Genomic DNA, 72,089 nt, shown 5'->3' with positions numbered 1-72,089 from the left:
AGTAAGCTCCTGGGTCGATCAGCCGATCGATCCGATAGTGTTCTGTCGCGAACAAAGAGCTTTGGAATCGATCACTGGATCGATTGGTCAAGCTGGATCGATCAACCGATCGATCCAGAAATTCGTCCATGTACAGTAGCACGCTGAATCGATCAGTGGATCGATCAGACTCCTCCAATCGATCAACTGATCGATTGGGATGTCTGAATTCAACTGGAAGGGTCTCATCTCAGTTATGATCGAATAGGAAGTTTGAGTTCCTTCCCTAGTATATGTATGTCAATGAAAAGGTCTTGGAAACTAATCTTACAGACAGTAATAGTCATTAGCATAGTGAAATTTTAATTAGTACAATTTTCCACAACTCATAGTTTAGCATAGCATAATGTGACGGTCCGGCCTCGCAGCCTAGTATCAGTAGGAGGTGGGTCGTTACAGAGTGGTATCAGAGCAAGTTCCATAATCCCTTCACACACACATCTGCATTGAACCTGCAGCTTCCAAGTAAGAATACCTCTCACTGTATTATGTTCTTGCTTTCATGTTTATGGATAACAATAGCATGTTTATATGTGATAGCATCTAACCTGATAGTAGTAGTTAAATAAACATGATTGTATTAGTTATGTATGTCCTCTATCTCTTTAGAAAATGGTACGAGGACGCCCAGCTAGAAAGACACCAGCTTCTGAGCCCCAGCTTGAGGCAGGCAGCTTAGTGCCTCCTCCAGACCTTACAGCAGTAGTGGCTCAGTTACAAAAGCAGCTTGCTGAACAGCAACAAGAGATAACCACCCTAAGGGCTAACCAGCAGAACACTCCCACTGTCACCCCAGAACCTAATTTAGCAACCCCAGTGGTGATAGAGGTTCCTCCAGTCCAACCTGCAGCACCAGTAGCTCCAGCAGCAGGGGCAAGAAGAGAAGCCTATCTGATCCAGTGGCAGAAAATCAAGCCAGAGAATTTCTCAGGCACTAGTGAACCATGGGATGCTGAAGCTTGGTTCAAAACACTGGAGAGTACGATGGAGCTTCTGGACTGGCCAGAGTTTGAAAAGGTGAAATGCGCCTCATTCTGCCTGACAGGAGACGCACGTATGTGGTGGGAGAGAATTAAAGTGAAGCACCCAGTAAACCAGATGACATGGGCTGACTTCGAGAGAGAATTCTTCGAAGAGTTCTTTCACATGCGGGTTACAAACCGCCACTACGACGAGTTCACTGAATTTCGCCAGGGCAACCTTTCAGTGGAGGAAGCCGTGAAGAAATTCAACAGATTGGCTCGTCCATGTCCTGAACTAGTCAGCACTGAAAAAGAATGAGTCTGGTTGATGCTCAAAATGCTAAGGTCAGAAATAGCAATGAACGTGGCCGCGGCGTCCATAGGCCGCAAACCACTGAAGAGCTAGTAAGCAGTGCTCTGACCACCGAGCACTATCAGAACAATATCAAGCAACAGAAGCAAGTCCTCTCAGAGTCCAAAGGTCAAGGAGGCTCAGGTACTCAGAAACACCAGGGCCACAGCTTTAACTGGAATGGGAACTCCAGTAACAAACGCAAACCAGGGAGTTACCCAAAAGGAGGACCAACTAGTAAACAGCCTAGTTATCCCAAGTGTTCTACTTGTGGGAAATTCCACCCCAGAATTTGTCGCAAGGGCACACGAGGATGCTTCGAATGTGGACAAGAGGGGCATATGGCTAAGCAGTGCCCGAACAAGACCAGTTTTCCTCAACCACAGCCAATTCAGTATGGAGGCCAGACAACCTAGTTACACCAGATGCAGGCTACTTTAGAGGGTCCATACATCAGCCAGGGTAGACTAGAAGCACCCTCAGCCACAACAAACGCGAGGATCTACTCACTCACCAGAGAGGACGTAGCGAATGCCTCAACAGTTGTTACAAGTCAGATTAGTATTTTACAGCAAAGTGCAACTGTCTTATTCGATACTGGGGCAACCCATTCTTATATAACCCATTCTTATATATCCAGGGCATTCGCCAAAAAGTTGGCAATACCTCCAGAGGTACTCAGTAGTCAGTTCTTGACGACGCTACCTTCGAGAGAAATTATGGCATCCATGCACTGGCTCCGAGCAGTGCCAGTCATTATAGCAGACAGAGAGATTTTGGGTGATCTGATAGTGCTAGATATGGCTGACTACGATGTCATTTTGGGAATGGATTTTCTGATCAAATTCGGTGCCTCCATAGAGTGTCGTAAACAGAAAGTTGCATTCCAACCTGAAGCAGGAGTGCAGTTTGGTTACATTGGAGAACCAAAGAGAAAAGCCAAGAAGTTTCTCTCAGCTTTGAAAGCACAGAAACTATTGGATTCAGGATGTACGGGATTCTTAGCGCATGTAGTCAGTACCAGTCAGAACAAGGACCAAAAGCTAGAAGAGGTCCGAGTTGTATGTGACTACCTAGCAGTTTTCCCTGAGGAGTTACCAGGTCTAGCACCAGACAGAGAGATTGAATTTGAGATAGAGCTCGTTCCCAGTACGAATCCCATCTCCAAAGCACCCTACCACATGGCTCCAGCAGCACTGAAGGAACTTCAGGAGCAACTACAGGAGCTGCTTGATAAGGGCTTCATACGTCCTAGTCACTCACCATGGGGAGCGCCTGTATTGTTCGTGAAGAAGAAGGACGGGAGCATGCACTTGTGTATATATTACAGAGCACTAAACCAAGTCACGATTAAGAACAAGTATCCTCTCCCCAGGATAGACGACCTGTTTGATCAGTTAAGGGGAGCAGCAGTGTTCTCTAAGATAGATCTCAGATCAGGATATCACCAGGTGAAAGTTAAAGAAGGTGATATACCCAAGACAGCCTTCAGGACCAGATACGGACATTATGAGTTCGTAGTCATGCCCTTTGGCGTGACAAATGCTCCAGCTACCTTTATGGACCTTATGAACAGAGTATACAGAGAATACCTAGACTAATTTGTTATTGTGTTCATCGATAACATTCTTGTCTATTCAGGGACTCAGGAAGAACACATAGAGCACCTGAAGACAGTACTACAGATCCTTCAGCAGAACCAGCTGTACGCCAAGTTCATGAAGTGTGAATTCTGGCTCGATCAGGTGTCCTTTCTGGGTCACATCATCTCTAAGGATGGTATTATGGTAGACCCTAGTAAAATAGAGGTTGTGAGCAACAGAAAAGACCTAAGAACGCTAGTGAAATCAGGAGCTTTCTAGGACTAGCAGACTATTAGAGAAAATTCGTAGAGGATTTCTCCAGGATAGCCTCCCCACTGAGAGCTCTCAACAGGAAGAGCAGAAAATTTCAGTGGATAGAGGACTATGAGAATAGCTTCAGCGAGCTAAAAAGAAGATTGACCAGTGCACCCATTCTGACTCTACCAGAAAACACAGACAGCTTTGATATTTATAGTGATGCCTCAAAGTTGGGACTGGGAGCAGTACTGATGCAGAATGGCAAGGTGATCGCTTATGCCTCCAGACAACTCAAGGACTATGAGAGGGACTACCCTACTCATGACCTTGAGCTTGCAGCAGTTGTGTTTGCCCTCAAAATTTGGAGACATTACTTGTATGGAGCTCAGTGTAGAGTGTATACAGATCATCAGAGCTTTAAGTACTTCTTCACTCAGAAGGATATGAACATGCGACAGCGTAGATGGCTAAAGCTGGTCAAAGATTATGATATAGACATCCTCTACCACCTAGGAAAAGCCAATAAGGTGGCAGACGCACTTAGCAGGAAGTCCAGCGCCACCTTACTATCCCTGGCAACCATGTCACCGTCCCTACAGAAGGAGATCACAGATTTCAATCTCGAACTTATAGTGGGACAGCTCTCTACTATGACGTTAGAATCCACCTTGCTTGGTGACATCCAGACAGCTCAAGGGCAGGATCCCGAAATTCATAAAATCAAGCAAGGGCTAGCAGGATCAAAAAGTGGAGGATTCAGAATATCTGATAGTGGGGCATTGTATTTTGGTGACAGAATATGCATTCCGAATTAGGAGGAATTAAAGAGAAAGATTTTAGATGAGGCTCACAGGACTCCCTATTAGTTAGAGCCCTAGAGCCAATCATTTGATGATTGTATGGACTCATGTATATCATATTCTTGTATATTAATAAAGGCATTTGTTTGATTATTATACTTAATTGTATTAGTGTCAAATAGACTAAGTATAATAGCGACCTTGAGTAGAAGGTTCATACCTATATCAATCGATTAGTTGAATCGATAGTGAGATGATATAGGTAACACTACTCTAAATCATTCCTAGTCGAGTATTAACATTCAAGGACAATGTTAATGCAATAAGACTAGCATGTAGGTCAGCTCGATGACTTGATCTCACAAGTCATGGATATGGAGATATCAAGTTGACACATGAGTATGCATTGGAGAATGTATACTGAATGACCCGCCATGAGAAAGTATCATGGATCGTTATATGAGTGTCATATACTTTCTCATGTGGCTATTAGTATGACTATTAGTCCTTAGACCTGAAGTCACCATGGATCCCTACATAAGGAGTTATGTACTTTGGTTTCGTCAAACGTCACCCGTAACTGGGTGGACTATAAAGGCGATTACTGGGTATATAACGAATTATGTAGAGGGATGTGAGTGATGTAGATGGGATCTATCCCTCCCATATGACGAGAGCGACATCGGTATTCTTGATAGAGTGAGACCACTAAGTGCATGGCCATGCTCAAATGAGTCAACATTAGATGTTGAGCTCATTTGATCGAGTGAGTCTACTTGGAGTTCAAGATTTAGATTGATTAGAGGATGACACGATCTATGCCTCACATTGATCAATCTAGATGTCTAGGATAGAAGGACACTTGTCATTATTTTGTGAGTAGTCACAAGGTGATGTTGGATCTCAACATTCTTGTAACTTGGGTAGCAATGATGTATTGCTAGATGCCGCTCATTGCTTATGTTTCTAAAAGAGTTTAGAAACATTGCCAACGTTACAAGAACCTATTGGGTCACACACAAAGAACATGTGGATGGAGATTAGGTTCATATGATGAACCAATAGGATTAGGTTCATATGATGAACCAAAGATTGGATTCGAATTAGACTTATTGAGTTAGACTCAATTAGATTCAATTGCTGAATGAGTCTAATTTACATTTGATTCATTGAGTCAATTTATATTAATGAATTGAGATTCATTAAATTAAAATTGACTTGAATCAAAGCTTGGATTTAACTCAACAAGGAAGAGATTGGGTCAAGTTTGACTTGACCAAATTGGAAGTTGAAACATCAAGTTTGACTTGATGCATTGCCACATCATGTAGGTTGACTCATCCTACATGGCATGACACATAGTTGCCACATCACCTCCACCTCATGAGGTGTGCCACCTCATTGGAGGTTACACTCTCCTTTCTTTAATGTGGCCGGCCACATTAATGAGAGGAGTTATGTGGCCGGCCACACTTAACGGTGTGGAGTTTTTTCATTTGTGTGTATTGATGTGGTTTTATTGTATCATCTTCCTTCTTGCTTCCTCTCTCCATGGCTGATTGTTGCCGTGCACTTGATTGGGAGGAGAGGTGTGAGTTAAGTCCAAGACAATAAGAGAGTGTGAAGGTCACAAAGGAGAAGACTACTAGAGGAGTGGTGAGATTCTTCTTGTTTTCTCTTCTTTTCTCTTCTTTCCAATCCCATCCGAGAGCATCTAGAGAGTGCTAGCACACTTGTGGTGCTCTCTCTTCCATCCTTGAGAGTTAGAGAACCCTCCTTGTTTGTGAGGATACCGAGAGAGGATTGTCTACGTTGACAATCTTGAGATCCGACGATTTTGGACCTTGCGGGATTGCGAAAGGCACGCTACAAGGGTAAACACATTTTCTCGTAGATCTAAGTAGTAGATCGGTTTTTGAACTCGTACAAGAAATAGTTTTTCGAATTTTGTATACGAATCTTTGCACGGATCTACGGCTTTGGGTCCTTCGGGGTTTCCGCGACGCGAAAAAGCGGTTTTCGCGGCCCGAAGAATCCAACAGTGGTATCAGAGCCACGTGCAAAGACTTGTACGAGTTAGTTTTTGGTTTTTGGAAAACAAAAAGCTTCTGTGATTTTCTGTAAAAATTCAATTTTTATGTTTTTATGGGTAATTTTTCCTTATAGGCGAAGCACAAGTGTCTCGGCACTTGTAGGCTTCGGCTATCGGGAAGAATTTTCCCAAACGGCTTCGTTTCGACCCAAAATCTTTTGGGACAGCGGACTCGGGTGCCTTTAGATCGCAACGGAGCAACTCACGATGGTTAGATCGTGGGTAGGGGCGCTGCCCCTAACCCCGCAAGGGGATTTGCTCCGCGATCGCACCCGAAATCTCTAAAAACGAACCCGTCGGGAAGATTTTTCCGAAACGGTAATGTCTCAGCCCAAATAGTTTTGGGACAGCGGGTTTAGGCGCTGTTGGATCGCAATGGGACCCTCGCGATGGTTAGATCGCGGGTAGGGGCGCTGCCCCTGGCACCGCAAGGGGATCCGTTCCGTGATTGCGGCCGAAACCGCTAACCGGGACCGCTGGGAAATTTTACTTGTAAAATTGTAAAAAAAAATTATTTTTAAAATTACAGAAAATAAGAAAATATATAATTTTGAATTATATATTAATTTTGTAATAGTCATGGCCCAAAACCCAATATGATTGGTTGTGTTGTAATTCATAATACGGCCTGCGTGCCGTGATGTGTTTTCGCGTGTTGTATTTATTTTATTATTCGCGACCTGCGCGTCGTGCCTCATCTTTTATTCTTGTTGTAAATTAGATTTAGACTCGAATGTAACTCGAGTTTCAAATTGTAATGTACAAATTGGAGCGGTGGAGGGTCCACACGAGACGGAGTTCCGAGGCGGGCACGAGGACACAAGGTGGTCAAAGGGAGGAGCTTGGAGAAGCTGTTGACCCTAGGTTGACCATTCGATCTTCTCATTGGCTTGAGAAGATCGTAGTAGGGCCATGACTAAATCACAAATAGATTAATTAATTAATTATTATGTATCTGATGCATGTTTAATAGTTAATTAATTAATTAGTGCCTTAACGATTAGATTAGATCTAAGTCGTGCACATGATGCACCCTTGCGATTAGATTAGATCTAAGTCGTGCACAAGATGCATCCTTCTTGATTAGATTAGATCTAGATCGAACCAACTCTAAATGCCTAACGTTGCCGTGATACCTATCACTACCTCGATCACATGTATTGTTGAATCTGCCAAAGCAGAGCAATACATATTATCTTGGTAGGGTATGGAGGGACAATCTTGGTCCCGCCTATCAACGCATGGGTGAATACGAACTCAATTAGATTGAGTATTCCTAGTTACTCGGTTGGATCGAGTCAACTATAGGTATTATTCCAACGGTTGGAAAAGATAGGTCAAAATCACATCTATATTATCTCTTGGGCATATTAGCCAAAGCTAACTCGAGTTTTAATGCGGATATTGATTCTATAAACAAGAGTTGCATAGAGATGTAATTGGTAATCGTTACCTACCGATCATACTAAACCTTGGGCGTATTAGCCAAAGCTAACTCAAGGGTTAGTATGATGTGGATCTTGTCCCACAAGAATTATAGAATTCAGTGGGAGCATCATTTAATTAAAGGCCTAATTAAATGATTTTTAAAGAATATGATATTTATTTCTGCAAATTTTTCTGTTGTAGATAACCATGACGTCAAATACGAACATTTTCTCTCTGCGATCTGTCCTTAAGAAGGACAAGCTCAACGGAGCAAATTTCCTGGACTGGTATAGGAATCTGAGAATAGTTCTCACCCAAGAACGTAAACTGTACGTTCCGGAGCAGCCCATTCCGGAGGCCCCTCCTGCCACTGCCACGCGAGCAGACCGAGATGCTTACAAGAAGCATCAAGATGACGCATTAGATGTGTCTTGTCTTATGCTCGCAACCATGAACTTTGAGCTTCAGAAGAAACATGAGTTTATGAGCGCTTACGATATGGTTGAACATCTTTGTCACCTATATCAAGGACAAGCAAGGCACTGGAAGAGGAACTCCAAAGAATACCTGGAAGATCTTAAGAAGAAGAGAAATAAGATTTCTACTTCAGGTATAAATGTTATAGAAGTCAACCTCTCTATTTCTTCATCGTGGGTATTAGATACCGGATGTGCTTCGCACATTTGTACTAATGTACAAGCGCTGAGGAATAGCAGAGCATTGACGAAGGGTGAGATAGACCTACGAGTAGGCAATGGAGCACGAGTTGCTACTAGAATTAGACGATTGTTGTTATGTGCCTGCCTTGACAAAGAACATAATATCAGTTTCTTGTTTGGACAAGAGAGGATACTCGTTTATAATAAAGAACAAATGTTGTTCCGTCTTTTTAAACGATATGTTCTATTGTAGTGCACCTCTGATAAACGGACTCTACATTCTAGACCTAGAGAGCCCTGTCTATAACATAAATACCAAGAGGATCAAGTCGAATGACTTGAACCAAACTTACCTCTGGCACTGTCGCTTAGGTCATATAAATGACAAGCGCTTATCCCAGCTCCATAAGGATGGTTTGCTGGACTCATTTGATTTTGAATCATATGAGATATGCGAGACATGCCTACGAGGCAAGATGACCAAGACTCCCTTTAGTGGGCACGGCGAGAGAGCGACTGATTTGTTAGGACTCACACATAGTGATGTATGTGTCCCTTTCAATGTCGCTGCTAGAGGCGGTTATAGATACTTCATCACATTTACTGATGACTTCAGTAGATACGGTTATGTGTACCTGATGACACATAAATCTGAATCCTTTGAAAAGTTCAAAGAATTCAAGAATGAAGTACAGAACCAGCTTGGCAAGAGTATTAAAATACTTCGATCCGATCGAGGTGGAGAATACTTAAGCCATGAGTTTCGTGACTATTTAGCTGAGTGTGGGATTCTATCCCAACTCACTCCTCCTGGAACACCACAGTGGAATGGTGTATCCGAAAGGAGGAATCGTACCCTATTAGATATGGTACGATCAATGATGAGTCACACAGATCTTCCGACATATCTATGGGGATATGCTCTAGACACGGCAGCTTTCATTCTCAACCGAGTTCCATCCAAGGCCGTGATAAAGACACCATATAGGATATGGACTGGGAGAGATGCCCAGGTGTCTTTCATGAGGATTTGGGGTTGTGAGGCTTACGTACGACGTCAAGTCTCAGACAAATTAGGACCAAAATCCGACAAGTGCTATTTCATCGGATATCCCAAGGAAACTAAGGGATATTACTTCTACATTCCCAGTCAGCACAAGGTAGTTGTGGCAAATACTGGGGTCTTTGTTTCTAGAAAGACTAGTGGGAGCGCGTTCGATCTTGAAGAAGTTCAAGATGCGAACAATAGCACTGATGCCTCGATGGAAGTTGAACTGGAACCACAAAGTGTTGTGGATGATGTTGTTCCACAAAGAGTTGAGGAACAACAACCAGTTCAAGTAGACATACCTCTTCGCAGGTCTGATAGGGTACGTCATCAGCCTGAGAGATACTCATTTCTCTTGTCTGACCATGATGACGTTGTGCTCATAGAGGATGAGTCTACCACCTATCAGGAAGCTGTGATGAGACCAGATTCCGAGAAATGGCTAGAAGCCATGAGATCCGAGATGGATTCCATGTACACCAACCAAGTATGGACTTTGGTTGATCCACCTGAAGGGGTAAAACTCATTGGGTGTAAGTGGGTCTTTAAGAGAAAGACTGACATGGATGGACTTATCTATAAGGGTCGCTTGGTAGCTAAAGGTTTCAAGCAAATTCATGGTATTGACTATGATGAAACTTTTTCTCCAGTAGCGATGTTTAAGTCTATTCGGATCATGCTTGCTATTGCAGCCTACCATGACTATGAGATATGGCAGATGGATGTCAAAACCGCGTTTCTGAATGGAAACCTACTCGAGGATGTGTACATGACACAACCTGAGGGTTTTGTAGATCCACAGCATACTAGCAGAGTATGCAAGCTGCATAGGTCCATTTATGGACTAAAGCAAGCTTCTCGAAGCTGGAATCTTTGATTGGATGATGCAATCAAACAGTTTGGTTTCATCAAGAACGAAGATGAGCCTTGTGTCTACAAGAAGGTTGTAGGGGATATAGTTGTCTTCCTCATATTGTATGTGGATGACATACTACTCATTGGGAAGGACATCCCTATGCTTCAGTCTGTCAAGACCTGGCTAGGGAGTTGCTTCTCAATGAAGGACTTAGGTGAGGCATCCCGCATTCTAGGGATTCAGATCTATAGAGATAGATCTAAGAGATTGCTTGGCCTAAGTCAGAGTACATACATTGACAAGGTACTCCTTCGGTTTGCCATGCAGAACTCCAAGAAGGGATTTCTGCCGATGTCACATGGCGTGAGTCTTTCGAAGACTCAAGGTCCCTCTTCTAGAGAGGAGAGAGACCGCATGGATCAGATCCCTTATGCCTCAGCCATAGGATCGATCATGTACGCCATGCTATGTACTCGACCTAATGTCTCGTATGCTTTGAGCATGACGATTAGATCCAGGTGAAAGTCACTGGATAGCGGTCAAGAATATTCTTAAGTACTTGAGAAGGACTAAAGAATATTTCTTGATATATGGAGGCAATGATGAGCTAACTGTAAAGGGTTACAGTGATGCTAGCTTCCAGACCGATCAGGATGATTACCGATCGCAGTCAGGGTTCGTGTTTTGCTTAAATGGTGGTGCTGTGAGCTGGAAGAGTTCGAAGCAGGACACAGTAGCTGATTCTACAACAGAGGCCGAGTATATTGCTGCATCAGAGGCAGCAAAGGAGGCAGTTTGGATCCGCAAGTTCATCACTGAACTTGGGGTGGTTCCTAGCATCGCTGACCCAGTTGAGCTCTATTGTGACAACAATGGAGCTATAGCACAGGCGAAGGAACCTCGCTCACACCAGGGGACCAAGCACATACTACGACTCTTCCATCTCATTCGAGAGATTATCGATAGAGGAGATGTGAAGATTTGCAGAGTACCTACAGAGGCTAACATCGTAGATCCCTTGACCAAGGCTTTGGCACAGAGGAAGCATGACGGTCACACTAGGTCTTTAGGCCTTAGAGGCTATACTGATTGGCACTAGTGCTAGTGGGAGATTGTTAGTTAGAGCCCTAGAGCCAATCATTTGATGATTGTATGGACTCATGTATATCATATTCTTGTATATTAATAAAGGCATTTGTTTGGTTATTATACTTAATTGTATTAGTGTCAAATAGACTAAGTATAATAGCGTCCTTGAGTAGAAGGTTCATACCTATATCAATCGATTAGTTGAATCGATAGTGAGATGATATAGGGAACACTACTCTAAATCATTCCTAGTCGAGTATTAACATTCAGGGACAATGTTAATCCAATAAGACTAGCATGTAGGTCAGCTCGATGACTTGATCTCACAAGTCATGGATATGGAGATATCAAGTTGACACATGAGTATGCATTGGAGAATGTATACTGAATGACCCGCCATGAGAAAGTATCATGGATCGTTATATGAGTGTCATATACTTTCTCATGTGGCTATTAGTATGACTATTAGTCCTTAGACCTGAAGTCACCATGGATCCCTACATAAGGAGTTATGTACTTTGGTTTCGTCAAACGTCACCCGTAACTGGGTGGACTATAAAGGCGATTACTGGGTATATAACGAATTATGTAGAGGGATGTGAGTGATGTAGATGGGATCTATCCCTCCCATATGTCGAGAGCGACATCGGTATTCTTGATAGAGTGAGACCACTAAGTGCATGGCCATGCCCAAATGAGTCAACATTAGATGTTGAGCTCATTTGATCGAGTGAGTCTACTTGGAGTTCAAGATTTAGATTGATTAGAGGATGACACGATCTATGCCTCACATTGATCAATCTAGATGTCTAGGATAGAAGGACACTTGTCATTATTTTGTGAGTAGTCACAATTAGTAGTCACAAGGTGATGTTGGATCTCAACATTCTTGTAACTTGGGTAGCAATGATGTATTGCTAGATGCCGCTCATTGCTTATGTTTCTAAAAGAGTTTAGAAACATTGCCAACGTTACAAGAACCTATTGGGTCACACACAAAGAACATGTGGATGGAGATTAGGTTCATATGATGAACCAATAGGATTAGGTTCATATGATGAACCAAAGATTGGATTCGAATTAGACTTATTGAGTTAGACTCAATTAGATTCAATTGTTGAATGAGTCTAATTTACATTTGATTCATTGAGTCAATTTATATTAATGAATTGAGATTCATTAAATTAAAATTGACTTGAATCAAAGCTTGGATTTAACTCAACAAGGAAGAGATTGGGTCAAGTTTGACTTGACCAAATTGGAAGTTGAAACATCAAGTTTGACTTGATGCATTGCCACATCATGTAGGTTGACTCATCCTACATGGCATGACACATAGTTGCCACATCACCTCCACCTCATGAGGTGTGCCACCTCATTGGAGGTTACACTCTCCTTTCTTTAATGTGGCCGACCACATTAATGAGAGGAGTTATGTGGCCGGCCACACTTAATGGTGTGGAGTTTTTTCATTTGTGTGTATTGATGTGGTTTTATTGCATCATCTTCCTTCTTGCTTCCTCTCTCCATGGCTGATTGTTGCCGTGCACTTGATTGGGAGGAGAGGTGTGAGTTAAGTCCAAGACAATAAGAGAGTGTGAAGGTCACAAAGGAGAAGACTACTAGAGGAGTGGTGAGATTCTTCTTGTTTTCTCTTCTTTTCTCTTCTTTCCAATCCCATCCGAGAGCATCTAGAGAGTGCTAGCACACTTGTGGTGCTCTCTCTTCCATCCTTGAGAGTTAGAGAACCCTCCTTGTTCGTGTGGATACCGAGAGAGGATTGTCTACGTTGACAATCTTGAGATCCGACGATTTTGGACCTTGCGGGATTACGAAAGGCACGCTACAAGGGTAAACACATTTTCTCGTAGATCTAAGTAGTAGATCGGTTTTTGAACTCGTACAAGAAATAGTTTTTCAAATTTTATATACGAATCTTTGCACGGATCTACGGCTTTGGGTCCTTCGGGGTTTCCGCGAGGCGAAAAAGCGGTTTTCGCGGCCCGAAGAATCCAACACTCCCTATGCGATGCATCCGGGTTCTACCAAGATGTACCAAGACCTAAAGAGACGTTTTTGGTGGCCTGGGATGAAAAGAGACATCGCTAGATATGTTAGTACCTGTCTGACCTGCCAGAGGGTCAAGGCAGAACACCAGAGACCAGGAGGAGTTCTGCAGCTTATTCAAATTCCAGAATGGAAGTGGGAGGATATTTCCATGGATTTCATAGTGGGATTACCCAGAACCACGAATGGTTTTGATGCCATCTGGGTAATAGTCGATAGGTTGACTAAATCGGCCCACTTCTTAGCTCTCAGAATATCCTACTCCATGGAGTAGTTAGCTCAGTTGTATCTCAAGGAGATCGTTAGACTACATGGAGTCCCACGGACCATTATATCAGACAGAGACAGTAGGTTCACATCACACTTCTGGGAGTGTGTACAGTCAGCATTGGGCACTAAGTTAAAATTTAGCACAACTTTCCATCCTCAGACAGATGGTCAGACGGAGCGAGTAAATCAGGTACTCTAAGATATGCTCGGAGCATGTGCCCTAGACTTCAAGGGAAGTTGGTGCAAATATCTGAGTTTAGTAGAATTTGCATACAACAATAGCTATCAGGCCACCATCGGCATGACACCTTATGAGGCTCTCTACGGGCGGAGGTGTAGATCTCCAATCTGCTGGTATGAAAGCGGTGAACTGAAAGAACTAGAACTTCAGACAGATCTAGTAGCAGATACCGCAGCAGCTATACAGCAGATCTGCTAGAGGATAAAGACAGCTCAGAGCCGCCAGAAAAGCTATGCTGATACACGGCGCAGGCCCTTAAAGTTTTCAGTTGGGAATACAGTATTTCTCCGAGTGGCTCCCATGAAGGGAGTAATGCGTTTTGGGAAGAAGGGCAAATTAAGTCCCAGATATGTGGGACCATACCTTATCACTAGAAGAGTTGGCAAGGTAGCATATGAACTAGAACTAACCCAGGAGATATCAGCTATCCACAACATATTTCATATCTCTATGTTGAAGAAGCATATCCCAGATGCCACCCAGGTGATTGAGCCCCAGTCGGTACAAGTCCGCGAAGACCTAAGCTATGACAGTCGGCCTATTCAGATAATAGACCGAGCAGTTAAGAAATTACGGAACAAGAAAGTAACATTAGTAAAAGTTATTTGGCAAAGTCACACAGCAGAAGAGGCAACTTGGGAGACAGAAGCCAGTATGAGACAGAAGTACCCAGAGTTATTCTAAGTTCGAGGACGAACTTTTTATAAGGTATGGGGGATTGTAACGCCTGAAAATTCTCAAATCAATTTTAGAAATATTCTATGATTTTTCTGGAATTTTAGAATATTTTTATGGAATTTTTGGAGTAGCAGAAGTAGCAAAAATAAATAAAACCATAAAACAACTTAAGTGGGAATCGAACCCGAGACCTAGCGAACTCTATGCCTTATGGATGACTTAGTAACCATGTGGCCCCAGCAGGGGTGTGCTGAAAGGAAAGGCAATCAATTATATTTATGTTAGAGTTGGGATGAATAAACCACTTAATATAAATAGGAAAATTATTAAGTGGAGAATTGTTTTAACGACAATTCTTCTCCCTCAAACCCTCACGCCGCCCTCTTCTTCTTCTCTTCTTCTCTCGGCGCACCAAGCCAAAGGAACCTAGGGTTTCGTTCCAAGAACCATAGGAGTATCGTCCGGCAACATCAAGGGTACGAGGACGCTCCTCTCCGCGAGAAGAACGCATAGACGCGAGAAGATTGTCGAAGAGATCCCTTCTCCGGAAAACCTAGCGATTGGATTGTAAGGAAATCTAGCGCAGGAAGTAAGAAACCCCTCACCTGCAGTATAAGTAGCTCTTTTCATGATTTTATGCCTTAGTTTAGTTATATACAGATTTTCAGCACATAGGGTGTGAATTAATGTACACCAAATGTTTGATAAAATGCTTATCTCAGTTAAATGCAACATAGGCATTTTTAATAGCTTAGACAAATGCTTTAGGAGCAGTTTTATAGCATACTTATCCTTGCTTTAGCTTATATAGGACAGATGGTCCAATGGTGGGCTCCCACAGTCGCCTCTAGGTTCAGATAATCTAGTTCTAGGTTTAGATAACCTAGTAAGAGCAAGGTAAGGTATATTAGCTACAAATCAGTATTTTACTTTTCAGTGGCATTGTACTGGACTTCAGTAGTCCTTGGGTTGGGCTCCCACAATCGTCCCTAGGTTTAGACAACCTAGTAAACTCTACTAAAATCGGGATTTGCAACCCCGAGTTTAGTTAGGGATGCGCGCATAGCAAGTACAGTTGTCAGGCCCATCAGCAGCATGATTAGTATTTTCATCTATATATGATAAATAGTTTTTTCAAAGCTTCACAATTTAGTTATGTGATTACAGTTCAGAATTTGTATCAGCTTAGCATTAGTTTAGTTAGCTATTGTATCAGTTTAGTTCTATCTTGTTGATACTAGAAGATATTGCCATGATCAGCTTTTGATTTCGATGTTTTGTATGATAGTATGCCATGCCATGCTCTAACATGTTCAGTATATATTTCAAATAGCATGTTATAAAAGTATAAATTACATCGTATGCATGTTTTGTGAGGTAGATGGTTTCTTACTAAGCTCCCAAGCTTACAAATACTTCTTTTCCTTATACTGCAGATAAAGGTAAATGAAAGATGGATTAGCGGGGGCTGGAGGACAATGCAATGAAGATGTGTGTGGATAAGAACTTGGAATAAAGATCTTTGGAGAAACTAGCAACTTAAGAACTTAGTATTCCTTTTTATGTTACTTTTCTTCGCTTTTAGTTAATTAAGTGTCATGAATTGCGATAGTTATGCTTAGATTACTGATTGTCATGATCTTAGTTAGCTAGCCATGAGTAATGATAGGTTTAGTAGCTTTGTTTTTGCTTATAGAGTTGATATATGTGATTTTAGCATGAAACAGTGCTGAAATCATACTTCTGATACGAAATCAGAAACCCCAATCGATCAGCTGATCGATTGAGCTGTAACACCCACTAAGCTTTTAAGATAAATATGAGAATGATGAATTTGCCTTAGAAAAATATTAGTAGAATGTTGAACCAAAAAGAAATAAAAAGAAATAAAAATAGGGAATGGTCAAGGATTGAACCTTGAACCTCTCATGATGTAAATGATAAGATTAATGGGTAATAACCAGTGGGGATAGGAATAATATATTGATAGCAAAGGAGGGAAACTCATGATAAGGGTGAGAGTAAAAGCTAGCCAAAGGAAAACAAGAAAAGAGCAAGAGAAAGGCAACTTGCCTTCCTTCTTTTCTCTTCCTCTTCTTCTTCTTTTGCCGTGACTTAAAGGAGGGAATTAAGGGGATTCATTCCCCCTTGTTTCATCATGAATGATGAGAACAAATAAATAAATAAAAAAAAAAAGGGCTAAGGGAGAAGGAAAACAAAAACCAAGTTTGCTACCTCTTCCCCCTTAACATAAAAGAGAGTATGTAAAGAGAAGATTTTATTTTTCTCTCATTTCTCTCATTCTCCCCTCTCCCTCACCGAGAACCTCAGCCCCCTCTTCTCCATTTTTGGCCCCAAAACAAAGTTCCTCCTAGGATACAAAGGAGGGCTACCAAAGGAAATCAAAGAAGGAGAACAAGAAGAAGAGACCTCTTCTTCCATCACCAATTTTAGAACCACAAGCGAAAAGGATGTAAGCTTCCCCTCACCTGTGGTACAAGGGATTTTTATGTGTTTTTGGATTTTATGAAGATTTTAAAACCTAGAACAAAGTTGTGAAAAATTCGGCCAAAGGAAGGACTTGTGATCCTAGGAATGTTTAATATAAGCTTTGATTCATGATAATTTTTCTATGCTTTGTAAGAAGGTTTTCTCTCATATTTTTATATATATGTGTTGTTGGATTAGGGATGTATCTAACCCTAGAGTTTTGGCCAAAAAGGTTTTGTAAGGGCTAGGGAATTTAATTGTTTACCTAACTTGCACAAAACCCTCTAAATAAATGGTTAAGGATCCATTATCGTTTTCATACTTGATGGTTACTTGGAACTAAAAGTATCCCACTCACAAGTTTATGCCAAAGAAGGGTTTAGGGTTAGGAAGACTTTGAATTTAAACTTACCATGTTTATATGATAGAATATAAAGTTTCTCAAAGAGTTGTATGCTTGTATGTTGATAGAAACTCATGAACATCACTTCTAAAGTTTCGGCCATGGTAAGGTGGATGCTTTAGAATAGCTTAAACAGATTTTTAACATGCTCAAAACTTCCATGATAATAAGATATGAAAGTTGTTTGATGCTCCCATGCTTAATTAGAGTATAGGAAAATTGGTTGCATGATATATGTTAATTAAGACCACAAGGGTCATAGCTTGTTTGTGAACCAAACTTGTAAGTATAGTTTCTTTAATATTTTTGCCATGAAACTTGTTTAGATTTTCCTTACTTTAGGCCACCTAAAACCTAGTTTAAAGACTTGGAAGGTTTCGGCCAAACATATGCTATGAGATAAAGAAAGGAAAAACCTAGGAAACCTAAGACACAACTTGAATGTATGCTTATAGTGCTTGACTTTTATACATGTTATGAAATGTGTTATGACTTTCCATACTTTTATGCCATTTGAACAAATTCCATGCTTGATGAGGTTTGGCCATGTAGGGTTTAAAGACCTAGAAACCTTAAAATTTAGACCTCATGTGTTAAAGATGCTTCTTATGAAATTGAGATAACATGTTGATTGTGTTCACATGCTTATACATTTAACTATGATTCAAATGGACACTTTGAGTCTCGGCCATGAAGGGAATACATTTTTAGAAACCCTAGAACTTACTTGAACATGCTCATGTCACTCTCCATGAAATATGAAATGTAGAAAGCTAAAATTCACATGCTATATGTTGTTAGTGACCTAAATTGATGCTAAGGGAAGTTTCGGCCATGACTACTTGTATGAGGCCACTTATGAATTTATACATGATTTTAGGGTAAGTTCACATGCTTGTATGCTTGCTTGAAACCCTAAATGGGTACTTGTAAATTTCGGCCATGACCTAATGTTAAGGGCTTAAAGGAGTTAGGAACTAACTCAATTGTGCTTACCATATTCCTTGAAATAAATGCTATAAATATTGTTAAGGTTTCCATGCTTTATGTCATTTAGAACCTTGTTTCACACTTGTTAAGGTTCGGCCAAATGAGGTTTAAGGACTTGGAGAACTTGGAGTCCAAGTAAATCTTGTTTATAATACTTCCTATGAGAATGATATGTGGATGAACTAGGTTCTACATGCTTGGATGTTGTTTAAAACCTAGATTGGCACCTAAGAGGGTTTCGGCCAAGATAATAACCTAAGGGATTAGGAAGCTTAGTACCCAAGTTAATCATGTTACATTGTTTCTTATGATTGGATGAGCACATGATACACTTTTATGCTTAGACATGTATGCTTGTGAGCTATATAAAATGAGAAATTTTACAATATGTTATGAGTTCAAAAGATGCATGTTTTATGTTATGATATGTGGGTAAATTTTACATGCTTTGATGCTATGTCAAGTGCTTAAAATATGCATGCTTTCATGATATGCTAAGTGGTTAAATTATGCATGCTTTGATGCTATGTTAAGTGCTTAAAATATGCATGCTTTCATGATATGCTAAGTGGTTAAATTATGCATGCTTTGATGTTATATTTAGTGTTTAAAATATGCATGCTTTCATGATATGCTATGTGGTTAAATTATGCATGCTTTGATGATATGATATGAGCTGAAAATATGCATGCTTATGTTATGATATATGGTTAAATTATGCATGCTTTGATGCTATGGTTAGTGCTTAAAATATGCATGCTTTTATGATATGCTATGTGGTTAAATTATGCATGCTTGATGATATGCTTTATGCTTAAGATATGCATGTTTTTATGATCTATGCCTAAGTGATGCATATTGTTATGACATGATGTATGCCTAAGTGATGCATATTGTTATGATATGATGTATGCCTAAGTGATGCATATTTTTATGGTATGATGTATGCCTAAGTGATGCATACCTTTATGACATGATGTATGCCTAAGTGATGCATACCTTTATGATATGATGTATGCCTAAGTGATGCATACTTTTATGACATGATGTATGCCTAAGTGATGCATACTTTTATGATATGAGGTGTGCCTAAGTGATGCATGCTTTTATGATGTATGATATGTATAAGTATGACATGTACTTTACTTTATATGGCTTGTACCAAGGGTGGGCTCCATAAGCGCCCCGGGGTCGATGGAATAAGACTCGGGCCTCGTTAGGGATGGGCTCCTAAGTGCCCCTAGGTCGATGGAGTAAGACTCGGGCCTAGTATGTTTGCCTTGTAGGGTTCAAGACTTGCTACCTTGGACCTACATAGGTTGCGCGCAATATGTAAGTGGTACATAGCCGGGATCCCCTTTAAGTTGAGATTATGTTCAAGTATATATGTAAGAAGAAATGGTTTTTAAAGGTCATGAGACATACACATGTTTTTCGGATACATGTTTTTTCAAAATCATATGAATAGACCATATGATGATTTATATGCCATGGTTAGATATGATTATGTTATGTTCCATGATATGTTCATGTGTATGATATGCCATGACTCCTTATGATGATTTATATGCCATGGTTAGATATGATTATGTTATGTTCCATGATATGTTCATGTGTATAATATGCCATGACTCCTTATGATGATATGCCATGGTTAGATAAGATTATGTTATGCTTCATGCTATGCTTACGCTATGATATGCCATGACTAGTTATGATTTTCTTCATGTTGCATGATATGCTTAAAAGAGTATGTTACATTATGTCATGTTTAATTGAAATGATGCCATGTGGAGACATTCTTTGATTATGCTATGATTTTCGGTTTTAGTGAGTAGGAAAGGAACTTACTGAGCCATGAGTGCTCACAGCTTACTGTCCTTGTACCACAGATAAAGGAAAAAGCTGGATGAGCTAGAGGAGCAGCAGGAGAGGCAAGAAGATGTGTGTGGCGGTGGCAAGGCAACCAAATAAGAACCTGCTTTAAAACTTTTAAAGAACTACGCGTTGGTATCATGGATTATAGTACTATATGTGTGACTTGATGTTATGTTTCTACTAAGTTTGATATCATGTTATTGAGGCCATGATAGTGTAGTTCGGTTTTGATGAAAAGAAAAACAAAAGAAAAGTTTTTATTAAACTAAGAAAATTATTTTAAGTCTTCCGCTGTTATTTGTACATAGAGTATCGTAGCCCCCTCCCTTAGGGTTAGCAAGGAGGGCGGGCGTTACATGAGCAGCTCGTTCCGCGAACAGTAAGCTCCTGGGTCGATCAGCCGATCGATCCGGTAGCGTTCTGTCGCGAACAGAGAGCTTTGGAATCGATCACTGGATCGATTGGTCAAGCTGGATCGATCTGCCGACCGATCCAGAAATTCATCCATGTACAGTAGCACGCTGAATCGATCAGTGGATCAATCAGACTCCTCCAATCGATCAACTGATTGATTGGGATGTCTGAATTCAGCTGGAAGGGTCTCATTTCAGTTATGATCGAATAGGAAGTTTGAGTTCCTTCCCTAGTATATGTATGTCAATGAAAAGGTCTTGGAACCTAATCTTATAGACAGTAATAGTCATTAGCATAGTGAAATTTTAATTAGTACAATTTTACGCAACTCATAGTTTAGCATAGCATAATGTGACGGTCCGGCCTCGCAGCTTAGTATCAGTAGGAGGTGGGTCGTTAGAACGTAGCTTTCATGGGTTGGCTAGTTTCTATAGGAGGTTTGTTAAAAATTTTAGTTCTATAGCTGCACCCTTAACTGAAGTTGTTAAAAAGAATGTTGGGTTTCATTGGGATAGTGAACAAGTTTCAGTTTTCAACTTAAGGAGAAGCTAAGTTCTGCGCCATTACTTGCATTACCTAACTTTGCTAAAACTTTCGAAATAGAATGTGATCCATCAGGAATTGGTATTGGAGATGTGCTAATATAAGAAGGTTGACCTCTTGCTTATTTTAGTGAGAAACTCAGCGGAGCAACTTTGAACTATCCAATTTATGACAAGGAGATATATGCATTGGTGAGGGCTTTAAAGACTTGGCAGCATTACTTGTGGCCCAAAGAGTTTGTCATTCACACTGACTATGAATCGTTGAAGCATTTGAAGAGCCAAAGTAAGTTGAAAAGACATCATTCAAAAAGGGTGGAGTTTATTGAATCATTCCCTTATGTGATCAAATATAAACAAGGTATGGAAAACATTGTTGCAGATGCTTTATCTCGAAGGTATACCTTGATCTCTACTTTGAATACTAAATTGTTAGGATTTGAATACATTAAAGATCTATATTCTAATGATCCTAACTTTGGAAATATCTTTGATGTTTGTGATCATGCTGCATTAGGGAAGTTTTATAGGCATGAGGGATTTCTTTTTAGAGTGAATAGGTTGTGTGTCCCTAATTGTTCATTAAGGGAATTATTAATCCAAGAAGCTCATGGTGAGGGACTAATGGGACATTTTGGAGTAAGAAAAACTCTAGAAGTGTTGGTAGAACATTTCTTTTGGCCACACATGAAACGAGATGTAGTCAAGTTTTGTGAGAAGTGTATTATATGTAGGCAAGCAGAATCTATATCTTTACCTCTTGGATTCTATACACCTTTACCAATTCCTAGTGAACCTTGGGTTGATATTTCCATGGACTTTGTTGTAGGACTACCAAGGTCTAAACGAGGTATGGATTCTATTTTTGTCGTTGTGGATAGATTTTCTAAAATGACTCATTTTATTCCTTGTAGGAACACAGATGATGCAAACCATATTGCAGATCTATTTTTTAGGGAGATTGTGTGGCTTCATGGAGTACCGAGGAGCATAGTTTCAGATCATGATGCAAAGTTCCTAAGCTACTTTTGGAAGACACTATGGGGAAAATTGGGAACAAAGCTTTTATTTTCTACAACTTGTCATCCACAAACAGATGGACAAACTGAGGTAGTAAATTAAACTTTATCTATTTTATTGAGAGCTATCATTCAAAAGAATTTAAAAGGTTGGGAAGATTGTTTACCACATGTTGAAATATAGATCTATGCATTCTACTACTAATTTTTCACCTTTTGGAGTGGTATATGGGTTCAACCCTTTAACTCCTTTAGATTTGTCACCTTTGTATGTATCTAAGCGTGCCAGTTTAGATGGTAGCAGAAAAGCTGAGTTTGCGAGGCAACTACATGAAAAAGTTTGATTGCAAATTGAAAAGAGAACTGAACAATATGCTACGCAAGCCAACAGGCGATGAAAGAAAGTGATCTTTGAACTTGGAGATTGGGTTTGGGTTCATATGAGGAAGAAAAGATTCCCTACTAAACGTCATACTAAGTTGCATCCACGAGGAGATGGTCCATTTCAAGTCATTGCTAGAATCAATGATAATGCATACAAACTTGACTTACCAGGTGAGTATAATGTGAGTGCTACATTTAATGTTTCTGATCTTTCTCCATTTGGTGTAGGTGATCAAGATTCGAGGATGAATCCTTTTGGGGAAAGGGGGAATGATGGAGTCAAAGAAAGAGAGCAATAAGCAAATGATATGGATCATGGTCAACCCACTCTAGATGTTAACGATGATCCGTTATGCATCAATGGAGGACCAATTACAAGGGCTATGACTAGAAAGATGAAGGAAGCGCATAATGTACTATGAAGATGTGAAGGCCAAAGCTTCCATTGAAGAAGGTTTGACCAAGAGCAAGTCATTTGACATAGTCAACCTAATTCAAGCCTTAGATGAGCTTAATTAGCACTTAAGTCTCATGTCTATGTAGTAGGGGTATGTAGGCTTAATTTAGACTCAATTTCTACTTTTATTTTGGTTGTAATAAAGTCATGAACTTAAAATGGCTAAGTAGTCTGCATAGGCCTTTGCTAAATGAGCTTTATTTTGGCCTTTTAGGTTTTTTTGGTCATCTTATTGCTATAAATAAAGGGGGTGACGGGCCACACATGGATCTTTGACATATTTTTCAATCTAAAACATGGTGAGACTCTCACTTGTTGGTTCTTCATTGAATTAGAACTTATCAAGGCATTTTCTTGTGGCATTCGAAGACTTATCAACCTCCATCCCAAGGTTGTGGCGTCTTCCATCTTCTATACCAAGGTTCATACTTTCCTAAGCATTGGGTCAAGGTTCTTTTCATCAACCTTATCGATTTAGTTCTTTCTTTATTTCTTCTTCCATTCGTTGTGGGTTCTTGAGATATCTTTCTCTTTGGATTCATATCACCACCGCCCACCAAATCGTGCCATGGGATTCTCTCTCAAATCATGTCCTCTTCTTCCTTTGGCTAATACCGAAGCAGAGACATAACTTGTTCCTCATGGAGATGTCTTGATGGTATCTCGATGTGGATACTAATAGAGGCTAGTCTAGTGAGGTTATCTAAATGCTCTCTTCAACGTTCGACTACAATCTCAAACGAATAATTTCTAAGCAAAGATTTTATTCTATGATTATGTTGACACATGTATGTTCTTGTAGATGTGTGCAATGCATGTTGTAATAATTTAGGAAATTATTATGCTTTCGTTGTATATTTTTCGAAAAGAAATTTTAAAATGTGCACAGAAACATCCAATAGTGGTATCGAGCCACCGTGTGTTTCAACATAAATCATAGATCTTTGTTTATCATGTCGTAGGTTGTCATAAAATTATATTTAGAAATTTAGAAAATTTCATATATGGCAATTGCTTTCTAATTGATGTGTGCATTTCATATAAGTTTTTATCATAGTTTGACGAACATCTTTCCCCATTTGATATTCATATATTTTATGTTTTTGTCTCTTTGTGCTTCATTTTAATACTTTTCTAGTTCTCAGAATTGCTCTCATTTATTTATTTTGATAGAACACAAAAATGAGTGAAAATAGAGCTTAAAAACCAAATTCCGAGGACATCCCAGTTGCCATGGCCATGACCAATTTGGAGGGGCAGTGCCCCAATATCAGTTTGTCACAGACCATTCCATGAGCGGTCATGCCAGCCAGCATGACCATGACATAAATCCTATAGTTTTATAGAAGCTACATCGACAGTTGTACCAACGACATGGGCTATGCTAATATTTTAGAGTTATTCATAGTGCTAGACATGAGCGGTCGTGCCAGCTAGCATGGCCGTGTTGACACCAGATAGAGGTCACAGCAGCCGCCACGGTCGGTCATGCCAGCCTCCATGGGGTCGTGTCGGGCGGTTGGAAAAATGGTATAAAGCTGATTTTGAGGAGGAAAGGGATCTTGATTGGGACCCATCCTAGGGCCCCAAGAAGGCTCCAAAGGGTGGTCATAATGATTTTTGATTCCTTTATGCCCAGAATTTGGATCGCAGAGCATCTAGAGACGATCTCACTCATTAAGACTATGCTTCTTTGCTCTTTTTTTTTGAATTTGTTCTTGATTTTTATTGGTTGAATGATGATCAATATTTTTAGCTCTCTTTCTATGAAGTAGACTCTTGATTTTAGGATTAGAGATTAACCCTATGTTATGTAGACACCTTTCTATTGAATCAATTAAGTTTGATTGTTTCTTATTCAATGATAGGTGTGTTTGTGGTTCGGATCTATTGTGTACACACAATCTCGATTCCAAAAGTATAAGATTCATATACCACAAGGATTTAGGGATTAACTGAAAGGAGAATCCAATCGTCCAACCTGTAGAAACCTGAGATGTGAAGAGTTAACTACGATAGTAGATCAATATGCCATGATAAGTAATAGCCTATCATAGATCTTAATGGATCAGTTCCAATTCATCGCCACAGAGTAGAAGAAGGCAACTCAGGGGTTATATGATCATGTGATGGGGATCTCCTTAGGAAAGAAATATCTATGCTTTGTTGCTTTGAAAGTAGATGATAAATTAGAATGGATACATTGGTGTAGTTTCAAAAATCCGCATCGAATAGCCTAGGATAGTCTACCTACATAAATAACTATTGAAGATAGGAAACCAAATATAGATTAGGTGTTTACAATCATTATGTTGAAATTGAAATCTTAAAATTGCTTTTCCCCATTGAATACTCACAGATCACTCTCCTTCCCTTCTGGTTCAAATCTTTTCCCTCACTATATTCTCCAGTCTTCTTTCTAAGATCTTTAGTTCTTGAACAACCTCTCTCATGTGATTAGTCTAGGCAATTACATTTGTTTAGTAAACTCGTACATAGCCACTAGTCCTTGTGAAATCGATATTTTTTTATTACTTAACCATATTCCATGCACTTGTGAATATCACACATCAAGTTTTTGATGCCATTGCCGGGGATTGATATTGGTTAACAAATTAATTGCATTAGACTACTTTTCTACATAGTTTTCACTTTCATTTGTTTACATTTTTCTTAGTACCGTTCCTTTTGTCTTTTAGGGGATATTAAATTAGAATTAAGCTTACAATCAAGTAGATGCAATGAAGGTGGTCCACGGTGCTAGACTTTTGATGTGATAAATCTGCAATTTCATAGTATAGTCATTAAGTAATAAAAAGATATTGATTCCACAAAGACCAAGTTTACTAAGTAAATTTAATTGTCTAGGCTAACCATGAGGTTTAGAGTGTTTGAGAACTGGAGATCTTTAGAAGAAGAGTGGAGGCGAGTGAGAGAAGAGAATTGATAAAAAAGAGAGAAAAGGTGTGTGAATTGAGAGAATTTGAATGGTGAAGGTAATTCTAGGATTTTGATTTCACCACAATGATTATAAATACCTAATTTATATTTGGTTTTCTATCCTCAATATTGATTCATGTAGGTAGACTATCCTATGATATCCGATGTGAATTTTTAGAACAACACTGGCATATCCATTTCAATTCATCGTCTACTTTTAAAGGCATAGAGAGGAGGGATTGCTTTCCTAAGATGCCCTTGTCACGTGGTCCCACAACCCCTAAGTTACCATCTCTTATTGTGTGGTGATGAATTAGAATAGATTCATTAATATTTATGACAACCTATTGCTCCTCGTGACATTCCGATCTACTTTTATAGTCAACTCTTCACGTCTTGAGTTTCTACAGGTCGAACGATTGAGTCCTCCTTTTGGTTCATTCCTAAAGTTTTGTGGGATATGAATCTCATGCTTTTAGCATTGAGATTGTGTTTATACAGTAGATCAAGATCATAAACACACATATCATTGAAAAAGAAACATTTAAACTCAATATATTCAATAAAAGATGTTCATATATCAAAGGGCTATTCCTTAATTCTAGAATTAAGAATCTACTCTATAGAAATTGAGTTATAACCAGAAATCATCCTTCAAACAATTACAACCATGTTTAAATTTAGAAAACGAGAAAGGAATCTTTGTCTCGTTACGTGAATGCTTCTCTAGATGCTCTCGATCTGAATTCCAAGCGTTGATGGTGTTGAATCTCCTCTAGATCGTCCCCTGAGGATCCTTGGAGGCCTTGGGAAGCTCTAAATCGGGATTCCTCTCAAAACTCCAAAATCCACTTAAATAGCCTTTCTCTAGGCACTCAACATGAGTCGTGCTAGCGGGCACGGGCGGCCTTGGCGAGCACTGTGAACTCCTCTAGGGGCCACCAAGGTTCATGCCAGTGGGCATAGACACCCTTGGTGGACTCTGTGACACATCTGAATTTTTTGCACTGACTGTTCTAGTTGGCACAACTGCTTGTGGTCGCATCTAGGAAAAATCTGGGATTCACCATGGGTATTCTACATCGGACTTTGATTTTTTTTTCAAATGAGCTTATACAAACCGAGCATAATCTAGTAACTAAAATATTGGGAGAAAGTCATCTACGTTTACCATGGTACTAATTCAACAAAATGAATCATGACTATATTGTACTAAATTAGTTTTTTAGAAACAAACCATAAGTAAAGTGTAATAGTTAACTATCAAGTAGGCATCTGTGAAAAAAATCAACTCAACACTTCTGTAAAATTCTACTACTAGATAGGAAAATATGAATCATCAAAAATGAGAGAATGCATTCACATAGTATCACCAATATTAAACACATCAAAACATTGCTTAAAGGACAAAGTATGCATGAGTGCTTAAATTCGAATCCAAAAGATCAACAAGAACTAAATATGAAATGAAGTAAAACTAATAACTACCTCAAACTAAACAACTATCATAAAAACATCTAAAGAATGCATCATCAAACAATATTTACAAAATAAAACATAAGTGACTGAAAACTAACCACCACCCCTCAATCCGAGTTAGGCGGTTAAGGGAAAAATTGCACTTTGCCTTCATCCACTTGCATGTTTGAATAATACTTCTTCAATGTCTACCCATTCACTTTAAAGGGCCCTGATGTCTTGCTCCAATATCCACGGTTCTATATGGATGTACCCTCTGTACTTGGAAAGGCTCTGACCATCTTGATCCAAATTTTTTAGGGAAAAGCTTAAGTCTTAAATTGAATAATAACACCCAATAACCCTCATTGAATTCTTTTCTCATGATATGTTTGTCATGCCATATCCTAGTTCTTTCCTTATATGATTTGGCATGCTCATAAGCGTCTTGTCGGATTTCTTCCAATTCTCTCAGTTATAGTTTTCTTTTTTCTCCAGCTATCTTTAGATCAAAATTTAACTATTTAATAGCCTAATATAGTCTATGCTCCAATTCCACTAGGAGGTGACAAGGCTTTAACTAGCCTAAATGTTTCTCTTATGAGAGTTTCATAAGCCATCTGATACACCCATAGGGTGTCATCCAATTTAAGGGACCAATCTTTTTGAGATGTTAATATTGTCTTCTCCAAAATACTCTTAATCTCACTATTTGGTATTTCTAGTTGTCCACTTGTTTGAGGATGGTATGGGATGTCTATCTTATGCCTCCCTCCATATTTCTTTAATAGATTTTGAACTGCCATTCAATGAAGTGATATCCTTCATTAATCATTGCTTGAGGAATTCCAAACTAGAGAAAATATAACCTTTTTGAACAAGTTTATAACTGCCTTAGCATCACATGATGGAGATGCAATGACCGCCTGTAGGTCCCTTGAGACTGACAAGTTTGGGGAGGTGAATTATCCTGTAAGTAGAAACAAATTCTTTTGCTATCAATCTTAGCAAAGAAAAACACAAGTTAATTGAATAAGAAATAATTAAATATAAAATGAACTAAAGAAGAGACATAGAACTTTTGCTTGGTTATAATTGTGGAGGTTGTTAATCCAAGGTACAAATTAGGTCACTAGAAGTTCTCCTTTGACGAAGGTGGAGTAGCCTCTTACAAATGATGATAGTGCATAATTACAAAGATTTTTTTTTAAAAAAAAGTGAAAGTACTGAGTTCAGAAACAAGTGTTGTACTGAATGAAGAGGACCGAGCTCTATTTATAACTCATTAGTTGAATTCATCTGTTGGTTAATGTAGCAGCTCAGGACATCTGGAGCAAGTCTAGGCGCCCCAGCGGTGGATCTTATCTACTTCACAGCAACTCTTCAATGGCTTGATGATCAAACTTTATCCTTGCCCGGGCATTTGGACTAGTCAGGGCACTTGAAGTGTTGTTCATGTGGACTCTGAACGTCATCTGCAGCAATGTTTTGCCGAGGTGCCCTTGCTGTACTCTGGTGGTCTGGGCTCCCAAACTGGTCATGGCCCTGGACAAGTTAATTTCATGTTGACTTGTCTAGCTACTACTCCGGTGGCTTGGGTGATTCTCCAACAATTTAGAGTTGAGCTCACTCGAACCCAAATCTGACCTTCTCCTTAAGCAGTCTTCCACTCCAGCTACTGGGCCCTCAGAAGCGTTGTGCGCGTCCTTCTCATCCGTTGGTATACTCTTCCATAATATCTTGTCCCTTGGATGCACCGAATCTGTCAACTAGCTTCCCGTGTCATCCTTCTTGTTAGTCGTATCTTTCTCTTAACTTCTTGTATTTCTAAATTCTTGCAGACTTAGACACAAGGATCAAAATACAACAAGACATAACTTATCCAAGTTGATCACATCAAAACTTATCTAAGGTATTTACAATCTCCCCCTTTTTGATGTATATCAACCTAGGTTAAGTTAGGTTAAATAAAAACAAATAATAAAATTTATTTCTAGGGTAAATAAAAAAAGTAATAAAAAATATTGAAAATATTTCTAAGAGTACAAAACAGATTTTCTAGAGATATGCACTTTTATTGAAATTTATTTTTTAAAAAATAATATTTTATCAATTAATTCTCTATTTTAAAAAATATTTAAAAATTATTTTTAAGTTTATAAAATCTTGAATATTTTAAAAAATGAATCTAAGTATGATAAAAAATTTTATATACAAAATCTTTTTATTTTAATCATAAAAAACTATTTTAAATAGATAGAATTATTTTTAAAAATAAACATTTTAAAAATATAAATTTTCATCTAAAAATCTTACTAATTTTTCTCACCATCCAAAATACAATGTGAACTTTTTTAAAAAAAATTAGGTTTTTCAAAATTAATCTCTAAAAAATTTTAAATTACATATTTTAATTAAAAATTCATAAAACACTAGATAGTTGTCAAAAAAAATTCTAAAAATTTTTATTCTAACAGAAAATATAACTTATGATCACAGAAAATTATGTTTTTAAAAATTTAATTTTCTAAACATTTTTAATTATCAAAACTAATTTTTTGAAAGAATAATTTTAAAAATAAATATAACAAACAGAAAAATTCAAAAATAATTTTGAAAGTAGATAATATCGTTATTTTGAACCAGAAAACAATTAAAAATAGTGCATTAATATATGGCTTGTGAAATAATTAAATTGATAAATAAGGTTAAGATCTAAAGTATATTAAATTCAAACATGCATAAAAATTAATTTAATTTAGACTAAGTATGATTTAGGAAGCTAAAATAAGTTCCTTCCTATTGGATTTATCAAAGATTTCTATAGGATATATTTTCTATCTACTTTTATAATTTGGCTCTTATGATTTCTAATATACCAATTTAGTCCATTGTAATTTTTGAAGTGTGAATGATTTGAACATGCACTATTCTTTTTCAAGGATTCTATTTGTTCTTTTAACTTATAATTTTCCATTTAAACTTTGTCAAAAACTTCTAATGGATATGCATTAGTTAATTTTTTTTTCAAATCAATATTTTCCTTTTCTAATTTATTATTTCTAGACTTAAGTTTGCACATTAATCTAGTCATTAAAGTTATACCAGAATATAACTGATCATGAGATAGAAGGCATACCTCACTTATTAGATCTAATATGAAGTTGGATTCTTCCTCTTCACTGCTACTTTCTGTCACGCCCCGGAGGAGTCTCTGTCCGAAGAAATTTCGGCAGCATCTCCCCTGTACGGCGGACAATCTGAAACTTTTCTACAAGCACTATATACCTCAGCCACATGCGGCTGGAATAATAACAATAAAAGAAAACAAACACCACGCAGTTAATATCAAATTCAGCCTCTGGCTGACACAACCACGCAGTTAAAAATAAAGCAGTCCACTCGGCTGTACCAAAACCAAAACACAAAACTGCTAGCCGGCTAGGCTTACACAACCAATAACAAATACAAAACACCACATAACAACATCAACACTCCAAAAATAAAACCGGAGTACAGAGCTAACAAAACTGATACATAAAACAAAACAAAACATACGTGAAACCGATAAGTCCTCTGATGTGACGTGGGGACCAGCAGACAGGATACTCCAAGCGACACCAAAACCAAACCTGGTACCTGAAAAAGATAGTATCAACGGGGGTGAGTTCAACAACTCAGCGAATACCAATGGACATGAGTAATAAAATATATCTAACAGCAACAATCATGGAATACAGCTTCCTAATCATATATAGGGAATACGCAAAACTGAAAGGTAACTGAGGAAGCTGTACTCACCAGGAACTCCTATCCAGACAAAAAGGTCGTCAAACCGAAAGTGTCAATAATCCTGTATGCAGGTCAAAAGTATGTATCCAACCAAAATGCAGCAACCAAATGCAGCAAACACAATCATAAGAATATAAATGCATCAATGCATATGATGCTAATGATGCGTCTTGGTCACCCCTGACGCCAGTCAGTCATCTCACACACAAATGGTGAGACCGAGTGGGTAGAGGTGACAACTGCACTCGTCGTCACTACTCCGATGAGTGACCGAGTGGGCGGGATCTTGTCGAGTACTCATCCTGTGACCCCAAATCATAAATGGGGAGCTCGATGCTCTCAACTCCGACACAATGACGGGAGGTATCTCTGCCGGCCACTGAGTCACCGACCAACGGAGCCAACAGAGTCCACTGTCTGCCGGCTACTACTGTTCTACACTAAATGCCGGTGAGCCAACAGAGCGGAATCGATCACGGCTACCACGAGTCCTCGACCAGCGGAGCTAAATGAACCGCCACACACCTGTCGATATACCACTAATCCATGAGTGGTGGTGTGTGCAGTACATGTAACTGGCGATGTGCTCAACTATAGTAGAGCCGACAATCGCGCAGCATGCAATCATGATGCATGACACTAAGCAGGGTCATAAACCGATCAACATAACCATATCCATATGTATAAAAATGAGTACAGTAAAATCAATGGTCACATACCAAGATCTAGAGTACACAGATCAGATAGAATATCAAAAACCTATGTCCCGAACCTAATAAGTATGGAATATCCCGATCAGCATAGAAAAATCCATATATACATAATATGGGTACCACAATATCGTAAGCCAAATCCACGGATCTAGGGTATACAAGTCCTCTAAGGTATAACAACCTAGACCCAAATCATATCCCTCTTCCATAGCATATGAACCAACAATATACACGATCAAAGAATCGGGGTCTAAACACCCGAATCATATATGATATACAAATAGAGGTACACAAATCTGATATGGCACAAAAACCTAAGTATCGATAATCTAGATACACAGGCCGAAACAACAATCCAAATCCTAGTCCTAACCTCAGTAAGCATGGGATGTCACTCTAGAAACTAAGATACTCATGGTAACAAGATAATCATGGCAACAAATCACGAGATATAAGCACGGATACATCACAGGTGACAAACCTAACATGCTATGGATATCAAACAGTGACATACCAAAGGCAAACATGTTCATTGCATGTAGTTAGAAAATACTATGCATCTAAACAATATCTCAAGATAAGTCGTTCCTGCTGCTGAATCAACTCTCTACCCTCAAAGTGCTGTCCACAAATCAACATCCCGAAATTAGCAACAATCCCATATAAATTACAACTAGAGCACGATAACAACCAAGATGGGTCCACAAATCATACAACAACCTAATCTTACCTCACTGAACCACACTGGTATCAACCGGATCAAAGATGGATATCATGAAAACAACCAGGCATTCGGTGCTATGATAACTAGAATCCTGTGCCCAAATCCCAATTATGTGCTGTGCATCTTTCCCCTTTACCAGAGACCAAATAGATGGTGATGCAGCCACTTCGCTTGGATCCGCAAGCTAAATAGTCAACACAAGAGATTCACGGATCGAGGAGGATCATTGGCTTGTACCTACTGCGAGATGTGTATCACCGCTATGGCTTGTGACAAGGAACCGAAACTAGGGTTTTGAATTCCCCTTTCCTTTGCTTGAAGGTATGTCGGACATGGCAGAACTCGGGAAGAGGAAAAAGGCTCGACAATAAAGAACTAGGGCAGAGGAGAGGAAATGAAACAATGGAGGTTGCTACAAGTTCGCGTCGATGCAACCGATTACCCTCTGAAATCACAGATCATCAACTCTAGGGCACGCCACTGGTGAGGAAAATCCCTGCGATCGCCGGCTGCTCAAACAAGGAACAAGACAGTGGTCGGCAGTGGCGTCGGAGCCGAGGGCAGAGGAAAGGCGAAGTGAAAAGGGGCAAACCGCGGCTAAGGCGCTGCAAGAAGGAGAAGAAGCGAGAATCAGGTGAAGAGGAAGGGCTCGGGTGCAAGCTAGGGCAGAGGAAATCGGCGCAAGGAATGCGTCGGGTTGGAGAAATCACCGCGGCCGGCAACAGTTAGGGCAGATCGGGTGCGAGGGGAAGAACCGCAAGGAACGACGTCGGGGAAGAAAGAAAAAGAAAATAGGAGGGAAAAGAAAATGGAAAGGAAAATAAAAAGAAAAATAAACTTTTCCTCATTTAAATGGGTACCTTAAACAAGCTTTCCGCACCCCGTTTTTATCCCCGTTAACTCGTCCGTACGAGCTCCGAAAAATTCCCGGAAAATTTCCAAAAATTCCGAAAAATTCCCTTATTAATATTCGCCTATTTTCCGTATTTTACATTCTCCCCCACTAATAAAATTTGGTCCCCAAATTTCGTTTATCTACCATCAGCAAGTGCTCAACCATATAAATGCTGAACGGAACCATAATATCACATACCTCAAGTGAAAATATGGGGATATTGAGCTCGGATCGTATTTTCGAGCTCCCAAGTAACCTTCTCGTCCAAATGATACCGTCATCCGACTCCAACAGTAACCAGTCGGATTGTCTTGTTCCGCAACTGACGCTCTTTCCGGTCCAGAACCCGTACCGGAACCTCCTCGAAGGTAACGTCAGGCTGAATAGGAACTGAGATATCTGTCGGCACATGTGCCGAGTCGGATATATATATCTCCTCAGCATAGACACATGAAATACGTCATGAACTCCTGCCAGGGACGGTGGTAGTGTCAACCGGCATACTACTACTCCAATCCTTTCCGAGATCCGGAAAGGTCCAATGTATCACGGAGCTAGCTTGCATCTGAGATCAAATCTCTTCACCCCTTTCGTGGGTGGAACTCGCAGAAATACATGGTCGCCAATAGAGAACGCTAGGGGTCTGCGTCTCTGATCAGCATAACACTTCTGGCGATCCTGCGCCTCTAACATCCTCCGTCTGATAATACGGACCAACTCTGCCTCATACTGGGCCTCCCCAACCTCAACCCAGAGGATGGATGTCCGACAAGGCCTACCTTACAACGCTTCAACGGTGGCATTTGGATAGCCGAATGCAAACCGTTGTTGTAGGCGAACTCTACTAATGGCAGATGGTCCTCCCAACTGCTTCCAAAATCCAATACATATAACCTCAGCATGCCCTCTAAAGTCTGTATGATCTGCTCTGACTGTCCATCTGTCTGCGGATGGAAACTGTACTAAATCAGAGCTAAGTGCCCAAGGCCTGCCATAGAGTTTTGCCAGAAACGAGACGTGAACCGAGGGTCTCTATCCGAAATAATAGTCAACGCGACACCACGTGATCTGATGATCTCCCGGCAAAACAGATCTACCAATCGATCCAGAAAATCAGTCTTCCGGATCACTAACGAGTGCGCGAATTTGTTTAATCGATCAACGATTACCCAAATCGCATCATGGTCTCGTCATGTCCTCGGCAAACTCACCACAAAGTCCATAGTAATATGTTCCCATTTCCACTCGGGAATAGGAATCCGTTGAGATAATCTGGCAGGTATCTGGTGCTCAGCCTTCACCTGCTGACAAACAAGACATCTAGCTACAAAATCCGCGATGTCTTCCTTCATGTCGTCCCACCAATAGAAACACCTCAAATCTTGGTACATACGGATACCGCCTGGGTGGACAGCAAATCATGAGCGATGAGCCTCCGGAAGTAACTCCTATAAGACCGGATGAGACTGAAGTACGCATAATCTGCCTCGGAAGTGTATAACACCCTCCTCGTCTTGTGTGAACTCGGTCTGCTGCCCAAAAGCTATCTGGCTGCAAATAAACTGCAAATACTGATCAGCAGCCTAGGGCTCTCGGATCTTCGTCCTGATCGACGACTGAGCAACCATGGTAAGAAGAATACCCTGCTCTGTCCATCCTTGCTCTTCAAGGCCCAATTCGGAGAATCCCTGAATCAAGTTCATAACCACAACTCGGTGGCAAGCCAAAGTCCCTCTAGACTTCCGGCTAAGTGCATCGGCAACCACATTAGTTTTTCCTGAGTGATAGCTAATGGTACAATCAAAATCCTTCAGGAACTCCATCCATCTCCTCTGTCGGAGATTAGGTTCCTTCTAAGTAAAACAGATATTTGAGACTCTTAGGGTCAGTGAGAATCTCAAATGTAACGTCATATAAATAATGTCGCTAAATCTTCATGACAAAAATAATGGCGACTAGCTCCAGATCATGTACAGGGTAGTTCTTCTCATGCTTCTTCAACCGACGAGAAGCATAGGAGACTACTCTATCGTGCTGCATCAAAACAGCGTCCAAACCCAGTAGAGATGCGTCGGCATAGAGCACAAATTCGTCCTCTCCAGAAGGTACAACCAAAAATCTAAACTCCGCTTAGCTCCTATAAGCTGGTCTCATAAACCTCGGTCCAAGTGAACTTCACGCCTTTCCTGATCAGGCGTGTAAGTAGCATAGCAATTCGTGAGAAACCCTCAACGTATCTCCGGAAATATCGAGCCAAACAAAGGAAGTTGCGAGCCTCTTATATCGACTCCGTCTACTCCCAACGGTACAACCTCGATCTCCTGTGGAACCACAGTATACTCCTGCTGGTGACCGTGTGTCCTAATCATCATCACATAAGACAATCCAAATAAGCACTACTGATCATCACATATAGATGTTCTCGTCGAAACATCTCTAGATCTAAGCAAAGGTGGTGTACGTAACTCACCGCGGATCCGAAATAGATCACAACATCGTCAACAAAGACAATGGAAACCAATCCAAACATCCTAGGGATACCCAAATCATCGAGTCCATGATAATATCTAGGGCACCGCAAGCACTAATGGTAAAACCAAGACACATAATGTCCGTATCACAGACATTCCTAACCATAAGATCCTCAACAACAAATCAGGAATCTGATCACCAACGATATATAATCACCAAAGAATAGATCCTCTAGTGCGAGAGCAATGCTCCATCACACGAAATACCACATATGTGGGAGCAACGCTCTACCACAAACAATCCGTAATATGTGGGAGCAACGCTCCACCACAAACAAACTATAATATGTGGGAGCTACACTCCACCACAAACGATCCATAACATGTGGGAGCAACGCTCCACCATAAACAATACATAAGTGCCCAAGGCACTATCCAGCTAGAGACTGCACGAGATCTCTCTACCACAAATCACTGTGGGTAGCCTAGGGTATAACAACCCAGTAAGCAAATCAAATCTATAGTCAACTCAATCAATATCGTAGTGGGTCACCCGCTGATAAGAAAATGGGTTGACAAGGTAGTCCAACAAATGACATAATGCAGACACTCCACATCCTGCATTCAACATAAGTAGAATCATCATGATACTACCAACAATACACCTGGCACACGTGCACACACAACATAGGTATAATCGACATAATCCTCCAATTATTGTACACCAAACATATACACAACTCAGGTATATTCAGTATAATACCTCCAAGAATACACACCGAACACGTGTGCATAATCAACGTAGTATAATCAACAATACACCTCCAATAATACTCACCTAACACATACCCAATGAGTATAATCACTTTTATACTTCCAATAAAGTCTAATTGACACAAGTGTATCCACAAATCAAATATAATCAACAAGATACCTCGAATATTACATCGAACACATCTACATCTACCATAACACCGGTTTAATCAACATGATACCTTCCATATTACAATCAGCATACTCTCAATGATGCAATCGGCCAGTCTACCACAGGACTCCTACAACACATAATAATCATATCTACACACCACATAAACATGCATAATCAACATATTTTAAATCCAATCTACCACACAAACCCTATGTCACCTTCTAAGTTATCCAATTAGGTACATACAGTCTAAAATTAAAGTACTCATGGAATATGATACATCGATCCTCTAAAGACTGACCAAACCAACAACGATATACGACTAATTCAGTCTTTTCCCACGTCAGTAACAGTCATGTACTCCAATGTGCTCATAATATCCAACTAAGCACGAAAAATCAAAAGATTCAAGCCTCTAAAAATAGAGTATAATTGTCCTCTACTGATCAAACCAACAAAACTAAATCAATCATCTTCTAACTAATCAAGAATACCTTAATCCTCCACAAGCAACTAAGGTATATCAATATACGACTACCCAAATCAATAAGTGTAAATCAGACTCCTACTGACTGATCTAACAAGAGTAAATCTATATTTACTGATGAAATTACTAAGATAACATGATATACTACTGGCTAGGTCAACATAAATAGGTAAATACTATCCACTACATAACTAATAAAGAGGCTGGTATGTGCCTCAATCTGCTAACCAAATAGTAGTAACAGAAGCTAAAGCTACTAGGGTATAATATGTAAAATCACCAAAGCTTATAATCCTTAATCTCTATTAAGGTCAATCAAGATCAGTGGCTAACCCATCACATATAATATATGCTACATCAACCAGACAGGTACTAGTAAAGAGTGCTAATACATGTCATAGACTGTAATAATGAACAGGGTATAAACTAATCAAAAAGGTAGGATAACATATACCAACATACCTCCTATAGCTTGGAGATGTCCTGCTTCTGCCAAGTCCCAAAATCCAAAAAGTCACATCGAGAAGACTAAAACATGAAATCCGAAACACGAGAAATAAAACTCGTAAGCCGATCTCTGATACCAAATAAATTGATATCAGATAAATCTCAAAAAATAAAATACAGAACACATAGCAAGTATCGTATACCTGCTCTGATACCACTAAATTGTCACGCCCCGGAGGAGTCTCTGTCCGAAGAAATTTCGGCAGCATCTCCCCTGTACGGCGGACAATCTGAAACTTTTCTACAAGCACTATATACCTCAGCCACATGCGGCTGGAATAATAACAATAAAAGAAAACAAACACCACGCAGTTAATATCAAATTCAGCCTCTGGCTGACACAACCACGCAGTTAAAAATAAAGCAGTCCACTCGGCTGTACCAAAACCAAAACACAAAACTGCTAGCCGGCTAGGCTTACACAACCAATAACAAATACAAAACACCACATAACAACATCAACACTCCAAAAATAAAACCGGAGTACAGAGCTAACAAAACTGATACATAAAACAAAACAAAACATACGTGAAACCGATAAGTCCTCTGATGTGACGTGGGGACCAGCAGACAGGATACTCCAAGCGACACCAAAACCAAACCTGGTACCTGAAAAAGATAGTATCAACGGGGGTGAGTTCAACAACTCAGCGAATACCAATGGACATGAGTAGTAAGATATATCTAACAGCAACAATCATGGAATACAGCTTCCTAATCATATATAGGGAATACGCAAAACTGAAAGGTAACTGAGGAAGCTGTACTCACCAGGAACTCCTATCCAGATAAAAAGGTCGTCAAACCGAAAGTGTCAATAATCCTGTATGCAGGTCAAAAGTATGTATCCAACCAAAATGCAGCAACCAAATGCAGCAAACACAATCATAAAAATATAAATGCATCAATGCATATGATGCTAATGATGCGTCCTGGTCACCCCTGACGATCTCACACACAAATGGTGAGACCGAGTGGGTAGAGTGACAATGCACTCTGTCGTCACTACTCACGATGAGTGACCGAGTGGACGGAGTACTCCTGTCCTGTGACCCCAAATCATAAATGGGGAGCTCAATGCTCTCAACTCCGTTACACAATGACGGGAGGTATCTCTGGCCACCACCGAGTCACCGACCAACGAGCAAACAGAGTCCACTGTCACGGCCATTACTGCTACACTAAATGCCGAGCTAAACAGAAGGAATCGATCCGGCTACCACGCCGAGTCCTCAGACCAACGGAGCCAAACAGCAGAACCGCCACACACCTGTCTGATATACCACTAATCCATGAGTGGTGGTGTGTGCAGTACATGTAACTGGCGATGTGCTCAACCATAGTAGAGCCGACAATCGCGCAGCATGCAATCATGATGCATGACACTAAGCAGGGTCATAAACTGATCAACATAACCATATCCATATGTATAAAAATGAGTACGGTAAAATCAATGGTCACATACCAAGATCTAGAGTACACAGATCAGATAGAATATCAAAAACCTATGTCCTGAACCTAATAAGTATGGAATATCCTGATCAGCATAGAAAAATCCATATATACATAATATGGGTACCACAGTATCAGTAAGCCAAATCCACGGATCTAGGGTATACAAGTCCTCTAAGGTATAACAACCTAGACCCAAATCATATCCCTCTTCCATAGCATATGAACCAACAATATACACAGATCAAAGAATCAGGGTCTAAACACCCGAATCATATATGATATACAAATAGAGGTACACAAATCTGATATGGCACAAAAAACCTAAGTATCAGATAATCTAGATACACAGGCCAGAAACAACAATCCAAATCCTAGTCCTAACCTCAGTAAGCATGGGATGTCACTCTAGAAACTAAGATACTCATGGTAACAAGATAATCATGGCAACAAATCACGAGATATAAGCACGGATACATCACAGGTGACAAACCTAACATGCTATGGATATCAAACAGTGACATACCAAAGGCAAACATGTTCATTGCATGTAGTTATAAAATACTATGCATATCCAATGACAATATCATAAAAGATAAGTCAAGAGGTACCCGCTTCCAATGTAGTTCGAGCTAATCAACCTCTATGTCAAAGTGCTCGCCCCAAATCAACATCCTGAAATTAGCAACAATCCCATATAAATTACAACTAGAGCACGATAACAACCAAGATGGGTCCACAAATCATACAACAACCTAATCTTACCTCACTGAACCACACTGGTATCAACCGGATCAAAGATGGATATCATGAAAACAACCAGGCATTCGGTGCTATGATAACCAGAATCCTGTGCCCAAATCCCAATTATGTGCTGTGCATCTTTCCCCTTTACCAGAGACCAAAATAGATGGTGATGCAGCCACTTCCCTGCTTGGATCCGCAAGCTAAATAGTCAACACAAGAGATTCACAGATCAGAGGAGGATCATTGGCTTGTACCTACTGCGAGATGTGTATCACCGCTATGGCTTGTGACAAGGAACCGAAACTAGGGTTTTGAATTCCCCCTTTCCTTTGCTTGAAGGTATGTCGGGACATGGCAGCAACTCGGGAAGAGGAAAAAGGCTCGACAATAAAGAACTAGGGCAGAGGGGAGAGGGAAAATGGTCGCAAATGTTGCTCGGCGCGAGGAGACTGAGACTCGATTTCTGCTACGATGATCAACACCACCCTCGCAGCGGCGACAGTGTATCAACTCTAGGGCACGCCACTGGTGAGGAAAATCCCGGCGATCGTCGGCTGCTCAAGCAAAGAACAAGGCGGCGGTTGGCGCTGAGGACTGCGGAGAGACTAGGACTCGGCGTTGCTCTCTCTCGTCTGCCGGCGTCGGCTGTGGCAGTCGGTGGCGCTGAAAAGGGGCAAACCGCGGCTAAGGCGCTGCAAGAAGGAGAAGAAGCGAGAATCAGGTGAAGAGGAAGGGCTCGGGTGCAAGCTAGGGCAGAGGAAATCGGCGCAAGGAATGCGTCGGGTTGGAGAAATCACCGCGGCCGGCAACAGTTAGGGCAGATCGGGTGCGAGGGGAAGAACCGCAAGGAACGACGTCGGGGAAGAAAGAAAAAGAAAATAGGAGGGAAAAGAAAATGGAAAGGAAAATAAAAAGAAAAATAAACTTTTCCTCATTTAAATGGGTACCTTAAACAAGCTTTCCGCACCCCGTTTTTATCCCCGTTAACTCGTCCGTACGAGCTCCGAAAAATTCCCGGAAAATTTCCAAAAATTCCGAAAAATTCCCTTATTAATATTCGCCTATTTTCGGTATTTTACACTTTCTTCAGATGTAGCTCCCCTTATTGGATCAAGACGCATATGAGGGGGGAGGGGGGGGGGGTGGATCACATGATTTCAATTTTTTTATTTTATTTTGAAATCAAAGTACGTGCAGTAGAAGCAAAAATAGAAATAGAAAATTAAAAGATAAGGTTCGGTTTTACTTGGTTCGGAGCCTAGGCGACTCCTACTTCAAGACTCAGGTTCCGCAGATCTATCGATGGGTAATCCACTAAAAGTCTTTTTCAGAACTACCAGAAGAAGAGATCAAGTACAAAAAGAATTGAAATAGTATAACAAACTACCTTTCCTATTTAAAGTAATTAAGTATAGAAATTAACACTTCATTACCAAACATTTTCTGTAGATAGTTAGCTCGAGCTCACTGTTTGAATGGCTTTTTGGTGGCAGTCAGGGATAGGATATTCATAGCAGGGCAACAGTAGGAAGTCTGAGCAGGCGAAAACCAATCAGACACTTGGAAGCTTGTTTGAGAGATGATCTTGAATGCTTGGTCAAAATACCTTTTATGGAGGGTGGAAGGTGCCTTTGTCATACCTAGCGGGTAAGGTTGTCCGACGAAAATCAGGAAGCACCTTCCCTGTAGCAGTGACAAATGAATCATGTATACATTGCCACAAGGCTACTCACAAGCCATTAACAACCCACACGACTAGATATAAAATACAACCACGCAGTTATATACACAGCTCATACAGTTGGAACAAAAAGAGTATAATCACGTAGTTCTATAATAAGTAGGCCACATGGCTGTAGCAAAACACAACGGAAGTTATAAAATAACGAACATAAAACCATAATACAACTAACTACAAGTCGGCCCGACTTAACACAACAACAACAAACCACATCAACACAAATATAGGAAACCACAAAGCTAAACTCCATAAAAAAGATACATATACACCAATCAAGTACAAAGCCAATAATGCAAACGAAAGAAATAACAGAAGAAATCGCTCGATGTGACATGGGACTAGTGGACAGGATCTCCAGGCAACTCCATAAATCCTTTACCTGCTACCTAGAGAAAGAAAACCAGCTCATGGGGTGGTGAGTACTAGGACTCAGCTGGTAACAGAGAGATAACGCATGAGTATAATATAAATCTAGAGATTCAAAAGTATACAGTCTCATAGGGTGAACTACAGAGATATCATAATAAATATCCATACCTAAATCCATATACTAAGCAAGTAATAATAAGTCAGGTGTAGTGATGATCTGATAATACTGCTGTTATGCAACTGCAAGTGCACGATTTCATTATCAGTAATAAAAGATTATCGATATCACAGGGACTGTTTATAAGCACAAGAGACCTCTCACGTAGAATTAGCTAAATAATTAACATGTAAGGAGTGTACTAAGTAAGCGACTAGAAATAGAAATAGGGAAGTAAATGAAATATTTTGTTTTGTGAGTGTTCTAGGAATTTGGTTTGTGTATGATATTCATTGATGAATCATTGTTCTCCAATTTATACCCTCAAGTGATATACATTTGTAGGAAGTTGTCAGTTTTCTCCTGCAGAAGACAATCGGCAAGGGACTTTGATATACACCTCTAGCGATTAAATAGTTATGATCCCTATGAAGTCCTTTAATGGGACAACCTATCACCAATGCCCCTCAGTCATACAACACAGAAACACATCACCATTCAATCCACATAAAGTTGTAGGAACTAAGCATATTTAACTATCCCACCTCCTTATAGAGACTAGCTTCACCTTTCAAGGTGACCCCCTAGACGTCCGTTAGCGGGGCAACCTGTCAGTGACGCCCCTCGGTCATAGGATCTAGGGGATCCCTCTACGAGTTCCACAAGCATGACAAACATTCAATCAAACATGGTAATTAGGTCCAAACACAAGAATCCACACATGATCAAATAGATACAAAACACACCAACATCATTTAGATAGGAAATTGGCATATCCATGAGATCTAACATCAAATCACACTATAAATACTCCCTTAGTCCTAGAACAATGAATCTACTCCATAATAAAAAGATAGAGATCTGAAGGTAAAGAGATCACAAGCATTTCAATCCCAATCGAGAAAAGAGTAAATGCTTATCTAGAGACTATGAGTGATCTTCGAAACCAATCCTTAGCTTTTGGAGTCGATGCGAAGAAGGAAATGGCTTTGGAACGTTGGATCAAGGCTAGAGAAGATGAAGAACAACCCCCAAACTTGATCTCCCCAAAGGGAGAGTCTTCCTTCCTTATTAAAGAGGAAGAACCCCCTTATATAGAACAAGACACGGGCACCACAAGGCTCGTTCCATGGCCGTGTTGCCTTCACACGACCTCACACATTCTGCACTCAGCCAAGGTCACACGGTCGTGCACTGCTTTGTCTCTGGATGGCTTACACGCCCGTATGGCTTACTCGGCCTAGCCAATCTTGGCCTCTGAAAATCTTGCATGGCCGTGTGCCACACATGGCCTGGACTTGCCTTTACTCTGGAAATGTTGCACGACCATGTGGAAGTGTTGCTTGGGTCGTGTAGATCTACACGACCATGTTCTGGACACGCTGCTGGGGTGACACGGCCATGTGGATCCACACGGTCGTGTCATGCTCCTCCTCTCATGAAGCTACACAGTTTCTCTACACCACACGACCAAAGTTATTTTCCTCCTTACTTCTTTGGCATGGCTGTGTGGCTCACATGGCCAATGCTGTCTGGCTTCGCTTGTTGCCTGGATCGACCACAAACATCATTTCCTCTCCAAATTTGACTCCTGTAAATAGAAAATACATAAGAGAAGATAAGACAAAGAGTATGAAAGTGCATAGACAAAGCATGCATAAAATATGTGAATGTGTGTCAAAACATGCTAAGTAAGTGTATATAATCTATGCACATCACACCCCCAGACTTAAACCTTTGCTTGTCCTCAAGAAAAATGTCGCAATCTAAACACATGTGCTCTATATAATGCATCATAATACCTAGTGCACTTTCCTAACTATATCTACAAGTTTCATTTATGAGCATGATTGTAGAAATAACTCAAGTATGGCCTAAGCATAAGTTTCTTGTGCACAGTGCAATAAGTGACCCAAACTCTTCAAGTTTCAATCTTGGTCCTACTCAATTCGTCATCCAATTGAGTTCCTAATGTTCCCAGTGATAAGCACTTACCTGCCACAAACTTGGTTCATATTCCTCAATCTACCTAAGGTCTCAAAGGCGTGCTCGATATTTAGAGAAACACAGGAGTCATTTCCCCAGTAAGCTAACTCAGTCTCAAAGGGTTAACTTGTTAGTTTTCATTCTCGACAACTTTTTTATATATCCCTCATTTATTAATTTTTTTTATTTTAGTGATTGCAAGATGCAACACTTCAATACAAATGCATATAAGTGCAAATGTTGGGGTATTTTGATTTTCTTCAAATGAGCTTACACGACTCAAGCATCATCCAGTAACCAAGATGTAGTTTGAGAAATCACTATAGGAACTAAGTACTCAATAAATAGGATGAGTCATGACTATTCCACTGATATCAACTATTCAAGCTCAAGTAAAGTGATAATAGAATTCTTAAGGTTAAGCCAAAACTTAAATTTGCTCCTGTACAATACTTAGCTTATATCATGCTAAATAAATAGAGAAAAGAGAAATACTAAACATACTAGTATTATATCTACAACATCATGATTCAAGATGTAAATGTGCAAATAATTTTTCTTGTAGACAAGTCAGCAGTAGTGAGGAATGATGTTCTAAGTATGACACAATGTTTCAAAAGACAGTTAAGTGATAGTCAAAACCAAATATAGCAAACAAAGCAAAGAAAAATGCAAGACATAAGCAAAAACTGAAAGCAAGGAAAACAAAATAAAATGCAGAACAACTGAAAATATTAAAGAAAATGAAAAAATTTTAGGTTGCAAACCCCCTCTAGACTTAAACTTTTTATCATCTCGATGAAATCAATATGGTGGTAGAGGTTGGAGTTCGGGGAACTCAGGAAAGGGAAAAGGAAAAAAATCAATGAACCATCGTACTTCATCCCTAACAAATTTTTGATATTCAAACAATTTGTCTAAGTTATCTTGTAAATATCTCATAAAGCTTCAAAAATATTCATTAAACTCAATTTGAGCCCTATAAGAGTTCATAAATTCAAAAATTTTGATACATAACTCTTTTTCACTTTTGAAACACTCCTGTAGTTTCTTAAATTGTTCATCCATCATGCCATCTTCATTCGTAAGTAATTTATTAGTTAAATCTAAATCATTATGAATGCTATCTAAAACAAAATGAAGTTCATGGAAATTGAATTTTGAATCTCACAATTAACTAGAGGGGCATCCCTCGAAACTTTAGTTGATAGGGCTCTAGAGTGTTGATTTGCTAGGATTAAACACCAATTTTCCTTAATGCGAGTGGTAGTTAAATCAAGATTTGACAATCGTAAAGGGAAATTATTTTTAACAAGAAGGCTATATTCATGTTCCTCACATCTTAACATTTGTATTGCTAAACATGAATTCAAATCTAATCCACAAGTTTCCTCAACCATCTCTAATCCATCTAGATCACACCCTAGCGCTAGTGTCATTTGAGTTAGCAACCCACCTAAGATAATGGGTGTGGTAGATTCTTCCTTCCCTAATTTCACTAAGTGCTTAAGGAAGAAATAATCAGAATTTATCAAAATATTTTCAACCATTGCCCATAGACAATATAAATCAGTAAGTCTTACTATTCCTTCCTTATCCTCTCGTCCAAATATAGTGTGTTTCATAACTAAATGAATGTAACTAAAGACGAGATTAATGATACTAGAGGCTTTGGATGTGTGAGGGTTAAAGTGAGATTGCCCAGAAATTAATTACCAAAAGTATGAATTTTTGAATTCAGGTAGAATCATACATGCACCATCCTTAGGCAAATCATAACAAGTAGCGAAACCACTTAATGTCCATTCATAATCATCATTCAATAATCGAAATTTGAGTTTCTCCCCACCTTGTACATTGTCAACCATGATAGAACTTAAAATTTCTAAAACAATTCTAGAGTAAGTTGGATATTTCGTGTTCATCAATTTATCCCAACCTATTCTTTCAAAGAGCCAATCAATATCACCCCTAAAACTTAAAGTGCCCAAGGTTGCATAATCTGTAAACTTAGTGCTCAAGATGGAACATTTACATAAGGAAAAAAGAACGATGTTTTTGTTCATTACTAGAAAAAATGATATCAAAGTTTTTAGAAATACCTTTGAAAGATGAATTCCTTCCTTTTAAAGCAAGCATCTTCTCTTTTCCTTTTCTTGTTGATGTAATTTCCTTGATTATATTTGACATTGTAGGAGCTAGAGAGGTTGAACTTTAAGGGAAATAGGTGAAGAAATTGGAAGGAAGTGATTTAGGCCCTTTGGAAAAAAGGAGAGATGGGAAAGAAGAGAGAAGAGAGCATGCGGCGGGCACGACCATGCGTCTCTCACACCCCCATGCCCTAATCTTTAAAACCTGGGTTGGGGCATGTTCCTTCTTCCTTCACATGACCGTGTCTAAGACACAGCCTGTTCCTTCTCCTTGTTGACATTTTACGCACGACCGTGTCAATTGGCATGGGAAGTGTCGCCTCCTCCTCGGCTGAGCTCACATGACTGTGTGCCACACGGTCTCTTTCTCCTTCTTCTCTGGAATTTTTACATGGTTGTGTGAAATCACACGACCTTGTCCCTCTTCTTCTCAAACAAACTCACATGGCCAGTGTGAGTCACACAACCAGCTGCTTCTCTCCCTCTGTAAGTGTCACACGATCGTGTATGGTACACAGTCGGGCTCTGTTAGGTTCAATATTATTGAATTGCCTCCTTTCCAACTTCTCTAATGCCTCCATGCCCCTAAAATAATCATGGCTTGCTCATGGAAGCAATGTCCAACCTGAAAACAAAAACAACAATAATTTAAAAACATTAACTAATGAAAAAGTAAGCTAAAGTTGAATCTAACTAAAGGAACCCTTGGGTTGTCTCTCAAGAAGTGCTTGTTTAAGGTCATTAGATCGACCGGTGATGGATCATTCTAGGGGGCGAGGTTTAGAGAAGTATAACTGTTGTTTCTCTTCTAACTGTATACCATAAACATATCCTTTTAAGTGTTGACCATTCACCTTAATAACTTCAAGCTCTTCACTCTAAATGTCCACTGCTTCGAAGGGATAAACCTTTTTAACTTTAAATAGACCTGTCCATCGCAATTTTAGCTTTCCTAGAAAAAGTTTTAACTTTGAATTAAATAATAAGACTGGGTCTCCTTCTTTGAAATCCCTGCATAGTATATGTTGATCATGTCATTTCTTTGTCCTTTCCTTATAAGATTTGGCATGTTCGTAAGCATCCATCCTTGATTCATCAAGTTCATTTAACTGGAGCTTTCATTTTTCTCCTACTGCCCTGAGATCCATATTAAGTTTTGTAATATCCTAGTAAGTTTTATGTTCCAATTCAACTGAAAGATGGCATGACTTTCCATAGACTAGTCGGAATGGGGTCATACCAATGGGAGTTTTGTATGCTGTATGGTATGCCCATAAAGCATCATCTAGCTTCAATGACCAATCCTTTCATGAGGTAGAAATCATTTTCTCTAGTATGGCCTAAAGTTCTCGATTAGAGATCTCAACTTGGCCATTAGTTTGTGGATTGTTTGGTGTTGCGACTTTGTGATTTACTCCATATTTCTTGAGTAAGTTTTCAAACTATTTTTCTATAAAATGTGACCCTCCATCACTAATAAACGCTTTAGGTATGACAAATCATAGAAAAATTATCTTTTTAAACAATTTGATGACCGTCTTTGCATCACTTGTAGGAGAAAGCTATGGCCTCCACCCATTTTGACACATAGTCCACCGCCACCAAAATAAACTTATTTACACACGAAAAAGAAATGGTCTCCTAATATCTATCCCCCATACATCAAATAACTCAACTTCAAGGATGTAGTTTAGTGGCATTTCGTTTCTTTTGGTGATACTTCCGGTCCTTTGGCATTGATCACAAGATTGTACAAATTCTCGTGTATATTAAATAAGTTTAGCCAATAAAATTCTGCCTGTAAGATTTTTGCAGTTGTTTTTAAATATCCTAGATGCCCACCGTAAGATGAAGAATGACAATGGAACAAAATATCCTTAACTTCTTCCTTTGGTACACATCTTCGATAGATTACATAACTGCATTTCTTGTAAAGAAGTGGTTCATCCCAAATATTGTTCTTGATGCCTGAAAGAAATTTTTTCTTTTTTTGTCTCGAGAAATTTAGGGGTAGAACTCCACTTGCTAGATAATTAACAAAATTTGCATACTAAGGTGTTTTTACATATGATAATGCCAAAAGGTGTTCATCCGGAAAAATGTCATCAATAGGTGCCTCAAACTCTGCATCCTTTTTCCCATTTTGTCATACTCGAGATAAATGATCTGCCACTACATTTTCTACCCCTTTCTTGTCTCAAATATCTAAATTGAATTCCTGAAGAAGTAAAATCCACCTGATAAGTAATGGTTTGACATCTTTCTTGCCCAGTAAATATTAGATGGCAGCATGATCAGTATACACTATCATTTTTGAGCCCACAAGATAAGATCTGAACTTGTCAAATGCAAAGACTACTGTTAGAAATTCTTTTTCTGTAGTGGAATAGTTTACTTAGGATGCTTCTAATGTCTTACTTGCATAGTGGATTGCATGTCAAATCTTGTTCTTTCTTTGTCCCAAAATAGATCCTACTGTAAAGTCACTCTCGTCACACATAATTTCAAATGGGAGCTCCCAATCTGGGACTTGGATTACTGGAGCTGAAGTAAGAGCACTTTTAATCTTTTTGAATGCCTCCATACAATCATCCTCAAAACAAAATTTAACATCTTTAATAAGAAAATTAGTTAGTGGCTTAGAGATTTTTGAGAGATCCTGGATAAAACACCTGTAGGATCCAGCATGCCCCAAGAAACTCCTTACTCCTTTTACATTAATTGGCGGGGGTAACTTTTCTATTACTTCTACCTTAGCCTGATTCACCTCAATCCCATGTTCTAATACCTTGTGTCCCAAGACAATCCCTTCTTTAACTATGAAGAGACATTTTCCCAATTTAACATTAAATTTACATTTTCACACCGTTGAAGAACCGTAGAAAGGTTTAGTAAACAAGTGTCAAAGTCATTTCTAGAAACTGAGAAATCATCCATAAATACCTTCATGATTTTATTTGTTAGATCTAAAAATATTACCATCATGCATCTTTGAAATGTAATTAGGGCATTACAAAGTCCAAATGGCATACGTCGATAAGCAAAAGTTTCTTAGGGACATGTGAAGGTATTCTTCTCTTGATCTTGAGTGTGAATTGAAATATGAAAGAATCCCGAATAGCCATCCAAATAGCAAAAATATGATTATTTTGCTAGCCTTTTCAAGCATCTCATCAATAAATGGTAGAGGAAAATGATCCTTCCTAGTTTCTTTATTTAACTTCCTGTAATCAATAGACATTCGCCACCCTGTGACTCTTCACGTTGGAACCAATTTATCGTTCTCATTTCTGATTACAGTCATTCTTCTTTTTTTGGAACCATGTGCACAAGACTCACCCATTCACTATCTGAAATAGGATAAATGATCCCGACATCGAGAAGATTAAGCACTTCTTTCTTTACCACCTCTTTCAAATTTGGGTTCAATCTTCTTTGATGTTCAATGGAATTTTTATAACCTTCTTCAAGTAGAAGTCTATGCATACAAAGAGGGGCTAATTCCTTTAATATCATCAATGGTATACCCAATTGCCTTCCTATGTAACCTTAACTCGTCAATCAATCTTTGTGTTTCTAGTTCAGTTAAATTTGCATTGATTATCATTGGAAAAGTGGAGTTCGGACTAAGGAATGCATATTTTAGGTTAGGTGGCAAAGGCTTTAACTCTAGCTAAGGAGGCATAGCTTTTTGTAAACATCTATTTTTGAAATAATAGAATCACATTGGTCAAATGTCTATATTAATAAAATGTCTATATTTATTTATTAAGTTTAGTTATTCAATTAATTTATATTGTAGATAACATGGTGTATGGTGTCACACATAGAAGATCATGTTATCAGTTCTTTATAAATTATAAACAGTTGCTCATGACTAAGATGGAAAGGAACAAACTATTGGAATAGTCGTAGTGAAATTAGGTATTAGTTTATCTTGACTAATAAATTACACTAGTACACTCTGAGTTTATTGAGTAGGACCATTTAAGGTAAGTTGTTTTGTACTGACTTAATAAAAGAACAAGATCTTAGTTATTATGGAAGTGTGTGCTCTTAATCCTAATATAATAATAAACACATATATTTAGTATTTATTTCTTTGACTTATCAAAGGGTGAGATTTAGCTCGATAAATCAAAATGCCTGATAAGTTGGGAAATGATATTACTTATAGTGTGTGTTATTGATTATAAAAGAAAACTGTGTCCTAGAAATCTAGGTTGATAATGTCACCAAGAGGAGCTCATAAGGATTGTCATGTTAAACCCTGCAGATAGACTTAGTCCGACATGATGATAAGGTTGGGTGGTACTACTCTTGGACTAAGATATTAATTAAAATGAGTTGTCAGTAACTCAATTAATTAGTGGACATTCGACATCTTAAACACGGGGAGATTAACACACTCATAATAAGAAGGAGCCCAAAATGTAATTTGGGATTGGTGCGGTAGTTCAATAATAATTCTTTAGAGGTATGAATTGTTATTGATGAAATTAAGTTGGGTGTTAGGGGCGAACACATGAAGCTTAATTTCATCGGGAGACCAAAATCAATTCCCCTCTCGGTCCCTATCGTAGCCTCTTGTATATAGAGAATTATACCCACGTATACCCACCTTCTTACCCACTCTTTGGTGGCCGGCCAAGCTAGCTTGGAGCCTAAGCTAGGGCCGACCAAGACCCAAAGATTGAGCCAAGTAGGGGCCGGCCAATGCTTGGAGCCCAAGCATGGTGTGGTCGGGCCTAAGAAAAAAGAAAGGATTTTTATTTTAAAATTTTTCTTATGTGGATTCCATGGTTTTAAAAAAGAGTTTAAAATTTAAATCTTTCGTTCTACAAAGGATTAAAAAAAGATTTGATATCTTTCCTTATTTGTAGATTGAGAGGAAGATTTTAATTTTGATAAAACTTTCCTTTTTTGTAACCATGTTCATGATTTAAAAAGAGAGTTTTAAAATTAAATATTTCCTTTTATAGTCTTCTACAAAAGATTAAGAGAAAGATTAGATATCTTTCCTTATTTGTAGATTGAAAGGAGATTTTAATTTTAGAGATAACTTTCCCTTTTGGAAATCAACCACATGTTTAAGAGAAAGATTTTAATTTATAAAATTTCCTTTTATAACCAACAATGAAGGGAAAAATTATTAGAGACATTTTAATTTTAAAATTTCTGGAAACAAAAAGGAAGTTTTAATTTTGTCTTTAAAACTTTCCTTATTTGGAGCATGGGGATGTGGCCGGCCATAGCATGCTTAAAAGGAAAATTTAATTAATTTTTCCTTAATAACTAAAGGCAAGGAATATAAGAGAATTTTAATAACAATTAAATTTCCTATTTTGCCAAGACCAAGGAATATAAAAGAGGGAGTAGATGTGCCTTCAAAAAGGACATCTATTCTGTAGTTCCTCCTCTTTTCTTTGGTGTGTGGCCGCCCTATTCCTTCCTTTTCTCTTCTTCTTTAGTGGTCGGATTATCCTTCCCTTGGAGCACTTGTTGGTGGCCGGTTCTATCTAGGAGAAGAAGGAGAGAAATGAGGCTTTGCTCTTGCATCCCTTGGAGCTTGGTGGTGGTGGTCGAACCTCTACTTCTCTTGGTGAATTGGTGGTGGCCGAATCTAGCTTGGAGAAGAAGGAGCTTGGTAGTTCTCGTCTTGGAAGATCGTTGTCGACACAACGTCCGAGATTTGAAGAGGAATATGGTAGAAGATTAAGAGGTTATTTGCTTACATAGGAAGGTATAACTAGTAATTGTTTTCCGCATCATACTAGTTTTTCTTTGTATAAATTCCAAACACAAGAGGCATATGATTCTAGAGTTTCGAATTTGTGATTCGTGTTTGTGTTTTTTTTCATTTTTCGAATTTATGATTCGATTGTTCCTTTTGGTTAAACCTAGAGCTATATAAGGAAATTAAATATTAATATTCTTTAAAAGGCTTTGTCTAGGAAGTGGTGGTTGCTCTCATATCCAAGAAGGCCTAGTGCCTCGCCATGTTTAACCTGGAAGCCAATTTTGAAAATTAATATTTAATTGAATTTATAACATATGTGGATTTTGATCAATAATGTTAAGCATCGTTTGCGATCCTAATTTAAACCATTAAGAATAGATAAGTTAAATTTGGAATCAATAATGTTAAGTTCCATTTGTGATTCCTAATTTAATTTCTAAAGAACACACAATAGGTTGTTTAGGAAAGGTTCGACACTTGTACAAAATTTTTGTATAGTGGAACAGGTACGATCTTCCTAGGACCAACCAACAATTGGTATCAGAGCTAGGGTTTGTCTTTGTGTGTTTGGTTTTCAAAATTAATTATGCACATGTCATACATAATTTAGGTAGGATAATAGTAGAATGTGCTAACTCTGTGGTTGAAGGCTCCAACTATTATGGCTTATAGATATTATATGTGATTGGACCCTTGGACATGTCAAGGGCATTTTATTGTGTGTGCATGATTGTAATATTAAATACAGTAGGAGCTGTATTAGTTATTAGAATTTTAAATTTTTGTTTCGATCTAGATTACATGTATATTCCTTTGTGGAATATAGGATCGATATATATAAAAAATTCTATTTTTGTCGCGAATCGTATCCTTGCTAGGCGTGGTACTATTGGAGGACCAAAAGTGCAGCGAAAAAGGAAGCTTGATGGACCCGACGATATGAACCCTGGGGATGGCAGCACGCGAAGGACAGTGATGAAAAAATGCCATAATAGTTGGAAAATTAATTTTCATATTTATTGCTTTTATTTACTGTAATGTGTGTGATGTGTGCAAACTAGGTTAAACTTCCTCACCTTAAATAACTAAGTGGGAGAGGGATTTTTAAATAAATTCCATGGTCTCCATTACTGGTTTGTAAGTCATGAAACAAGCTTGCGTGTTGGCTCTGAGTGCCTCCCTCCACAACGGATGGGTTTGTTGCGGATCACTAGATCAAACTTCCTTTATGGATGGTTATAGGAAATTATTTAGGAACGTGTGATCTTCTCCAACTGAAGGGGCGCAATCCTATTTAAAGGACTAAGTATCAAGTAATGGTATACACTTAGATGCATTCAATAGTATCCTCCTCAACAGAGTCACTGCAATTGTTTTGTGTGACCAAAGGAAAACCAACTATTAATTTTATTTGTCATAAAGTTAGGATGACAAGAGAATAAAATTAATGGGTAATACCCTCCTCTTACAAATGTTGAATTTTTATACGTCCACACTAACGTGGCATGCAAAATTCATGGTGTTTTGAGGTGTTGGTAAATTTAAATAGTATTGTTTGAGGAATCAATATTATTTTAAATTTAGAGTCCTGACCAAAGTTTATTTTGTGATTCTTAGAATGACTTTCAACCCACTGGCCATTATATTGAAAGAGAACAAACTTACTGGTCCAAACTATATTGATTGGAAAAGAAACCTGGACATTGTCCTAACTGTGGAGGGCTATAAGTTTGTACTATTAGAGGAGTGCCCTAATGTGCCTAATGGTGAATCCACTCAAGAGGAGATTGAGAATCATAGGAAATGGGTAAAAGAAGATGAGATGACACGGTGTTACATTTTGGCTTCAATGTCAAATGTGATGCAACATCAGCATCAGGATTTACCAACAGCTTATGATATAATGAACAATCTCAAGGATCTCTTTGGTCACCAGGATCGGGCCGCTAGGCAAGAAGCTATGAGAAAGTGAATGACAACCACCATGTCAGAAGGTACTCTCGTAAGGGATCATATCCTAAATATGATGGCTTATTTGAACAAAATACAAATCCTTGGAGGTGAAATCGATGGGGAACCAGATCGAAATTATTCTCCAAACGCTACCCAGAAGCTTTGAGCATTTCCTCCTGAACTATAATATGAATAAAAGGATGTATTCATTGGCGGAACTACTGACAGAACTTCAGGCAGTAGAAGAGTTATTTCGTCAAAATTCTTAGATTCACTATGTTGAAAATGGTTCTTCATCTAAGTCGAAAGGCAAGAAGAAGAAGAAATAGATTGTTTCAGCAAAGATGGTGAATAAACCTCTGGGTACAAGACCTAAAGCTGGAATGAAGAAGCCGAGGGGCAAGTGCTTCATTTGCAAGCAGGCTGGACATTGGAAGGTTGACTGTCCTCGTAGGAAAGAAAACAATATAGGTATATCTCATTCTCTAGTAGTTGAAACATGTTTAGCGGTGTTATCTACCGGCACCTGGTGTGTAGATACGGGAGCCACTGATCATGTCTGCAACTCTTTGCAGGGGTTCCAGGAAACCCGACGACTATTTGAAGGAAAGATAACTGTCTACATGGGCAATGCTACTAAGGTGGCAGCTATTGCAGTGGGAGATGTTTACTTATCTTTTGATAGGAATAGAAGTTTCGTTTTAAGAAATTATCTTTATGTACCCAGTTTTAGAAAGAATTTAATTTCAGTTTCTAAACTGTATTTGGATGGATATTCTGTTTCTTTTAGTAACAATGTGGTTATAAAGAGAAATAGGGTTATTATCTGTTCTGGTGTATTGGTTGGCAATTTATATACTTTAAATCCAATTTCTCCCACAAAGCAACAAATGAAAATTAATAACACATCTTCTAACTCTAATAAGAGAAAAGAACCTTTAGAAATGAACCAAACATATCTTTGGCATCTAAGGCTTGGTCATATTAACTTAAGTAGGATTCAAAGGCTTGTAGCCACTGGACTCTTGGGCTCATTAGAGTTGGAAAACTTTTCAACATGTGAATCTTGTTTGGAAGGTAAAATGACCAAGGGACCTTTTAAGGCCAAAGGGTATAGAGTCAAAGATGTGTTAAAACTAGTTCATTCTGATTTGTGTGGTCCTATGTCTATCCAGGCAAGAGGTGGTTATGAATATTTCGTCTCCTTTATAGACGATTATTCAAGATACGGATACATTTACTTGATTTGCCGCAAGTCTGAATGCTATGATAAGTTCAAAGAATATAGGGCTAATGTGGAAAAACATCTTGGTAAAAGTATAAAGACACTACGGTTTGACCGTGGTGGCGAATACCTTTTTGGAGAGTTTAGGAATTACTTATCAGAAGCTGGGATCCAATCCCAATTGTCTGCACCTGGTACACCCCAACAAAATGGTGTGACAGAACGAAGGAATATGACTCTTATGGAAATGGTTAGATCGATGATGAGTTATTCAGAATTACCAAATTCATTTTGGAGATATGCTCTAGAAACAGCAATGTACATTCTGAATATGGTATCTTCTAAAATAGTTCCTTCTACTCCCATGGAGTTGTGGAATGGGTGTAAGCCTAGTCTAAATCATATCCGGATATGGGGTAGTCCAGCACATGTGCTGAAGGGAGATACTGATAAGTTGGAATCACGTACAGAAGTTTATCTGTTTGTGGGATATCCTAAGGGAATGAAAGGTGGTTTGTTTTATAATCCTAAAAATCAAAAGATCATTGTTAGCACCAATGCTCGATTTTTAGAGAAAGATTATGTAATGAACCACAAGCCCATGAGTGAAATTGTTCTAGAAGAAATAAGAGAGGACACGTCTACTTTAGTACCAACAGTACAAGATGAAGTACCACAAGAGACTGCTACACGTGTCACAGATGATGCATAGTTAAAGATAGTGCCCCGTCGTAGTGGGAGGGTTGTGAGGCAACCTGAGAGATTCATGTTTTTGGGAGAATCTTCAGATTTAATCCTGGGTAAACATGAACTTAATCCCCGGACATATGACGAAACACCCCAAGATAAGGATGTAGTATCTTGGCAAAAGGCAATGAATTCTGAAATAGAATCTATGTATTCTGATAAGGTCTGAGAGCTTGTAGAACTACCAAATGGTGTAAAAGCCGTTGGATGTAAGTGAATCTACAAAAGAAAAAGAGAGACTGACAGGAAGGTAGAAACCTTCAAAGTAAGGCTTGTTGCGAAAGGGTATACTCAGAAAGAGGGAATCGATTATGAGGAAACTTTTTCACCGGTAGCCATGCTTAAGTCTATCCGGATACTCTTGTCTATTGCCGCTCATATGGATTATGAGATTTGGCAAATGGATGTCAAGACATCTTTCCTTAATGGAAGTCTTGAGGAAAACATCCATATGAAGCAACCAGAGGGGTTCAATGAAAAAGGCAAAGATCATCTAGTGTGCAAGCTCAATCGGTCCATTTATGGATTAAAGCAAGCTTCAAGATCTTGGAACATCTGGTTTAATGAAGTAATCCAGTCATATGGATTTATTCAATGTCCGGATGAGTCTTATGAATACAAGAAGTGTAACGGAAATGTGGTGGTATTTCTTATACTATACGTAGATCATATTTTGTTAATTGGCAACAATGTCAAAGTATTATCAGACGTAAGGGTATGGTTGTCCAAACAATTTGATATGAAGGAATTAGGAGAATGTGCACACATTCTTGGGATCAAAGTCATAAGGGATCACAAGAAAAGGATGTTGTCCCTATCTCAAGATTTATATAAAGATACCATCCTTACTCGTTTTAGCATGCAAAACTCCAAGAAAGGTTTCTTACCTTTTAGGCATGGAGTAGATTTATCTAAAGAGATGTCTCCGAAGACATCAAAGGAGATAGAGGACATGAAGGCAATTCCTTATGCTTCAGCTGTAGGAAGCTTAATGTATGCAATGCTGTGTACGAGACCAGATATCTGTTTTGCCGTGGGCATGGTTAGCAGATATCAAAGTAACTCTGGACAAGGACATTGAATTGTGGTAAAGCATATATTAAAGTACCTGAGAAAGACTAGAGATTATATGCTAGTATACCAAGCAGATGATTTTCTCCCTGTGGGTTACACGGATTCAGATTTCTAATCAGATAGGGACAATAGTAAGTCTACATCAGGCTATGTGTTTACTTTAGGAGGTGGAGCCATTGCATGGAGGAGTGTTAAGCAGAAATGCATTTCAGACTCAACCATGGAAGCTGAGTATGTGGCAGCCTTTGAGGTAACCAAAGAAGCTGTATGGCTTAGGAACTTCCTAATAGACTTAGATGTGATTCCTAGTTTGCCCAAAATCATCACAATCTAGTATGATAATAGCGGTGCTGTTGCAAACTCGAAGGAACCACGAGCCCATAAGGCGAGTAAGCATATAGAGCGCAAGTACCACCTGATACGAGACATCATCAAGCGAGGAGAAGTTGTCGTCGACAAGATTGCATCAGCGGATAACCTGGCAGATCCTTTCACAAAGGCCCTTTCGACGAAAGCTTTTGATCGGCATGTGGAGGGGATAGAAATCAGATGTATGGCAGCAGATATGACAGCTTAGTCTTTTAGTATAAGTGGGAGATTGTTACAGTTTATACTAAAAGCCTAGTTTTTTGTAAACATCTATTTTTGAAATAATAGAATCACATTGGTCAAATGTCTACATTTATTTGTTAAGTATAGTTGTTCAATTAATTTATATTATAGATAATATAGTGTGTGGTGTCATACATAGAAGATCATGTTATCAATTCTTTATAAATTATAAACAGTTGCTCACGACTAAGATGGAAATGAACAAACTCTTGGATAGTCATAGTGTAATTAGGTATTAGTTTATCTTGACTAATAAATTACACTAGTACACTCTGAGTGTATTGAGTAGAACCATTTAAGGTAAGTTCTTTTGTAATGACTTGATAAAAGAATAAGACCTTAGTTATTATGGAAGTGTGTGCTCTTAATCCTAATATAATATCAAGTACAAATATTTAGTATTTATTTCTTTGACTTATCAAAGGGTGATATTTAGCTCGATAAATCAAAATGCCCAATAAGTTGGGAAATGATATTACTTATAGTGCGTGTTGTTGATTATAGAAGGAAACTGTGTCCTAGAAATCTAGGTTGATAATGTCCTCAAGAGGAGCTCATAAGGATTGTCATGTTAAACTCTGCAGGTGGACTTAGTACGACATGACAATAAAGTTGAGTGGTACTACTCTTGGGCTAAGATATTAATTAAAATGAGTTGTCAGTAACTCAATTAATTAGTCCATATTCGACATCTTAAACACAGGGAGATTAACACACTCATAATAAGAAGGAGCCTAAAATATAATTTGGGATTGGTGCGGTAGTTCAATAATAATTCTTTAGTGGTATGAATTGTTATTGATGAAATTAAGTTGGGTGTTCGGGGCGAACACAGGAAGCTTAATTTCATCGGGAGACCAAAACCAATTCCTCCTCTCGGTCCCTATCGTAGCCTCTTGTATATAGAGAATTATACCCACCTATACCCACCTTCTTACCCACTCTTTGGTGGTCGGCCAAGCTAGCTTGGAGCCTAAGCTAGGGCCGGCCAAGACCCAATGATTGAGCTAAGTAGGGGTCGGCCAATGCTTGGAGCGCAAGCATGGTGTGGACGACCCTAAGAAAAATAAATGGATTTTTATTTTAAAATTTTTATTTAAATCTTTCGTTCTACAAAAGATTAAGAAAAGATTTGATATCTTTCTTTATTTGTGGATTGAGAGAAAGATTTTTATTTTGATAAAACTTTCCTTTTTTATAACCATGTTCATGATTTAAGAAGAGAGTTTTAAAATTAAATATTCCTTTTATAGTCTTCTACAAAAGATTAAGAGAAATATTAGATATCTTTCCTTATTTGTAGATTGAAAGGAGATTTTAATTTTAGAGATAACTTTCCCTTTTGGAAATCAACCACATGTTTAAAAGAAAGATTTTAATTTTTAATATTTCCTTTTATAACCAACAATGAAGGGATAAATTATTAGAGACATTTTAATTTTAAAATTTCTGGAAAGAAATAAGAAAGTTTTAATTTTGTGTTTAAAACTTTTCTTATTTGGAGCATGGGGATGTGGCCGGCCATAGCATGCTTAAAAGGAAAATTTAATTAATTTTTCCTTAATAACCAAAGGCAAGGAATATAAGGGAATTTTAATAACAATTAAATTTCCGATTTTGCCAAGACCAAGGAATATAAAAGAGGGAGTAGATGTGCCTTCAAAAAGGACATCTATTCTGTAGTTCCTCCTCTTTTCTTTGGTGTGTGGCCGGCCCTATTCCTTCCTTTTCTCTTCTTCTTTAGTGGTCGGATTATCCTTCCCTTGGAGCACTTGTTGGTGGCCGGTTCTATCTAGGAGAAGAAGGAGAGAAATGAGGCTTTGCTCTTGCATCCCTTGGAGCTTGGTGGTGGTGGTCGAACCTCTACTTCTCTTGGTGAATTGGTGGTGGCCGAATCTAGCTTGGAGAAGAAGGAGCTTGGTAGTTCTCGTCTTGGAAGATCGTTGTCGACACAACGTCCGAGATTTGAAGAGGAATATGGTAGAAGATTAAGAGGTTATTTGCTTACATAGGAAGGTATAACTAGTAATTATTTTCCGCATCATACTAGTTTTTCTTTGTATGAATTCCAAACACAAGAGGCATATGATTCTAGAGTTTCGAATTTGTGATTCAAGTTTGTATTTTTTTTTTGTTTTTCGAATTTGTGATTCGATTGTTCCTTTTGGTTAAACCTAGAGTTATATAATGAAATAAATATTAAATTTCTTTTAAAGGCTTTGTCTAGGAAGTGGTGGTTGCTCCTATATCCAAGAAGGCCTAGTGCCTCGCCATGTTTAACCTGGAAGCCAATTTTGGAAATTAATATTTAATTGAATTTATAACATAGGTGGATTTGGATCAATAATGTTAAACATCGTTTGCGATCCTAATCTAAACCATTATGAACAGATAAGTTAAATTTGGAATCAATAATGTTAAGTTTCGTTTGCAATTCCAAATTTAATTTCTAAAGAACACAATAGGTTGTTTAGGAAATGTTCGACACTTGTACAAAATTTTTGTACAGTGGAACTGATATGATCTTCCTAGGACCAACCAACAATTGGATCTTGCTCCAACAACTTTATTTCTTCTTTTAGAAATTCTATTCCTGAATTCTCCTCAGTTTCCGCTACCATCTATTCATCTTCTTCATAATCAAGGTTATTTTCTTCACAAAAAATATTTAGACATTCATCCTTCTCAATAATATTAGTTGAAGAAATCCTTTCTCCAAACATTTTTAATAAAGACTTACAACACCAAGGGAATAAATCTTGGAAATCCTTTTGATTCAATGTAATGTCTTATTAGAAACCTTTCTAAATTTCATTATCTACAAGAACTTGTTTATTTTCCTCATCATTTTCTTTGTCTTTGTCCTCAAATGCACTTGATGAGAAAGTCAATAGATTTTGCCCAGACCAATCATTAAGATTTGATGCTATCCGATAGATTATTTCATATGCTTCATCCAAACTTTTCTTCATGAAAGATCCTCTAGATGCCAAATCTAACGGACTCTTCTTTTGGAAAGAAAGCCCAATATAGAATAAGTGTACAATCAACCATCTCTCGATACCATGATGCGGACATGAATGCAGAAGAGATGAATATCTTTCCCAAACTTGATGTAATTCCTCTCCGACAAGTTGCCTAAATTGTAGAATCTGATTTCTCAAATATATGGTCTTTTGTGGAGGAAAATATTTGTTCAGAAATCTGTGCTCTAACTCATCCCAAGTTCTGATACTTCGATGTTGCAAGGTATAAAACCACCTCTTTGCAGCACCCTTAAGACTGAAAGGGAAAACCAATAGTTGTATAGTATCAGATGTAACCCCCTCATATTTTAGCATATTACAATATCTATGGAATTCCATGAGATGTGAATAAGGATTCTCCGACTCTAATCCCCCAAACTGATCCTGCTGAATTTTTGAGATAAAAGATGGTCTAAGCATAAAATTCCTTGCTTGAATCTTTGGCTGAACAATGGGCTCTAATTCTTGGACAGACTTTGGAGTTCCATAATCTTTCAATGGTCTGAATACCATATTTGGGTTACAGTGGAAGAAATAAGAGATACAAGATGCAATTAAAAAATAAAATAAAATTTTTAAGACTAGTTACAACTATGTAATAGAAAAGAAAAGAAATGTTTAGTCTAACTCAAATGATTATCTCTAATGTTATAGATGCAGTCCTTGGAAACGATGCCAAAAACTTGTTACGCAACCACAAGTGCACAATTTCATCATCAATAATAAAAGATTATCGATCCCATAGGGGCTGGTTATAAGCACAAGAGACGTCTCACGTAGAATTAGCTTAACAATTAACAAGGTAAGGAGTGTACTAAGTAAGCAACTAGAAATAGAAATAGGGAAGTAAATAAAGTATTTGGTTTTGTGAGTATTCTAGGAATTCAATTTCTTTGTGATATTCATTGATGAATCAATTGACATGCATTTGTAGGAAGTTGCCGATTTTCTCCTACAGAAGATGACTAGCAAGGGACTATGAAATATGTTAGTGGGACATCTGTCACCAACATCCCACAGTCATACAACATAGAAACACATCACATTCAATCCACATAAAGGTGAAGGAACTAAGCTTATTCAACTATCCCACCTCCTTGTAGAGACTAGCTTCACCTTTAAAGGTGACCCCCTAGACATCCATTAGCGGAACAACCTATCACTGACGTCCCTTGGTCATGCAATCTAGAGGATCCCTTTATGAGATCCATAAGCATCACAAACATTCAATTAAACATGTTAATTAGGTCCAAACACAAGAATCCACACAAGATCAAATAGATACAAAACACACCAACATCATTTAGATAGGAAATTGGCATATCCATAAGATCTAACATCAAACCACACCACAAATACTCCCTCAGTCCTAGAACAATGAATCTACTCCATAATACAAAGATAGAGATCTGAAGAAAAAGAGATCACAAGCATTTCAGTCCCAATCGAGAAAAGAGTAAATGCTTATCTAGAGACGATGAGTGATCTTCAAAACCAATCATTAGCTTTTGGAGTCAATACGGAGATGGAAATTGCTTTGAAACGCTGGATCAAGGATGGAGTAGATGAAGAACAACCCCCAAACTTGATCTCCCAAAAGGGAGAGCCTTCCTTCCCTTTGAAAGAGGAAGAACCCCCTTATGACCATGTTCTAGACATGCTGCTGGAGTGACACGGCCGTGTGGATCCACACGGCCATGCTCCTCCTCTGGTGAAGCTACATGGGATGTCTGCACCACATGACCAAACTCATTTTCCTCGCTTCTTTGGCATGGTCGTGTGGCTCGCATGGCCAGTGCTGTCTGCCTTCACTTGTTGCCTGGATCGACCATGAACATCATTTCCTCTCCAAATTCGACTCCTGTAAACAGAAAATACACAAGAACAGATCTCTGAATAAAGAAGAGTAATTATGCTGAAAGTAAGACAAAGAGTATGAAAGTGCATAGACAAAGCATGCGTAAAATATGTGAATGTGCGTCAAAACATGCTAAGTAAGTGTATATAATCTATGCACATCACACCCCCAGACTTAAATCTTTGTTTGTCCTCAAGGAAAATGCCGTAATCTAAACTCATGTGCTCTATAATGCATCATAATCCCTAGTGCACTTTCCTAACTATATCTACAAGTTTAATTGATGAGGATGATTGCAGAAATAACTCAAGTATGGCCTAAGCATAAGTTTTGTGCATAGTACAATAAGTGACTCAAACTCTCCAAGTTTCAATCTTTGTCCTAGCCAAGTCATCATCTAATTGAATTCCTAATGTTCCTAGTGATAGGCACTTACCTGCCACACACTTAGTTCATATTTCTCAATCCACCTAAGGTCTCAAAGGCATGCTCGATATCAAGAGAAACATAGGAGTAATTTTCCCAATAACCTAACTCGGTCTCAAAGGGGTAACTTGTTGGTTTCCACTCATGACAACTATTTTTTATATCCCTCATTCATTCATTTTTTTTATTTTAGTGATTGCAAGATGCAACACTTGAATACAAATGCATATAAGTGCAAATGTTGGGATATTTTGATTTTTTTCAAATGAGCTCACATGACTCGAGCATCATCCAGTAACCAAGATGTAGTTTGAGAAATCACCATAGGAACTAAGTACTAAACAAATAGGATGAATCATGCCTATTCCAATGATATCAACTATTCAAGCTCAAGTAAAGTGATAATAGAATCCTTAAGGTTAAACCAAAACTTAAATTTGTTCCTGTACAATACTTAGCTCATATCAGCTACTTAAGATAGAGAAAAGAGGAATATTAAACATACTAGCATTATATCTACAACATCATGAATCAAGATATAAATATGCAAATAATTTTGCATGTAGACAAGTCAGCAGTTGTGAGGAATGATGTTCTAAGTATGCCACAATGTTTCAAAAGATAGTCAAGTGATAGTCAAAACTAAATATAGCAAACAAAGTAAAGAAAAATGCAAGACATAAGCAAAAACTGAATACAAGCAAACAAAATAAAATGTAGAACAACTGAAAATGTAAAAATTTTAGGTTGGAAACACCCCTCCAAACTTAAACTTTTCATTATCATGATGAAATCAATATGGTGGTAGAGGTGGGAGTTCGAGGAACTCAGGAAGGGGAAAAGGAAAAAAATCAATGAACCATCGTACTTCATCCCTAACAAATTTGTGATATTCAAACAATTTGTCTAAGTCTTCATGCAAATATCTCATAAAGCCTCAAAAATCTTTATTAAACTCCATTTGAGCCCTATAAGAGTTCATAAATTCAGAAATTTTGATACATAACTCTTTTTCACTTTTGAAACACTCCTGTAGTTTCTTAAATTGCTCATCCTTCATGCCATCTTTATTCATAAGTAATTTATTAGTTAAATCAAAATCATAATGAATGTTATCTAAAACAGAATGAAGTTCATGGAAATTAAATTTAAGAATTTTATGATTAACTGGAGGGGCATCCCTCAAAACTTTAGTTGATACGACTTTAGAGTGTTGATTTGCTAGGATTAAACGCTAATTTTCCTTAATGCGAACGGTAGTTAAATCAGGATTTGGCAATCGTAAAGGGAAATTATTTTTAATAAGAAGGCTATATTCATGTTCCTCACGTCTTAACATCTGTATTGCTAAACATGAATTCAAATCTAAGCCACAAGTTTCCTCAACCATCTCTAATCCATCTAGAACACACCTTAGCACTAGTGTCATTTGAGTTAGCAACCCACCTAAGATAATGGGTGTGGTAGATTCTGCTTTCCCTAATTTCACTAAATGCTTAAGGAAGAAATAATCAAAATTTATTAAAATATTTTCAAACATTGCCCATAGACAATATAAATCAGTAAGTCTTACTATTCCTTCCTTATCCTCCCGTCCAAATATAGTATTTTTCTTAACTAAATGAATGTAACTAAAGACAAGATTAATGATACTAGAGACTTTGGATGTGTGAGGGTTAAAGTGAGATTGCCCAGAAATTAATTGCCAAAAGTGTGAATTTTCGAATTCAGGTAAAATCATACATGCACCATCCTTAGGCAAATCATAACAAGTAGTGAAACCACTTAATGTCCATTCATAATCATCATTCAATAATCAGAATTTGAATTTCCCCACCTTGTACATTATCAACAGTAGCTTGGAAGATCGCATGTGTAGTAATTGTTTTCTTGTAATACTAGTCGAGGCTCCTTTTTATAGCTTCTTCAGACCTGATCCAGATCCATTGATCACGGGATCAAGCTTGACTCGAACCAGATCGGTCGATTTATTCCCAGGTTCAGTCAACCAATCCCACCTGAATCGGTCAGCCTTCCAATCCTAGTTATGCTGCTAGGATAGAGTTTCTTCGTTCGATCAACCGATCCCATCGTTCGATTGATCGATACCCAATTCATCTGGTCCGATCAACTCGGCTCAACCATATCACCGTTTATCCTTGATTCGGTCAACTGATCTCAAGGTTCAGTCGACCGATCCCTTGGTCAAACCTGGTCCACTCGCTGGAACTATGATCTTGCTGCTTGGAGGTTCGGTCGACAGATCCAGACGTTCAGTCGACTGATCTCGATCGTTCTAACCCTACACATAGCAGACAATATATAAATAAACAACTTTGACAGCCTTTGGACTGGCCGATTCTAACTTCGAATTTTCTCCGGAAACCCTAGGTCGAACCGATGACTACTGTTCTCTCACTGGGGAACGCGTTCTCACCTACTCCTCTGAGGAGAAGTTACCTGTTGCTAGACCCGTCCTCTAGATCGACTGGACTTTCTGTAACGCCCGAAAATTCTCAAACTTGCATTAGAATTATTCTATGATTTTTCTGGAATTTTTAGATATTTATCCGGAATTTTTCGAGTAGCGGAAGTAGCAAAAATAATTAGAACCGCAAAATAGCTTAGGCGGGAATCAAACCCGAGACCTATGGCTTAGGGATAATGTTGGGAACCAGTTGAACCTAGCAGGGCCGTGCTGAAAGGAAAGGGGACCAATTATATTTATAATTGGGTTGGCCGAATTAGTTACTTAGTATAAATAGGAAGGTTAAGTTGGGGGTTGGTTTATTTTGAGAACTTGGTTCGGCAACATCAAATTTCACCGTGACCTATCCCTCTCCCAAAAACCTTCACCGCCGCCCACTCCTCTTCCTCCTCCTCTCTCGGCGCCCAAGCCCCAAGGGCTCTCGGATCATCTTCCGGCGACGACTCCAACATGAAAGAGGTTCTTCTCCGCGAGAGAAACGCAAAGACGTGAGCAGATCGTCGAGAAGGTCATCTCCACCGGAATTCGAGCGAATAGAATCGTAAGAAATTACGAACAGGAGGTAAGAAACCCCTCACCTGCAGTATATAGCTACCGTTTGATTTCCTGTGCATTAGTTTAGTTATATGCGTATATTTTCGACATATAGGGTGTATTTAACCTTCCTCGCAGGTTTAGGGATTTAGAGAGTACCTTTAGATGGGCCGGACACGTCTTTTCTCCTTCAGTTGGAGGTTTAGATGCTGTTGGGTGCCTAAAGGTAGTCTCCCTAATAGAGAAGGGAGTTAAAGCACACTAGGTGGTCGATTAAATAACTAGCTTAGGAAAAAAATGCAAGCTAGGTATTTTTATTAGCACAGTTGAATGCATTAGAAGCATCTAAATCAGTAAATCAGTTATCCTGGCTTATATGGGACTACGGTCCAATGGGTGGGCTCCCACAGTCGCCTCTAGGTTCAGACAACCTAGCTCTAGGTTCAGATAACCTAGAAATAGCTATTTAGAACAGTTTAGCTATACTCAGTATTTTACTTTTTCAGTTGGCACTGTACTGGATTAGATATCCATTGGGCTTGGCTCCCATAGTCGGTCCCTAGGTTTAGATAACCTAGTAGCTCTACTAAATTCGGGATTTGCAACCCCGGGTCTAGTTAGAGATGCGCGCATAGCAAGTACAGTTGTCGGGCCCAAACAGCAGCATGATTACTATTTTCACTTATTATGATATTAGTTTTCAAACTCTTAATCTAATCCAGTGATTATAGTTTAAGATCAGTTTTGGCTTAGTTCAGTTTCAGTCAGTATCATGCTCCAGCTTAGCTTTTCCGTGTGAATATGCATGATAACTTTATGTGCAGTTGTTATACATGTTTGTATGTTCAGCTTTAGATATGCCATGATTGTATGCTTATATGTCATGCCATGCTTAGTTTATTCGGTATATCCAGCATAGGTTTTAAACAGCATGATTTAAAATCATATTTGCATCGTTGCATGTTTTTGTGAGGTAGATGGTTTTTTACTAAGCTTTTTAGCTTATAGATACTACTTTTCTTATACTGCAGATAAAGGTAAAGGAAAAGTGGACCAGTAGCGGAGGCTGGATGTCAATGCAGATCAGGATGTGTGTGGAAGGAACTAGAATAAAAGATCCTCAGGGGTTTTCGCAAGCTTAAATAGTAGAAGTCTTAGTATTTCTTCTTTTATGCAATTTTGAACCTTAGAGTGTTTAAATCATGGGAGATTCATTTAGTTTGTTAGTAATTATGTTAGAATGCTGGTTAATAGTTGTTAGAATGTATTTCCATTGATTTTAGAATTGTTGTGTGAGATTTTGGCACGCCAAAGTGCTGAAATCAGAGCTCCCGGGCGAAATCAGAACTCTGATCGGTCTCCAGACCGATCAGAGCCTGGGCAGTGCCACTGGATCGGTCAGCCGACCGATCCAGATAGATACAGTATACTTCAGCCGACCGATCCAGCACGATACAGTAGTGTTCCAGGAGAGCTTCAGGTGCCTGGATCGGTCTGACCGACCGATCCAGCCACACCTGGATCGGTCAGCCGACCGATCCAGTTGGGAACAGAAACTTCCCCAGCTTCGATCGATCTGTAGATCGATCAGCAGGCCGGTAGGTAGTTGGGAAGTTAGGTTCTAGTCCCTAGCTCAGTTGGGATGTTCAGTTTCCCCTCCTTAGCATATGTACACCAGCAAAGAAGGTCTTTAGACCTTTCTTATCAGTTGTATCCGTCATTAGTAGAGTAAAATTTTAATTAGCCCAGCTTTCCGCACAGTATAGTTTAGCATTATTGTGACGATCGGCCTTACAGCCAGTGCCCAGAAGGCGGGTCGTTACAGAGTGGTATCAGAGCAGTGTTCCATACTTCCTACACACACATCAGCATTGTACCTACAGCTTCCAAGTAAGAATACCTCTACTTTATTTATTCTCCTTGTTTTGTTATTACAGTTCATGTTTATATGCCTACTTCTTGATAGTATGTATTAGTTTTTAAACATGATATCAGTAGTTATATAACTGCGATTACATTAGTTATGTTATGTTCTCTATGACTTTAGAAATGGCACGAGGATGGCCAGCTAGAAGGGCACTAGCTACTGAGCCCCAGCAAGAGGCAGGCAGTTCAGTGCCTCCTCCAGACCTTAAGCATTTGTGGCTCAGTTACAGCAGCAGCTAGCTGAACAGCAACAGAAAATAGCCACCTTAAAGGCTAATCAGCAGAATACCCCCACAGTCACCCCGGAACCGAATTTGATGACTCCGGTAGTCTTAGAGGTTCCACCAGCTCAGCCTACAGCACCAGCACCAGCACCAGCCCCAGTAGTCCCAGCAGCTGAGCCAAGAAAGGAAGCCTATCTGATCCAATGGCAGTGAGTCAAGCCAGAGAACTTCTCAGGCACTAGTGAACCATGGGATGCACAAGCCTGGTTCAAAACACTGGAGAGCACGATGGAGCTTCTGGACTGGCCAGAACACGAGAAGGTGAAGTGTGCCTCCTTCTGCCTGACAGGAGACGCACGCATGTGGTGGGAAAGAATCAGAACGAAGCGCCCAGTAAACCAGATGTTATGGGCTGACTTCGAGAAGGAGTTCTTCGAGGAGTTCTTTCACATACGGGTCACAAACTACCACTACGACGAGTTCACTGAGTTTCGTCAGGGCAACCTTTCAGTTGAGGAAGCCGTGAAGAAATTCAACAGGTTGGCTCGTCTATGCCAGAGCTAGTAAGCACAGAGAAGGAACGAATCCGGTTGATGCTCAAGATGCTGAGGCCAGAGATAGCAGTGAACGTGGCTGGTGGCATACATAGGCCACAAACCACAGAGGAGTTAGTGAGCAGTGCCTTTACCACAGAGCATTACCATAACAGCATAAAGCAGCAGAAGCAAGTCTCCTCAGAGTCCAAAGGCTAAGGAAACCCTCACACTAAAAAACAGCAAGGCCACAGCTCTAACTGGAAAGGGAACTCCAACAGCAAGCGCAAATCAGAGAGTGACCCAAAAGGAGGACCATCTAGCAAGCGACCCAGTTATCCAAAGTTTGCTACTTGTGGGAAATTCCACCCAGGGGTTTGTCGCAAGGGCACACGAGGATGCTTTGAATGTGGACAAGAAGGGCACATGGCCAAGCAGTGCCCGAACAAGACCGGTCTTCCTCAGCCACAGCAGATTCAGTATGCAGGCCAGCCAGCTCAGTTATATCAGATGCAGGCCGCTCTAGAAGGTCCACTTATCAGCCCTCCAGCTACGGCGAATGCGAGGATCTACTCACTCACCAGAGAGGACGTAGCCAATGCCTCGACAGTGGTCACAGGTCAGATTAGCATTTTTCAGTATAGTGCTACTGTTCTATTTGATACTGGGGCAACCCATTCATATATAGCCAGGGTGTTCTCCGAAAAATTAGAAATACCCTCAGAGGTACTCAGTGATCAGTTTTTGACGGCACTACCTTCGGGGGAGATCATGGCATCCACGCACTGGCTCAGAGCAGTGTCGGTCATTATAGCAGACAGGGAACTCTTTTGTGATCTGATCCTGCTGGAAATGACTAACTACGACGTCATCCTTGGAATGGACTTCCTGATCAGATACTGTGCTTCCATAGAGTGCCGTAAATAGAAGGTCGTATTCCAACCCGAAGCAGAAACACAGTTCGAGTACATCGGAGAACCAAAGAGAAAAGCCAGAAAATTTCTCTCAGCTATGAAGGCACAGAAGTTGATGGATTCGGGTTGTACGGGGTACCTAGGACATGTAGTCAATACCAGCCAGGACAAGGACCAACAGCTAGCAGGAGTCCGAGTTGTATGTGACTACCCAGCAGTCTTCCCTGAGGAGTTACCAGGCCTAGCACTAGTCAGGGAGATTGAATTTGAGATAGAGCTCTTCCCCGGTACCAATCCTATTTCCAAAGCGCCATATCGCATGGCTCCAGCAGAGCTGAAGGAACTTCAGGAGCAACTACAGGAGCTGCTCGACAAGGGTTTCATACGCCCTAGTCACTCACCATGGGGAGCGCCTGTGTTGTTCGTGAAGAAGAAGGACGGAAGCATGCGACTGTGCATAGACTACATATCACTGAACCAAGTCACAATCAAGAACAAGTATCCCCTTCCCAGAATCGATGACCTGTTCGACCAGCTGAAGGGAGCAGCAGTGTTCTCCAAGATAGATCTCAGATTAGGTTATCATCAGGTCAAGGTTAAAGAAGGGGATATACCCAAGACAGCATTCAGAACCAGATACGGACATTACGAGTTCGTAGTCATGCCCTTTGGCGTGACCAATGCTCCAGCTACATTCATGGATCTCATGAACAGAGTATTCAGGGAGTATTTAGATAAGTTTGTTATTGTGTTTATCGATGACATTCTTATCTACTCAGGAACTCAGGAAGAACATGCAGAGCACCTGAAAACAGTACTACAGACACTTCAGCAGAACCAGCTATACGCCAAGTTCACGAAATGTGAATTTTGGTTAGATCAGGTGTCCTTCCTGGGTCACATCATCTCCAAGGATGGTATTATGGTAGATCCCAGCAAGATAGAAGCAGTAAGTAACTGGAAGAGACCTAAGAACGCCAGCGAAATCAGGAGCTTTCTGGGATTAGCAGGATACTACAGAAAGTTTGTAGAGGACTTCTCCAGGATAGCCTCCCCACTGACAGCTCTTACCAGAAAGAACAGGAAATTTCAGTGGACAGAGGACTGTGAGAACAGCTTCAGCGAGCTAAAAAGGAGATTGACCAGTGCTCCCATTTTGGCTCTACCAGACAACACCAGCAGCTTTGACATCTATAGTGATGCCTCTAAGTTGGGACTAGGAGCAGTACTGATGGAAAACGGCCAGGTGATCGCCTATGCCTCCAGACAACTCAAGGATTATGAGAAGAATTACCCTACTCATGACCTTGAGCTTGCAGCAGTAGTGTTCGCTCTTAAAATTTGGAGACATTACTTATATGGAGCTCAGTGCAGAGTGTATACAGATCATCAGAGTCTGAAGTACTTCTTCACTCAGAAGGATCTGAACATGCGACAGCGCAGATGGCTTGAGCTGGTCAAAGACTACGATATAGACATCCTCTACCATCCAGGGAAAGCCAATAAGGTAGCCGACACACTTAGCAGAAAATCCAGTGCTACCTTATTATCTCTTACAGCCATGTCACCGCCCCTACAGAAGGAGATCGCAGATTTCGGTCTCGAACTCATCGTTGGACAGCTCTCTACTATGACTTTAGAGTCTACCTTGCATGGTGATATTCAGTCATCTCAGGAGCAGGACCCTGGAATTCAGAAAATCAAGCAAGGGCTAGCAGAATCAGAAAGTAGAGAATTCAGAGTGTCCGATAGCGGGGTGTTGTATTTCGGTGACAGACTCTGTGTTCTCGATCAGGAGGAGCTACGGAGACAGATTTTAGATGAGGCTCACAAGACTCCCTATGCGATGCATCCAGGTTCCACCAAAATGTACCAAGACCTGAAGAACCGTTTTTGGTGGCCCGGGATGAAGCGAGACATCGCCAGATATGTTAGCATCTGCCCCACCTGTCAGAGGGCCAAGGCAGAACATCAGCGACCAGGAGGAGTTCTGCAGCCTATACAGATTCCAGAGTGGAAGTGGGAGGATATCTCTATGGATTTCATAGTGGGGCTGCCCAGAACCACGAATGGTTTTGACGCCATTTGGGTAATAGTCGACAGGTTGACTAAATCAGCCCACTTCTTAGCTATCAAGATATCCTACTCCATGGAGAAGCTAACTCAGTTGTATCTCCAGGAGATCGTCAGACTACATGGAGTCCCACGAACCATCATTTCAGACAGAGACAGCAGATTTACATCACACTTCTGGGAGTGTGTACAGTCAGCGTTGGGCACTAAGTTAAAGTTC

The 72,089-nt window shown here is 39.3% G+C and overlaps 1 long non-coding RNA gene across 1 annotated transcript; it reads right to left on the bottom strand.

Moving 5' to 3' along the window:
* Positions 1–38,462: 38,462 nt before the first annotated feature.
* Positions 38,463–41,057, bottom strand: LOC121969599. The gene is made up of 5 exons (XR_006108586.1): positions 40,911–41,057; positions 40,368–40,805; positions 40,132–40,296; positions 39,978–40,041; positions 38,463–38,523 (listed from the first exon to the last, which is right to left on the bottom strand). It is a non-coding gene; the product is annotated as an uncharacterized LOC121969599 (long non-coding RNA).
* Between the last annotated feature and the right edge of the window lie 31,032 nt (positions 41,058–72,089).

This window comes from Zingiber officinale, chromosome 1B (assembly GCF_018446385.1).
Source record: "Zingiber officinale cultivar Zhangliang chromosome 1B, Zo_v1.1, whole genome shotgun sequence".
In the NCBI taxonomy this organism is placed as follows: domain Eukaryota; kingdom Viridiplantae; phylum Streptophyta; class Magnoliopsida; order Zingiberales; family Zingiberaceae; genus Zingiber; species Zingiber officinale.
The sequence above is the reverse complement of the archived record's forward strand: the minus strand, read 5'-3'. Positions and strand labels throughout refer to the sequence as shown.